The 71,732-nt window shown below is 42.2% G+C and overlaps 4 protein-coding genes across 6 annotated transcripts; 2 read left to right on the top strand and 2 right to left on the bottom strand.

Annotated features, from left to right (window-relative positions):
• The first annotated feature begins 27,502 nt into the window (after positions 1-27,502).
• LOC112260186 (B-cell lymphoma 6 protein) lies at positions 27,503-34,100 on the top strand. The gene is made up of 8 exons (XM_024435099.2): positions 27,503-27,568; positions 30,219-30,390; positions 30,516-30,737; positions 30,937-31,934; positions 32,046-32,204; positions 32,421-32,551; positions 32,700-32,837; positions 33,110-34,100. The coding sequence occupies exons 2-8, from the start codon at positions 30,230-30,232 to the stop codon at positions 33,251-33,253; spliced, it is 1,953 nt and encodes a 650-aa protein (XP_024290867.1). The 5' UTR covers positions 27,503-27,568; positions 30,219-30,229; the 3' UTR covers positions 33,254-34,100.
• Positions 34,101-38,252: 4,152 nt separating this feature from the next.
• cmpk (cytidylate kinase) lies at positions 38,253-43,581 on the bottom strand. Its single transcript, XM_024435104.2, has 6 exons — positions 43,330-43,581; positions 41,259-41,405; positions 40,741-40,893; positions 40,467-40,543; positions 39,791-39,887; positions 38,253-39,542 (listed from the first exon to the last, which is right to left on the bottom strand). The coding sequence occupies exons 1-6, from the start codon at positions 43,471-43,473 to the stop codon at positions 39,501-39,503; spliced, it is 660 nt and encodes a 219-aa protein (XP_024290872.1). The 5' UTR covers positions 43,474-43,581; the 3' UTR covers positions 38,253-39,500.
• Positions 43,582-43,709: 128 nt separating this feature from the next.
• Positions 43,710-47,198, top strand: LOC112260188 (protein FAM78B-like). The gene is made up of 3 exons (XM_024435103.2): positions 43,710-45,049; positions 45,419-45,698; positions 46,232-47,198. Exons 1-3 carry the CDS (start codon positions 44,715-44,717, stop codon positions 46,472-46,474), a joined length of 858 nt encoding a protein of 285 aa, XP_024290871.1. The 5' UTR covers positions 43,710-44,714; the 3' UTR covers positions 46,475-47,198.
• A 989-nt stretch (positions 47,199-48,187) lies between these two features.
• On the bottom strand, positions 48,188-67,905 carry LOC112260187 (UDP-N-acetylglucosamine transporter). 3 transcript variants are annotated; one of them, XR_006084314.1, is made up of 9 exons: positions 62,292-62,756; positions 58,073-58,349; positions 57,723-57,877; positions 57,452-57,574; positions 56,988-57,162; positions 53,921-54,039; positions 50,655-50,700; positions 50,418-50,551; positions 48,188-50,072 (listed from the first exon to the last, which is right to left on the bottom strand). XR_006084314.1 is itself a non-coding variant. In XM_024435102.2 (8 exons), the coding sequence occupies exons 2-8, from the start codon at positions 58,281-58,283 to the stop codon at positions 49,979-49,981; spliced, it is 1,011 nt and encodes a 336-aa protein (XP_024290870.1). In that variant the 5' UTR covers positions 58,284-58,349; positions 67,256-67,905; the 3' UTR covers positions 48,188-49,978. The 3 variants fall into 3 exon arrangements, 2 of the variants coding, with proteins under 2 accessions (XP_024290870.1, XP_024290869.1); XM_024435102.2 differs by lacking the exons at positions 50,655-50,700; positions 62,292-62,756 and adding an exon at positions 67,256-67,905; XM_024435101.2 differs by lacking the exon at positions 50,655-50,700 and having other exon boundaries at positions 62,292-62,481.
• Positions 67,906-71,732: the final 3,827 nt, after the last annotated feature.

Below are 71,732 nucleotides of genomic sequence, written 5' to 3'. Positions count from 1 at the left end.
TTTTGTTTATTTGTTCCGTGTTTTTTGGGCACTTAGATGTCATTTTGTGCCTATTTTTTTAACCGGAATAAAAGTGAGCCTCTTTACTCTTACTCTGCTCTCCTGCACCTGACTTCGCCTCCCTTACACAGCCTTAACAATAAGAATGTTTCCCTGTCATATACAAAAAAAATCAGCTCCTCCCTCGACGGGGATTGATCAATCTCACGTTTTTCGACTTCGGCCGACCACCTAATATGGATGAAAATACCCTCCAATGAAAGCTGATAGTCTGCACTTTAACCTCATAGCCATTGTATCATTTCAAATCCAAAGTTATGGAGCCAAAACAACAACAATGTGTCACTGTCCAACAAATACTTTGGACCTCACTGTATATTTTTCAAGACTCAATGGGTATATATCATTCATTCATAAGTAAAGAAAACAGATGCAGCATCTGCTGATCGCCCTTTTAAGTTAAGGTCAATGGATGGGATAACTTGATATCTTGGTGAGTGTCATGTGAGGCAACTGGGATTGGGCCAAGTTAATCTGGTATCATTGAGTGGAAACCAACTGCTGATCTGGGGATTGACGCAAGACTGGACATCCTGTGACAGCCATCTTGTGCACTGCTTATGGGAAGGATCTTCAAAATTGTCTGTAGCGTCCGAACAGTTTGGCCTACAAGTTCATATTATGACCCCTCTGTAAAGGTGAGACTCTCACAGGCCTCACAAGACTCGTCGGAAGGTCCCCCTGGTACCACTTGAAAAAATGTGCAAACTATTAATAGCTCATTTGGAAACGTGAAAGAATAATTACAGGGGGAAGTGATTCTGGGCAGATGAGCACATTGGGAATTCAGTTAATCACTTTTCTCATTTTAAACTTTTTTTTATTACAGATCTTTATTATTATTATTATTAGGTTAAGCAAAGGCTATTCTAAACTCTGGTAACAACCTGTTGATTGGGATCACTTTAAAGCCTCTTTTTTGGAAAAGCTAGCAAGACGGTGCATGTATTTTTGTGTGTAAACATGCAAAACCAACTCTAAAGGCCTACTGGTGGCAAACGTCAGCTAACTTTAGCTACCACTAGATAACAATCAATGCGAGTGAAAGGGGCATGCGGCACATGTTTAAAAAAGGAGACAAATCACCTTTTAAGTAATGTTAAATCAAATAATTGAGTTGATTTTCAGTTGATTTGTCCATGATGTTTTTAACATAGGCTGCATGACTCCCATTGAATCTTAGCCAGCATTTAGTTGAAATTGGCTGAAATTTGTAGTGGCTTTTTAAAGAAAACCAAACCATGGATTACAGCTGACCATTGAATACTCAGTGTGAATAACGATCTAACATAACGTTAAATACTGAACTTCCCCTTTAAGTAACTTTCAATTAACATTGTGTCTACTTGAGGCACATGATGACTTGCAACTAAGGGGAAGAATTTAGTAAGCTACAAATCCAATTCATCATTACAGAATATAAATATGTTTTTAATATGTTAGTAACCGTTTTATAAAAGCTAAGAGGCAGCTCAGGCGTTTGTGATATATGGCCAATTATATTGAGTTGCCCTCAGAACAGCCTTAATTCGTTGGGGTATGGACTTTACAATGTGTCGAAAGCGTTCCACAGGGATGCTGGACCATGTTGACTCCAATGCTTCCCACAGTTGTGTCAAGTTGGCGATCCACCTTTGGGTGGTGGACCATTCTTGATAGACACGGAAAACTGTTGCGTGTGAAAAACCCAGCAACGTTGCAGCTCTTCACACAAACCGGTGCGCCTGGCACCTACTGCCATAGCCCGTTCAAAGTTTTTGTCTTGTCCATTCACCCTCTGAATGGCACACATAGACAATCCATATCTCAATTGTCTCAAGGCTTAAACATCCTTCTTTAATCTGACTCCTCCACTTTGTCAACACTGATTGAAGTGGATTTAACAAGTGACATCAATAAGGGATCATAGCTTTCACCTGTATTCACCTGGTCAGTCTGTCATGGAAAGAGCAGGTGTTTTTAATGTTTTGTATACTCATTGTACACAAGGCAGAAACATTGTTTCCTTGCTGAAAACATCGATGCAACTTTGTAGAAGCTGACCCCGTTTTTCCAAAGCCAAACCCTCCCATTAGTCTCTGAGTCGACATTTTAAGGTGCCAAAATGAAAAATTATATATTTTTTAGCAATTGTTTTCAGTATCCTAATGTTTTTATGTTGTGTTTTCTGTTTCAGTGTAAATCTGCTTGAAAATCTGTAGCAACACTTGAAAATGATTGTCTGGATATGATCAGCAACCAATTTGACAGAGCTTGAAGAATTCTGAAAATAATAATGGCCAAATATTGTACAGTCCAAGTTTGAAAGCTCTTAGAAATGTACCCAGAAAGACTCACAGCTGTAATCACTGCCAAAGGTGATTCTAACATGTATTGACTCAAGGGGTGTGAATACTTACGTACATTAGATATTTCTGTATTTATTTTTCAACACATTTGCAAACATTTCAAAAACACGTTTTCACTTTGTCATTATGGGGTGTGGATGAGTAAGGAAAAATATACATGTGTATTTAATCCATTTTGAATTCAAGCTGTAACACAACAAAATGTGGATGAATACTTTCTGAAGGCACTGTATATCAGCCTAATCGAAGCGTAGGTTACATCACACATTCCAATGTTCAAACTTGCAACACGGCTGCATGAGATTTCTACTAATGCAATTCGGTGCATCCAATGGCAATGTCCGTAATAGGTATAAAGCCGCAATGATATGTTATGCATTTGCCGCTTGTCGCAGGTTATTCCTGAACTGATTTGAATCCTGGCCATAGTTGAATACCATGAGCAACTTATGACCAAGAATGTATCAGTTCCTCCTCGTCTTGTTTGTATGCATACACTTCAGAGAGTGTGGGCACACCTCAGAGACACAATCGCACACCTGCTTTGGAGTTGATTTGTCACCCTACTTTCCACACTCCACTTTAGAAGAACCTTCACTTATGGCCAACACATATCGCTGGCATATATTCCTACACATACAAGTGATAAAAGTCCAAGTTGTGTTGGTCTCTGGTCTTCAGGCTGTTTTACCAGATGTCAGGCTGCTTTAAGTGACTTGAATTACGGGACAGCCATGCTAGATTGCGCCAGTCACATTCCACCCTCATCAACGCATTGGAAACACCCTGGTGGTTTTCCACTGGCAATTATAAAATACAGTGCATTCGGAAAGTATTCAGACTCCTTGACTTTTTCCAAATTCTGTTACGTTATAGCCTTATTCTAAAGTGGAATAAATAGTTTTTCTCCCTCATCAATCCACACTCAATACAATTTATTTTGCACATTTATACAAAAAATAAAACAGAAATATCACATTTACATAAGTATTCAGACCCTTTACTCAGTACTTTGTTGAAGCACCTTTGGCAGTGATTACAGCCTAGAGTCTGACATGTCGCAAAGCCACTCCTGCGTTGTTTTGGCTTTGTACTTAGGGTCATTGTCCTGTTGGAAAGTGAACCTTCACCCCAGTCTGAGGTCCTGAGCAGGTTTTCATCAAGTATCTCTCTATACTTTGCTCCGTTCAACTTTCCCTCGCTGAAAGACATCCCCACAGCATGATGCTGCCACCACCATGCTTCACCGTAGGGATGGTGCCATGTTTCCTCCAGACGTGACACCTGGCATTCAGGCCAAAGAGTTCAACCGTGGTTTCATCAGACCAGAGAATCTTGTTTCTAATGTTCTGAGAGTCCTTTAGGTGCCTTTTGGCAAACTCCAAGCCGGCTGTCATGTGCCTTTTTTTTACTGAGGAGTGGCTTCCGTTTGGCCACTCTACCATAAAGGCCTGATTGGTGTAGTGCTGCAGAGATGGTTGTTCTTCTGGAAGGTTCTTCTTCTGGATTTTCAATGTTGCAGAACATTTTTTGGCACCCTTCCCCAGATCTGTGCCTTGGCACAATCTTGTCTCGGAGTTCTACGGACAATTCCTTCAACCTCATGGCTTGGATTTTGCTCTGACATGCACTGTCCACTGTGGGACCTTATATAGACAGTGATGTGCCTTCCCAAATAGTGTCCAATCAATAAAATGTACCACAGGTGGACTCCAATCAAGTTGTGGAAACATCTCAAGGATGATCAATGGAAACAGGATGCACCTGTTTTTGAGTCATGTCAAAGGGTTTGAATACTTATATAAATAATGTATTTCCGTTTTATATTTTGAACGCAAAAATGTCAAAAAACCTGTTTTCACTTTGTCATTATGGGGTATCGTGTGTAGATTGATGAGGGAAAAAAATATATGTAATCAATTTTAGAATAAGGCTGTAATGAAACAAAATGTGGAAAAAGGGAAGCTGTATTGTTAGCTCATGTCTGTATAGGACCCTTAAGGCCAAGTGATAAAGCAGCTCAAAGCTTACTCTATATAGACAGCATGTGCTATATCATGGGGATAATGCTTCCTGTTATCTCATGAGGAAATATATACTTAGAAGGTAAATAATAAAGGTTATGAGAAGGAAGAGGATGTGAAGTTTCATGTTTTGGCTTTGTTTTTTATGTTGTACCCAGTGTAAATGCTCTCCTTTTTGCTATGTGGAAGGACAAATAGATAGCGTGTAAAAGTCTTTCTCAGAGTTCCAATTGTAAAAAAATATATATCTGTATACCGTATGTCTGAAATTAAGTTTATGGGGGAGTTGTGATAAGCCAAGAAAGTAATACTAACCTATTTGAGACATTTTTAGATCCCATTCTTCAAAACAACAAGGGAAAGTATTTTCAAAAGTTGAAATATATTAAATATTGCAGGTGACTCCAACACCTGTCTGTAGGTCTCCTGAGGACACGATCAATGCAGGTTAAAGTTAAATCCATATAGATTGCATATGGCTTATCATGGGTAAATAAACTCAGCAAAAAAAGGAATGTCCCTTTTTCAGGACCCTGTGTTTAAAAGATAATTGCTAAAAATCCAAATAACTTCACAGATCTTCATTGTAAGGGGTTTAAACACTGTTTCCCATGCTTGTTCAATGACCCATAAACAATTCATGAACATGCACCTGTGGAACGGTCGTTCAGACACTAACAGCTTACAGATGGTAGGCAATTAAGGTCACAGTTATAAAAACTTAGGACACTAAAGAGGCCTTTCTACTGACTCTGAAAAACACCAAAAGAAAGATGCCCAGGGTCCCTGCTCATCTGCGTGAATGTGCCTTAGGCATGCTGCAAGGAGGCATGAGGACTGCTGACGTGGCCAGAGCAATACATTGCAATGTCCGTACAGTGAGACGCCTAAGACAGCGCTACAGGGAGACAGGACGGACAGCTGATCGTCCTCGCAGTGGCAGACCATGTGTATCAACACCTGCACAGGATCGGTACATCCAAACATCACACCTGCGGGACAGGTACAGGATGGAAACAACAACTGCCAGAGTTACACCAGGAACGTACAATCCCTCCATCAGTGCTCAGACTGTCCACAATAGGCTGAGAGAGGCTGGACTGGGGGCTTGTAGGACTGTTGTAAGGCAGACATCACTGGCGGTTTTGTCTCACCAAGGGTGATGGTCGGATTCACGTTTATCGTCGAAGGAATGAGCATAACACCGAGGCCTGTACTCTGGAGCGGGATCGATTTGGAGGTGGAGGGTCCGTCATGGTCAGGGGCGATGTGTCACAGCATCATCGGACTGAGCTTGTTGTCATTGCAGGCAATCTCAACGCTGTGCGTTACAGGGAAGACGTCCTCCTCCCTCATGTGGTACCCTTGCTGCAGGCTCATCCTGACATGACTCTCCAGCATGACAATGCCACCGGCCATACTGCTCATTCTGTGCGTGATTTCCTGTAAGACAGGAATGTCAGTGTTCTGCCATGGCCAGCGATCTCAATCCCATTGAGCACGTCTGGGACCTGTTGGATTGGATGGTGAGAGCTAGGACCATTCCCCCCCAGAAATGTCCAGGAACTTGCAGGTGCCTTGGTGGAAGAGTGAGGTAACATCTCAGCAAGAACTGGCAAATTTGGTGCAGTCCATGAGGAGGAGATGCACTGCAGGACTTAATGCAGCTGGTGGCCACACCAGTTACTGACTGTTACTTTTGATTTTGAACCCCCCTTTGTTCAGGGACACATTATTCAATTTATGTTCGTCACATGTCTGTGGAACATGTTCAGTTTATGTCTTAGTTGTTGAGAATCTTATGTTCATACGAATATTTGCACCTGTTAAGTAAACACAATTGACAGTGAGAGGACGTTTCTTTTCTTGCTGAGTTTATATCTTTCCCATATCTTTTTTTTATGGCTATAGTAACTGTTAAAGACAGTTGAACAAAGGACGTTGTTGGCATTCGTCGTAATGATACACTATTATAATGTTTTTTGTGCCCGTTGCCCTTTTATTTATTTTACTGTAAATCCCCGACATTTAAAAAAAAATAATAATGTAAAGCTTTTTTTTACAGCCCAGTTTAAAGTAGGACTTAATTGTTATTTGCATGTTAACAATGTATACTTTCTGGTACTTATCTAAATGTCTGAAATATAGTTACTTCATGTAATTAAAATACAATATTAGGTCAAAAAAGAAGCATTACCAATTAAAAAGAAACGGATCAACTTTGTGGCTTCTTGAGGTACGATTTTATCAAGAGAATTAAACAAGATATCACTTTCAAATGGACTTCTTACCTTCACACTATCTGCGGTGACTGAGCTGAGCCCTATACTACCGTGTGTGGGTTGAGGAGTTAGCAAGGGTAACTTTGGTCAACTCTGAGTTTAACTCCGGATTACCAGTACCACAAAAGTGGCTCACCTTTTAGCCAGGTAAATTTCTATGGCAAAGAATCCTTCAGAACTAACCTCTTCCGGGCAGACAAACTCAGGGCTAACTCCAATTGTCAGATTCCCTCCCCCTCGCAAAGATCGTGTCATCATCCCCTTCATTTGAGGAAGAGGACTGATTTAAATAGTTTATCAATCAAATGTTATTTTGTATTGAAAAAAATATGAATGTTAAAGTACCTATCATATTTTACATTTCGTGATGACAGAATGCATTTGAAACTTCACGCACGGTAAAACTTGTGTATGACAATTGCAATTATTTTATCAATAGGAGAGGCAAAAAAGGTGCTTGTGCATTGATTAAGACGTCATTAACGATAAGTAATCAAATAAAGACGCCACTTCAACAAGCCTATTTCAACCCATAGCCTGCTGAGTTTGCTAGATAACTTTTCTGTCATTTTGACTTCGGCACAAATGAAAATGTGGCGCTGAATCGCACATGGATTGATGTTTCAGCGTTATCTCGATGAAGAGTTTTACTGCCTACGCGGAGCCCCACCGGGCCTTCACAACTGGACTGCCGACGTTATCTACCCGAAGGAGATCCGGCTGGCTCCTCCGTCGCGACGTTACCTGAACGCCCATCTGCGGCCTGCTAACCGTTAGCTGTCTTACCGGCTGCTATCTGAATAGACAATCGGACAATTTATTTATTTTTATTATTATTATGTTTTCTTCTTGGGCCTCTATAACTATATCTATTGTTTTTATTTTTGTTGTTGTTGTGTGATTTGGATTAATCCCCTCTACCACACGGAACCCCACTAATCTACTGACGGAACGCAAGAGGTGGCTAACAACAGACCTCCATCCTATGCTAGCTTGCTACCGATGGCCTGGCTAGCTGTCTAAATCACCAACCAACCTCTCCACTCACTGGACCCTTTTGATCACTCGACTAAGCATGCCTCTCCTTAATGTCAATATGTCTTGTCCATTGCTGTTCTGGTTAGTGTTTATTGGCTTATTTCACTGTAGAGCCTCTAGTCCTGCTCACTATACCTTATCCAACCTATTAGTTCCACCACCCACACATGCAATGACATCTCCTGGTTTCAATGATGTTTCTAGAGACAATATCTCTCTCTTCATCACTCAATACCTAGGTTTACCTCCACTGTATTCACATCCTACCATACATTTGTCTGTACATTATACCTTGATGCTATTTTATCGCCCCCAGAAACCTCCTTTTACTCTATGTTCCAGACGTTCTAGACGACCAATTCTCATAGCTTTTAGCCGTACCCTTATTCTACTCCTCCTATGTTCCTCTGGCGATGTAGAGGTGAATCCAGGCCCTGCAGTGCCTAGCTCCACTCCTATTCCCCAGGCGCTCTCTTTTGATGACTTCTGTTCTATTCCGTAATGGGTTCAGCTGTGTCTGCTGGTTTCAGAAATTTTAATTCCAAACTACAACATTTTCAGACTCCACGGTGTTCAATCACTGCCTAGAAACAGGTCTACCCCTGAACTTCTACTTTTAAAAAACACTTCTGCCACCGAGCAGGCCTGTTCTAATCGACCTGGCTGGGGTACACTCCTGCTTAACACACCAGAAGGATATTGATCTCATGTCAGTAGAATCCTGCCTGGATACCACATCACTGTAAAACGCTCCCTGAAACACTTCTTTCCCGTCAGTAGAGGATGCCTGGATATTCTTTAATGCCTTCCTAACCATCTTAAATAAACATGCCCCATTCAAGAAATTTAGAACCAGGAACAGATATAGCCCTTGGTTCTCCCCAGACCTGACTGCCCTTAACCAACACAAAAACATCCTATGGCGTTCTGCATTAGCATCGAACAGCCCCCCCGTGATATGCAGCTGTTCAGGGAAGCTAGAAACCATTATACACAGGTAGTTAGAAAAGCCAAGGCTAGCTTTTTCAAGCAGAAATTTGCTTCCTGCAACACTAACTCAAAAAGTTCTGGGACACTGTAAAGTCCATGGAGAATAAGAACACCTCCTCCCAGCTGCCCACTGCACTGAAGATAGGAAACACTGTCACCAATGATAAATCCACCATAAATGAGAATTTCAATAAGCATTTTTCTACGGCTGGCCATGCTTTCCACCTGGCTACTCCTACCCCGGACAACTGCACTGCACCCCCAACAGCAACTCGCCCAAGCCTTCCCCATTTCTCCTTCTCCCAAATCCATTCAGCTGATGTTCTGAAAGAGCTGCAAAATCTGGACCCCTACAAATCAGCCGGGCTAGACAATCTGGACCCTTTCTTTCTAAAATTATCTGCCAAGAAATTGTTGCCACCCCTATTACTAGCCTGTTCAACCTCTCTTTCGTGTCGTCTGAGATTCCCAAAGATTGGAAAGCAGCTGCGGTCATCCCCCTCTTCAAAGGGGGGACACTCTTGACCCAAACTGCTACAGACCTATATCTATCCTACCGTGCCTTTCTAAGGTCTTAGAAAAGCCAAGTCAACAAACAGATTACAGACCATTTCGAATCTCACCATACCTTCTCTGCTATGCAATCTGGTTTCAGAGCTGGTCATGGGTGCACCTCAGCCACGCTCAAGGTCCTAAACGATATCTTAACCGCCATTGATAAGAAACATTACTGTGCAGCCGTATTCATTGATCTGGCCAAGGCTTTCGACTCTGTCAATCACCACATCCTCATCGGCAGACTCGACAGCCTTGGTTTCTCAAATAATTGCCTCGCCTGGTTCACCAACTACTTCTCTGATAGAGTTCAGTGTGTCAAATCGGAGGGTCTGCTGTCCGGACCTCTGGCAGTCTCTATGGGGGTGCCACAGGGTTCAATTCTTGGACCGACTCTCTTCTCTGTATACATCAATGAGGTCGCTCTTGCTGCTGGTGAGTCCCTGATCCACCTCTACGCAGACGACACCATTCTGTATACTTCCGGCCCTTCTTTGGAACACTGTGTTAACAACCCTCCAGGCAAGCTTCAATGCCATACAACTCTCCTTCCGTGGCCTCCAATTGCTCTTAAATACAAGTAAAACTAAATGCATGCTCTTCAACCGATCGCTACCTGCACCTACCAGCCTGTCCAACATCACTACTCTGGACGGCTCTGACTTAGAATACGTGGACAACTACAAATACTTAGGTGTCTGGTTAGACTGTAAACTCTCCTTCCAGACCCATATCAAACATCTCCAATCAGAGAAACATTATGCTGGTCCAAAGTTAAATCTAGAATTGGCTTCCTATTTCGCAACAAAGCATCCTTCACTCATGCTGCCAAACATACCCTTGTAAAACTGACCATCCTACCAGTCCTCGACTTTGGCGATGTCATTTACAAAATAGCCTCCAATACCCTACTCAACAAATTGGATGCAGTCTATCACAGTGCAATCCGTTTTATCACCAAAGCCCCATATACTACCCACCATTGCGACCTGTACGCTCTCGTTGGCTGGCCCTCGTTCATACTCGTCGCCAAACCCACTGGCTCCATGTCATCTACAAGACCCTGCTAGGTAAAGTCCCCCTTATCTCAGCTCGCTGGTCACCATAGCATCTCCCACCTGTAGCACACGCTCCAGCAGGTATATCTCTCTAGTCACCCCAAAACCAATTCTTTCTTTGCCGCCTCTCCTTCCAGTTCTCTGCTGCCAATGACTGGAACGAACTACAAAAATCTCTGAAACTGGAAACACTTATCTCCCTACTAGCTTTAAGCACCAACTGTCAGAGCAGCTCACAGATTACTGCACCTGTACATAGCCCACCTATAATTTAGCCCAAACAACTACCTCTTTCCCAACTGTATTTAATTTTTATTTATTTATTTATTTTGCTCCTTTGCACCCCATTATTTTTTATTTCTACTTTGCACATTCTTCCATTGCAAAACTACCATTCCAGTGTTTTACTTGCTATATTGTATTTACTTTGCCACCATGGCCTTTTTTGCCTTTACCTCCCTTCTCACCTCATTTGCTCACATTGTATATAGACTTGTTTATACTGTATTATTGACTGTATGTTTGTTTTACTCCATGTGTAACTCTGTGTCGTTGTATCTGTCGAACTGCTTTGCTTTATCTTGGCCAGGTCGCAATTGTAAATGAGAACTTGTTCTCAACTTGCCTACCTGGTTAAATAAAGGTAAAATAAAATAAATAAATAAATTCGACTTGCCACGTGTGACATGCACGTGCAGCTACAGCCTGCTAGGGTTAGCGGCAGGCGGAAGAGCAATACCCACCTCCGTAGTACGGATGAAGCCTGAGCTGGAATATGAACCTAACTAAAGCTGGATAGCTTTAGAAAACCCTGAGTGGATCTCGCTTCAATCGTAGTGTTTTTCCAAGATGTTTTGCAAACATGACCTTTGACCCCTGTCAGGTAACTATGCACCTGGGCAGTAGCGGTACGTGGGTAAAATAACTGGGGAAGCTAAGCCAGCCTATGTGTTGTGATAAGTGAGTTGTTTGCTCTATAACCTGTTAGTTCATATGCCTTGCCACTGTGATATATAAGGCCGGTAGAAATCTGTCGTTCTGCCACTGAACAAGGAAGTTAACCCACTGTTTGTAACTGACTTGCCTAGTCAAATAAAGGTAAAATAAATAAAGGCCAAGACAATAAGAATACACAGTGGCAAAATAAATTCAACCACACCTTTGTTTAATCACAAAACAGGAGAGTAACTTCTATCTGGTGAAGTTCACAAAGCATATTGTATGTAACAAACAGTTGCATGACTTACAGTATGGTCAAGTGTAACAGTATAATGTTAGACCGTCCCCTCGCCCATACCCGGGCGCGAACCAGGGACCCTCTGCACACATCAACAACAGTCACCCACGAAGGATCGTTACCCATCGCTCACAAAAGCCACGGCCCTTGCAGAGCAAGGGGAACCACTACTTCAAGGTCTCAGAGCAAGTGACATCACCGATTGAAACGCTATTTTAGCACGCCCCACCGCTAACTAAGCTAGCCGTTTCACATCCGGTACACAAGCAAGTTAACGTTTTCAACATTTTCGTACTACTTAACAACTATTGATTTAGAACCACAGAGAGTTACCGCAAATCATGCTTAGTCTAATACAGTGACAACTAAAAGATACCAGTTTTTGTTGTCCTAGGCCACCTGCCTAAAATGCTTGCTCGCTAGCCTAACTTCCTTTCATGGGCAACGATGAGCCAGCTAGTTAACATTAGCCCACTACATCTAGCTACATAGTGAACCTCCATCCCCTCAAGCCAGGGGCACGATGTATGAATTTATGGTTGGATCAGAATCGCCGTTTACAATAATTAGCCAGTACAGAGAATTAAGTAAATCCACAAGTCCAAATCCCTATCTCCATCCATGACTAATTTAGAAAAGCTAGCGAGCCACCGGAGGATAACGACAATGAGACTCAAAAAAAAAAAAAAACATTCTGTCAATAACGTTTTGTTGTTGATTTGATTGGAGCTGGCTTCCTTTGACACTTTTTTTGGGTGCGCCAGGACCATTCACAGTTGAGCCCGCTCAGTTTAGCTCGATGCTGATTGTCTATAAATGCTTGCTGGCTTCCTTTGCATTCAATGCTACGGGCAGCAACAATGGCATACTCTTTTTGACCAGACACACCAGATAGGTGGGCTACACACGCAGTGACAGAGGGGTGCTTTTTCGCCCAATCGGAAGCTTTCTCCAGTGAGATACATTTAGCCTCTTGTGGATTGAAAGAAAATGACGAAACACAGAGAGAAAATAAAAACATAGTTGTTTTGGGGGGGGTTGATCTCATGTGAAATGTGACATTCAACATGTGATAACATGAAACTACACGTGACAACATTTGAGCAGATGTGAAAACCCAGGGCTCAAATGTGATTTAAAATATTTGACTTTGAAAGGCATAATTGACATTAATTAAATTGGTCATGGTCCGCTGCAGGTTTTGTCTATTTCCCGGGTTTGTTCCAAGGACGTCTTTAGGACGTTCTTAGAACATTGTGTCATGGTCCCATGGAGGTTTGTGTCTAGTTGTAGATTTACCGTATTTTCAACACAACTAGTTACTGTATTTTTACAGATAAATTCAGGTGTTAACAGACAGTATGCTGCTGTATACTAATTACTTGGGAGTCAACCTCACTTGGGATTTGAACTCACAACCTCTTTGCTGCTAGCTACCTAAAGTTCCTGCTGTGTCCCCACATCTGAGACATGAGAGATTGGCAATAATACATATCGGCACTTTGCCTAAAGTTGCAGTAAAAATAAAGTAAATATACACAACTTGAAGGTGTTATTTCTATAAAATGACAGTATGCTGCTGTATTCTGATTTAAATCACTGTAAGATCTTGTACAATGACAGCAATTGGGACTCTAAGCTTTAAATGGGATTTGAACTCATTACCTCTTGGTTACTAACAATCTGAAATGTCCCACAACAGTGCAGCTACACCATCAGATCTGTGAGCATGCAAGATATTTGGCCACAGACTAATTGAAAAGAATGGATTTCTGCACTTTGCTAAAAGCTGCCCAGAATCAAGTAAATAATTGTCAAATTATCATCACCAACGTTGAACTATCAGTGCTCAAGGACACTTGACATAGAGGATAGAATCATGATTTGGGGATTTCAACGTGCAAACCTTTTGACTAGGAGTGTATCGATGTTTCTGCAGTGCCACCAAGTTCATAAAAAATAAGGTTATGGGCAGTGTGCACTACAGTGTTGTAACCTGGGGGACAAAAACGTCAAAGGTACACTTCACAGGTACATACAGTTGAAGTCGGAAGTTTACATACACCTTAGCCAAATACATTTTAAACTCAGTTTTCACAATTCCTGACATTTAGTCCTAGTAACAATTCCCTGTCTTAGGTCAGTTAGGATCACCACTTTATTTTAAGAATGTGAAATGTCTGAATAATAGTAGAGAAAATTATTTATTTCAGACCCAGTGGGTCAGAATTTTACATACACTCAATTAGTATTTGGTAACATTGCCTTTAAATTGTTTAACTTGGGTCAAACGTTTTGGGTAGCCTTCCACAAGTTTCCCACAATAAGTTGGGTGAATTTTGGCCCATTCCTCCTGACAGAGCTAGTGTAACTGAGTCAGGTTTGTAGGCCTCCTTGCTCGCACACACTTTTTCAGTTCTGCCCACAAATGTTCTATAGGATTGAGGTCAGGGCTTTGTGATGGCCACTCCAATACCTTGACTTTGTTGTCCTTAAGCCATTTTGCCACAACTTTGGAAGTATGTTTGGGGTCATTGTCCATTTGGAAGACCCATTTGCGAACAACCTTTATCTTCCTGGCTGATGTCTTGAGATGTTGCTTCAATATATCCACATAATTTTCCTGCCTCATAACGCCATCTATTTTGTGAAGTGTGCCAGTCCCTCCTGCAGCAAAGCACCTCCACAACATGATGCTGCCACCCCCGTGCTTCATGGTTGGGATGGTGTCCTTCGGCCAGCAAGCCCCCCCTTTTTCCTCCAACATAACGATGGTCATTATGGCCAAACAGTTCTGTTTTTGTTTCATCAGACCAGAGGATATTTCTCCAAAAAGTACAATATTTGTCCCCATGTGCTGTTGCAAACCGGAGTCTGGCTTTTTTATGGCGGTTGTGGAGCAGTGGCTTCTTTCTTGCTGAGTGGCCTTTCAGGTTATGTTGATATAGGACTCATTTTACTGTGGATATAGATTCTTTGTACCTGTTTCCTCCAGCATCTCCAAAAGGTCCTTTGCTGTTGTTCTGGGATTGATTTTCACTTTTCACACCAAAGTACGTTCATCTCTAGGAAACAGAACACGTCTCCTTCCTGAGTGGTATGACTGCTGTGTGGTCCCATGGTGTTTATACTTGCATACTATTGTTTGTACAGATGAATATGGTACCTTCAGGCGTTTGGAAATTGCTCCCAAGGATAAACCAGCCTTGTGGAGGTCTACAATTTGTTTTCTGAGATCTTGGCTGATTTCTTTTGATTTTCCCATGATGTCAAGCAGAGGCACTGAGTTTGATGGTAGACCTTGAAATACATCCACAGGTACACCTCCAATTGACTCAAAAGGTGTCAATTATCCCTATCAGAAGCTTCTAAAGCCATGACATAATTTTCTGGAATTTTCCAAGCTGTTTAAAGGCACAGTCCACTTAATGTATGTAAACTTCTGACCCACTGGAATTTTGATACAGTGAATAATAAGTGAAATAATCTGTCTGTAAACAATTGTTGGAAAAAGGACTTGTCATGCACAAAAAAGATGTCCTAACCAACTTGCCAAAACTATAGTTTGTTAACAAGAAATTTGTGGAGTGCTTGAAAAATGACTCCAACCTAAATGTATGTAAACTTCCGACTTCAACTGTATATGAACTTACACCGTACAGTTTGGTACCTTGTAGGTATAATGGGACATGTTTCTGCCCAATATTTTGAATTTAAGGTATGATTATCACTGCGCTTTGATAGGTGGGGGCAATGTACTGGTGAGGCTCATCAGCATATTTGGGGGCATGGTCAAATATATGTATATTTTTGCCTATCGTCAGTAGGGGTGGAGTAGCAGTTTAAGTGGTTGATGGTTATTCTGCCAGTAGAGCACCTCCTTTGACACTGTCTGCTCTGCAAATGGTGTACGAGAATATGTCAGTAATGAGCTGCACTGTGAAGAGGTAATTGTGCATTTTCTAGTAACATAATTGTAACAATAAAAAAAATGTAAACAGTTTTTGTATTTTTCACCCCTTTTTTCGTGGTATCCACAGTAGTTACAGTCTTGTCTCATCACTGCAACTCCTGTACGGACTCGGGAGAGTCGAAGGTTGAGAGCCATGCGTCCTCCGAAACACAACACAACCAAGCCGCACTGCTTCTTGACACAATGCCCATCCAACCTGGAAGCCAGCCGCACCAATGTGTCGGAGGAAACACCGTACACCTGGCGACCGTGTTAGCGTGCACTGTGCCTGGCCTGCCACAGGAGTTGCTAGTGCGCGATGAGACAAGGATATCCCTGCCGGCCAAACCCTCCCTAACCCAGATGACGCTGGGCCAATTTTACGCCGCCCCATGCGCCTCCCGGTCGGGGCCAGCTGCGACAGAGCCTGGACTCAAACCCAGAATCTCTAGTTAACACTGCGATGCAGTGCCTTAGACCACTGCACCATTCGGGAGGCCCATAATTGTAACTTTTTGCTGTGAATTTGTCCTCTCTTAACTGGAAACTACTTGATTGTAACTTTTTGCTGTGAATTTGTCCTCTCTTAACTGGAAACTAATTGTTAGTAACTCATTGTAAAAGTCACATTAACTTCCTGGCAAAATCATATCAGTAACCTACAGGACACACTTGCTAGTAACATACTGTGCCTTCACTGACGCTTATGTTTACAACATACACATCACTTGCTGATAGTCACTGTTACAGTATGCTGCCAATCAGAAGATTGCAAGCATGGCTTATTCGAGCCTTTGGTTTCAGCTAGCTCTTTTTGGTCTCACAGTGGGAATGTCATCCCAGTTAATGTGCTCTGTTCATAAACATTAAGGTTGGTGCATGTGATACCAAAGAACCATTTTATGTTTAATTTATAGCTAATCACAATGTAATTGTAATACTCACCTTCCTACCAGACAATCAGGTAAGTGAGTGTGATGGATTAACAGTAAGTTACTGTGAATTTTACAATAGCCCAGTTGTTGACAATAGGTTATTGAAAATGTACTTCCTGTGAACAAGCTGCAATTAAGAGTCTGGAAAATGAACTGTAACCTCTTAAGTGCCACTCTTGATTGTTACAAGTTCGTACAAAGACAAAGGAACTGGCAATGTCAAAAAATATGCTCAACCTTAATTAACAGAACGATCAAACAACTTAAACTGGCACAACATTTCCACTAATGGATAGCACAATACAGAATATTTTAGACCATACCCCAGCACATTGCTGGCCCTACCTACATTTCAAAGTGCAGTAACGATTGTACCTAATGCTGCATTCGTAACCAAGTGGGGCTTTACCACATACGACTGGGAAAAATCCACTTGAATGGTCCTCCAACTCGTAATTACTATTGGGAAACGTGTCTCTCATCCCTGAAATCCGAATTCTCACACATACTGACCTCTGACGTAACCTACTAAGGTAATTACCACAATAACCACATTTAGGTCTACAATTTTGTTTCTGGTTTCCTTTTGACAGCTATTTGGTCTTGGCCATAGTGGAGTTTAGAGTGTGACTGTTTGAGGTTGTGGACAGGTGTCTTTTATACTGATAACAAGTTCAAACAGGTGCCATTAATACAGGTAACGAGTGGAGGACAGAGGAGCCTCTTAAAGAAGAAGTTACAGGTCTGTGAGAGCCAGAAATCTTGCTTGTTTGTAGGTGACCAAATACTTATTTTCCACCATAATTTGCAAATAAATTCATAAAAAATCCTACAATGTGATTTTCTGGAGAAAAAAAAATCTCATTTTGTCTGTCATAGTTGAAGTGTACCTATGATGAAAATTACAGGCCTCTCTCATCTTTTTAAGTGGGAGAACTTGCACAATTGGTGGCTGACTAAATACTTTTTTTGCCCCACTGTAGGTTCTTGTAGAATACGTTTCATATTCTTCCATATTGTTATAGTGTCCTTAACTATGAAGTCATTAATGTTCTTAGGTTTATCCTTTGACAATAGACACGTAAACAGATTCTGGGGATGCGCATCTTCAATATGTACCCATTGTTACTCTTTAATACATGTAACTATGTGTCGCAAGTAAAAGTCTTGGGTAGCGAGTTGATACAATTCCAAGTCGGGAAGGTTAAATCCAGCCTCAGACGTAGGAAGATGTAAAACTGTCCTTTTTATTCTTTGAATTTTATTTACCCATATAAAGTCTGTTATGACAGAGTATACTTTTCTTCGGTGGGGTAAATGGTATTACCGAAAATAAATAGAAAACCTTTAGGAGCCATGCCAATGAGGTTTATTTTACCTGTAAGATTTATGGGAAGATTGTTCCATTTAATTAGATCTGCTTTCATATAGTTGAGCAATGGAATATAGTTATTTTAATATACACAGCCTTGATCGAAAGTATGTGGACACCTGCTCTTCAAACATCTCACTCCAAAATCATGAGGATTCATATGGAGTGGTCCCCCCTTTGCTGCTATAACATCCTCCACACTTATGGGAAGGCTTTCCACTAGATGTTGGAACATTGCTGCAGGGACCTGCTTCCATTCAGCCACGAGCATTAGTGAGGTTGGGCACTGATGTTGGGCGATTAGGTCTGGCTCACAGTCATCATTCCAATTCATCCCAAAGGTGTTCAGGGCTCTGTGCAGGCCAGTCAAGTTCTTCCACACCGATCTCCACAAACTATTTCTGCAGTGGCGATTTAAGCATGTTAATCTTGGTGAGGCAATAAAAAATCTAAGGTTTTAAATGCATTCCAGCAAACCCACGACACAACACAAGACTAAACAATACATTAATTGCACTATAACGGTGACACAGTGCCCACAAACTGTTAGGGCCTACGTCAAGCTGTCCCAACAGCAAAGCTTTCATTTCAGCACCAAGGAGTGAATCCTTAACACCGCTACAACTGGCTATCAGTTGAGCCTTGTCTGGCAGGTAAACAGTTCATTCAGCCTCATTTACTGCCTTTTTAACAAATGTGGTTTCTACTGACAATTGAGATGTACAAACTATGACAAGGGATGAGAAGTGGATAAGTGGCAATCCGTAAATTCGATTGACATTAATGAGCGAGCTAAGACGGACGTAGTCAATATAACTATTTGCTCAGCACTTTCAAATGTACAGCAACAGAATTCAGAACAAGGGCCATTCTTACAGTATTCTCCCTGTACACTAAGTCAGAACTGTAGGATAAATCAAGTGGGCATATAAGCAAACAATGAAAGCTCTTACAATATTGGAATTGGATGACTGTTCAAAATGTATTTTCCCAGTCGGAGCTCGTTTTTTCCAGAGTTCCCAGGTGTGAACTCACTGAAGCCTGAGATTTCTCAGTTCCGAGTTTCCAATGGTTTTGAATATGGCAGAAGTCATGCTGTATTGACAGCTCAGCCTTGGGGTGGCGATATTCTCCAGCCTGTGCCCAGGGTCCCTTGCCGTCCAGAATCTCCTCCCATGTCCAGGAGTCCTGAGATCGCTGCTGCTGCCTGTTACCACGCTGCTTGGTCCTTTGGTGGTGGGTGTTTCTGTAACGGCTGTCTTCCGACGACGATGAGGAGGAGTAGTAAGGATCGGAGGACCAATGCGCAGCATGGTAAGTGTCCATATTTAATAGAACAAAATGAACACGACAAAATACAAAAATAACACCGTGAAATAACAAACCGAAACAGTTCCGTGTGGAACACACAGACACAGAAAATAAACACACATGAAGCACAAGTGGGAAAAGGCTACCTATGTATGATTCTTAATCAGAGACAACTAACGACACCTGCCTCTGATTGAGAACCATACCAGGCCAAATGCAAAACACAAACAGAACATAGACAACCCCACCTGACTCACGCCCATACTAAAACAAAGACATAACAAAGGAACTAAGCTCAGAGCGTGACAGACCCCATCCCAATCCCCCGGCTAAAGCCCCTCTCCATTCTCACCATGTCACAGAAACATTTCATAATTACATTGTAGTTTAATTAAGTCCTTACTTTCCTCTCTCCCAAACCAAATCCATCCTTCTCTTACCACCCCTTCCCAGTTCTCCACCATCCTCTGCGTTCCCTACCATACCCACAGCACTGCTGGGAATCGGAGTTGAGACTTGATTGTTTTTTCCTCCAGTAACTGTCTAATCGGAATGAATTGTTTACATTTTTTCCTCAGCTTAGCAGACAGATCCTAGATGAATCGAATTGACTGGACATGGAGTTTAATCTCCTTTCCTTCCTGTGCCTTCAGAATATTGACTTTGGTCTGATAGTTCCACATCTTAAAGATTACCATGCAAGGGTATTTAGCTTTCTTCTGTTTCACACTGATCTGATGGCATCTCTCCAGGTCCTTCGGTGATACATCCATGCCAAGCTCCTCCGATAGCAGCTTGATCACGTAACTGGAAAGGCCTCTATGGGAAGCCATGGTTTGTTGGGTTCGAGGCGCATCGTCGCTTTTCCCACAGATTGGTTCACTCTTGAATTGAATGTTAATTTCACTACCATAAGCTGCCTCCAATGTCGTTATAGAGAATTTGGCAGTACATCCAACCGGCCTCACAACCACAGACCACGTGTATGGCGTCATGTGGGTGAGCGGTTTTCTGATGTGAACAGAGTGCCGCATGGTAGCGGTGGGATTATGCTATGGGCAGGCATAAACTATGGACAAGTCCCACCCATATTCTGAAATTCCATTTATGTCCCAGTCAATTCAGAAAGTAAACAAAGGAGCAATTCCTACTTTTCTGGTATTGAAAATAATTGAATTAGAATATTTGTGTACTTCCTGAATCCAGTTTGTTTGTTTGTTGTTGTATATTTAGTAACAAAATATAGTTCAGCTGTAAAAATACATTAAAAGTTGTTTCCACTAAGATTTCAGGAATTATTATTGTTATTATTATTATTATTACCATTTTGTGCTGTAAGAGCATCTAAAGTATCCTATACATTTAAATGCAATTGCAAGGGAGGCATGCCAAGTTCATTTGCAGGATGGGCCAAAAAGTACCCAAGTGCATTATTCTAAAATGGATTAAATCGTTTTTTCCCCTCATCAATCTACACACAATACCACATAATGACAAAGAGAAAACAGGTTTTTAGACATTTTTGCAAATGTATTCCAAATTAAAACTGAAATACCTTATTTACATAAGTATTCGAACCCTTTGCTATGAGACTCGAAATTGAGCTCAGGTGCATCCTGTTTCCATTTATCATCCTTGAGATGGTTCTACAACTTGATTGGAGTCCACCTGGGGTAAATGTAATTGATTGGACATGATTTGTTAAAGGCACACACCTGTCTATATAAGGTCCCACATTCAAAGGAAGTTTCTGTAGAGCGCCAAGACAGGATTGTGTCGAGGCACAGCTCTGGGGAAGGGTACCAAAACATTTCTGCAGCATTGAAAGTCTCCAAGAACACAGTGGTCTCCTCCATTCTTTAATGGAAGTAGTTTGGAACCAGAGCATTCAGGACCTCAGTCTGGGGGCGAAGGGTCACCTTCCAACAGGGCAACAACCCTAAGCACACATCCAAGACAACGCAGGAGTGGCTTCGGGACAATGTCCTTGAGTGACCCAGCCAGAGCCTGGGCTTGAACCCGATTGAACGTCTCTGGAGAGGCAGTGACGCTATCCATCCAACCTGACAGTGCTTGAGAGGATCTGCAGAGAAGGGGAGAAACTCCCTAAATACAGGTGTGCCAAGCTTGTAGTGTCATACCCAAGAAGAGTCTGTAATCGCTGCCAAAGGTGCTTCAACAAAGTGCTGAATAAAGGGTCTGAAAAATTGTGTTTTTCATTTTTTATAAATTTGCTCAAATTTCTAAACCTGTTTTCTTTGTCATTACGGGGTATTATGTGTAGATGGATTAAAATTATTTTTTCCCCTCATCAATCTCAGAATAAGGCTGTAACGTAACAAAATGTGGAAAAAGTCAAGAGGTCTAAATACTTTCCCGAAAGCACTGTCGCATTACACAAATACAGTATTATATTACTGTAGAAATTTACTGTATGACTGTAAAATCTACCACAAAATGAATAGCAATGGCTGATGGTGTCATTTCAGGTTTTCACAAGTTGAATCACATGATTTCATTTATGGGAAATCATGATATCACACATGAAGTTTCACATATGAAATCATGTAAAAACGTATTTTTGGAGAACACTTCTGAAGTGTGCCAAAAACACATGATTTCACTTGTGCAAAATGTGGAAATGTCACGTGAAATCATGTGGTTTTTCCATCAGGGAAGACCTGATAATTGGTCTTTGTTTAAGTAAGTATTTACCACAAGCTGTGTGTGTGTGTGGGCTTGTTCTTTCCCGTGTTCAATTTACACCAAAGGGTACATCGAGTCTCGGAACGATTGCCGCTAAGATGATTACACCGCATGATATTTCAACTACTGAAGATATAACAGCGAGTACGACAGACCTACAGATTAGGCATCACATCCTAAAATAGACCTCTTAGTTGCCATGGTCACCTAAACCTCTTTACCTTTTGGTAAATCTGTAGGCTTGAGAACAGCTGGAGATGTTCCAGCTTCAAATGCCTTAATTAAGATATTACAGGGTAGCGTTTTATTTTAGTCTAATTTCAGCTGGTGTTTGTCTGTTATTTACTAAGCAATAATGTAGTAACAATGAGTACTTGCTGTTAGTTGCTTTTAAACACAGTTAACTACAGGTATGAAATGGTAAGTCATATTGTTTATTCTTTACATCATTATGTAAATAAATGCCCCTTTCACAAGGCTATACCATTTACCTTCACCTCCTCAGTCTTACCACATCATTGGGTTTAGATTAGCCTACTCAGGAATCACAATATAGATTAGAATGCAAATAAAATTGACAACTCAGAGAGTGCTTTTCCAAATGTTTCATAACTCACGGCTAGAATTGCATCACTGCCATACGTTGCACGCAGCTTCTTGCCAAAGGCTTTGAATGGAAACCTATATTAAATCTGTTTTAAAGAATGCAGAAACATGTTTGGAGTCCCATTGGACTCTGTTTAAAAAGAAAAAAGATTTTACCAAAAATGAAACCTCTGCGATACTAGAGTGAGGTCAATAGATTAAACATATTTTGCTGTGCCCTTGAGCAAGACTTTAACCCTCATTGCTCCTCTAATTTGCTCTGGATAAGAGTGTCTGCTAAATGACTAAAATGTTAGTGGCTTTAACTAGACAGCATAAATCTATGATAAAACACAATTGTATTGTATCTTTGTTTGGGGTTGGCCTGGTTATTTAAAAAAATATATAGTACAAATATGTAAATGTTTTCCTTTTGGGCTATCTGCTTATCTGAATAGATTGATTCTAGTATTTTACTTTGCAATAATTTACAATTAGCATGATTGTATTCTTGTTTCTATTATTCTGTCATAATGCGTAATAATGCATGTTGTCCAACATGTATAACATGTAGCAAAACAGGGCTTCATAATAAATAATGGTAGCCTTAGTATGTGTCCCACACACCCCATTAAAGACGTTCTATTGAAATGGCTTCATGTGTCCGTTGTTCCATTTTCAACATTTTAAGTACAGGGAAGTAAGCACAGGGAAGGTTTCTTGTCACAGTTCTTGAAATTGACAACACACAGAACATTATCATTTCTGTCATTGTAATTAGTAGACTTTATGGAACACCCATTTGACAGTTTTCGGTGTTTAAATGAAAAGAATATAGAAAAGTATGTTCAAGAATCAGGACATTTGGTAGATTTTTGGGCACTTCACCAGTTCTCTACAACATATCTAAAGGATACATAGATATGGCATACTTGGGCCATTTTATTGTGTTCTCCAGACCCCCTCAAACATTTTAAGCCATCATTGGTCTGTGTACCAACTATTTATGGAGATACGACCATATGAATCTTGTCCAATATGGAACTGGTTGGTGGTCATTTTGGAAAACGATGTGTAATCAGCGGTGTCGTGCTGCCAGAGCTTAATGAAGGATTCATTAGTATTCTGCATGACAGCCTGAATATAATAGCATACTGTAAGACCAAAAAACACCATGTCATTTCTAATAAGATTTAAGGATGATTGCGCTGAATGGTCATGTTTTCTTCTCATGACGCAGCCAAAACTAAACAGTGTGTGCCATAGGCTGAATGTGCTCTGGTGGAAACAATACAGGCAGGCTAGTCTGTAGCGTGTTCACATCATCTGCTCAAAGTGCATTTACTCACATCTCTCAAGAAGATCTGAATGCATATTCGGATGAGACTGAGTGAGATCAAATGTTTATGGTTGGCATTCAGATGCAGCTTGGACGTTTTGCCTGTAAAAACGAGAATAATTATCATTCACGACTGACAGAGATGATGGCCTATTTTGAAGTTAGTTAGGCCTTTATATGGTGGAAACGTTGGTTGAGAAATTATGACCTCATATTTTTTTGGCCGCTCCGGCCCCTTTTATTAAAAAAATAGCACTGCACCGCTGACTATAATAAGTTACATCTGGAATGGCACTGAAGCTAGACATCTTTGTTTAGACGTTTATTTACTTTTTGTAAAGGCTGAAAGGTCTCATCATCAACACATTTCTAATGGACATAATATTTGGTTCTTATCCGCTGGACTAAATCTTGTGACTTGAAACACCCTGGCCAACAATAAATGTGTGATCACGTCAACTACTGTGTATGTAGTGATTACTAATGATTGAACCAGTGATCCTGCATCTGATAGACTCGAGTATTGAGTGAGATGAATGGATGTGAAACGGCTAGCTAGTTAGCGGTGGTGCGCGCTAAACAGCGTTTCAATCAGTGATGTCACTTGCTCTGAGACCTTGAAGTAGTGGTTCCCCTTGCTCTGCAAGGGCCGTGGCTTTTGTGGAGCGATGGGTAACGATGCTTCGTGGGTGACTGTTGTTGATGTGTGCAGAGGGTCCCTGGTTCGCGCCTGGGTATGGGCAAGGGGACGGTCTAAAGTTATACTGTTACAGATGCAGTTGGCCTATATTGACTAGAGCCTACAGCCATCATTGAGAGCTGTAGAACAGAACCCAATGGAATTAGCCAAGTATGAGACTGTTTTTGTTGATGTTGCCAAACGTTTTGGATCCTATCTGAAACTCTCACTCACTCACACACTCTCACTCACTCACTCACTCACTCACTCACACTATGTTACTTGATTTCAAGTATACATCATAGCCTACTAAACAGGGAATTCCAGAAAACCCTATGGGAGAGTTAACTAGGCAAAATAGGCCAATGTTGTATATCTCCTTTAAGTGTTCCTGAAATTTGTATTATCTGGGTAAGACCAAACGTGAACTTCAGAAGGATTTGTGAGCATAAGAGCTCCATTTGCAAACATAATGAAAAATCACCTGTTGCCAGGCATTTCAAAAGCCAGCTCATACCCCAAACGTTAGTGCATAAATATAACTGTTAATTTAAGTTTATTCACCGGAGTGCTGTCCTGTTTTAGATACTTTTGTATATATAGTGTATGTGAAAACCCCTTCAAATATGTGGATTCAGCTATTTCAGCCACATCCGTTGCTGACAGGTGTATAAAATTGAGCACACAGCCATGCTTTCTCCACAGACAAACATTGGCAGTAGAATGGCCTTACTGATGAGCTCAGTGACTTTCAATGTAGCACCGTCGTAGCTTGCCACCTTTCAAACAAGTCAATTCATAAAATGTCTGCCCTGCTAGAGCTGCCCCGGTCAACTGTGTGCTGTTATTGTGAAGTAGAAACGTCTAGGAGCAACAATGGCTCAGCTGCGAAGTGGTAGGCCACACAAGCTCACAGAACAGGACCGACGAGTGCTGAAGCACGTAGTGCGTAAAAATCAACTGTCTTCGTTTGCAACACTCACTACCAAGTTCCAAACTGCCTCTGGAAGCAATGTCAGCACAATAACTGTTCATCTGGAACTTCATGAAATGGGATTCCATGGCCGAATTGTCTGGGGCTGTTTGTCATAGTTTGGGCTAGGCCCCTTAGTTCCAGTGAAGGGAAATCTTAATGCTACAGCATACAATGACACTCTAGACGATTCTCTGCTTCAAACTTTGCGGCAACATTTTGGGGAAGGCCGTTTCCTGTTTCAGAATGACATTTTGTGCCTCCGTGCACAAAGTGAGGTCCATACAGAAATAGTTTGTCGAGATCGGTGTGGAAGAACTTAACTGGCCTGCGCAGAGCTCTGACCTCAACCCCATCGAACACCTGTTGGATGAATTGGAACACTGACTGCGAACCAGGCCTAATCACCCAACATCAGTGCCCGACCTCACTAATGCTCTTGTAGCTGAATGGAAGCAAGTCTCCGCAGCAATGTTCCAACATCTAGGGGAAAGCCTTCCCAGAAGAGTGGAGGCTGTTATAGCGACAAAGGGGGGACCATTTGTCGCTATAACGGCCATTAATGCCCATGATTTTGGAATGAGATGTTCGACGAGCAGGTGTCCACATACTTTTGGTCATGTAGTGTAAGTAGGCCTAAGGTTTTGTTTAGCCTACATTTTGCCTGGCACCTGCACTTCATAGGTTAGGCTACTTAAAGCAGCTATCAGCAGTTGAAACAATAACAAAGTGAATTCCCCACCCGTTTTTGTAACAAGCTGGGGGATGGGGCTGGAGAAATGTAACCACTCTAAAATTCATAGACAGAGCAATGTATGCAAGGACTGATCGTACATTTTTTACATTTACTTACTTTACAAGCATTGGAGTGAAACATTTTGGGGTCCTGATGGGGTATGACAGTTGAACTAACCCCATTAGGCATTTATACGTTATATTCTTCAAGAATCAATGGGTTCATATCATCAACTTCAGATTTCCCCTTTAAGTTACATAGATGGAATAGCCTAAACACAGGCAAAAGTTCACACCTAATTTTGTGTCTCAAGCAGCCTACTCGTCGGGCAGTATGCTATCCCTAAAGGAATGATCTCATCTTCATGTCCCAATCTCTTTATTGACCGCGCGTGCTAGGGGATATTGTAAACGAGTCATGTAACAGTAGGTTAAATAAAATAGGGTTCAAGTGTAAATCCATTCCAACATGTGTATTACAATGTAATCAATAGATAAACAATACAGAGCGGTTCCGCATGACGCCTAGCCTATAGCCATATAACGTTAGCGCATAACCATTGCTGCCTTTGTAGCACTTGCGCAAAAGTTTTATTCACGCCTATGTAGGTGGAGATTTCTGTACGTGTTTTTGCCTAAACTTACTATTAAATTACTACTAATACAGAGTCCAACCACCTTACACTACAACGTTGGGCATTGTGGTGCTATAGGCTACTATTTCCTGAAACTAGCGTGCGTTTCCGTCAAAGATTATAACTGTTTTGTCCCCAACAATACAAAAATGAATGTAATTGCTCCTACTTCCACACAACAGTGAACGGAAAAAGGTTTTACAATCCAAAGTGGATAGCTGAAACTGAAGACGTCTCCAAAAAATAGTCTGAACATGTTCGGCAACAAATAGTAGTGATGGTAGGGTTGCGCATAAAATAAAGCATCTAATGACAGGCAACCCACCTACCTATCGCCTGATTTATAGATCAAATCTCTTTACGCAAAATCTTGCTCGTGTCCATCCTCGTGAACGAGCTCGTTTTCTTCGAGGTCTATATAGAATGGTCAGGTGACCTTGTATGTGGACAGTTACACTACAGAGGTATAATAGAGCAATAATGAAATAGTTGTCATAGTTAAAAATCCATGTCACCGTTTATTTTTGAAACTTAATCAATAGTATATCGTCTCTAATTGACGGCCTAAATAGAATATCCAAATATATGTCGTGTAATGACGATAAAAAAGACACACACAACACCATGTACCCTCCCCACTGATTTGGAAATGGTATGGCCCACTGGTAGAATTCCGAGAATTAAACCCTTGAGTTTCTTAGAACTTGATTCTCAGAACTGGTGATGCACGAAGTTTCCAGGAAAGTTTTATAAGGTGAATTTTTTCCCCTCATTATTTTACAGTATAACGCTAGAAGTTGCTTTGTAGTGGTAGACATTCGTTGTGGCTCATTGACCTCTATTGATACACTTGAAATACTTAAATTCTTTAGATGGTTTTATGTTTTATTTCGTTTTGGGAACAGTAGGGTCTCTTAGGCTGCAGTTGTTAGACTTCTTGCTGATGTTTATACTTGATTAATGGTCAAGTCTAGGATCTCCTCTGCTCAAGCAGCATGCTTGCCAGAGATTCAGTCGGAAGTTCGTGGTTCATTCTGTCATTGGGAAACTGTATTGCCACATTATGCTCACTTTTTTTTAAATCATGTTGGTTAATCGAATATCTAGATATTATCGAGAGATAATATATTAGGCCGAATGTGCAGTTCCTTCATAGCCTATCCTACTGTACATAAAGATTACTTTTGGGTTTATATAGTCAGAATGTTTTTGATTTATCAAAAAAAAAATCCGGATAAAATGAATTTGATATTATCAAAAAGTATGCATCTTTAATAGTCGTTAAATATCAGTAAACTTAAGAGCAAGAAAATTCGCGCAACAGGGCGAGTCTGTCTTGTTAGATCACTGCGTACTACATTTTAGCTTTGAGCACTGTACTTTTATCTCTCTTGATGTTGGTTTAACTTCGCTGGTAGATATCCACTAAGGATCTGTCGAATACTTTTTCGTTCAATGCTGAGACAAAACAAACAATATTTTGATGTAGGCCTACATTCTTGATTTGTTTTAATGGACCGTTATTAATCAATAACTGCCTACTCGTTTTTGTACTACATTTACAGTGGGAGCCTCTGTGCAATGTGTAGTCCTGTGGGTACATGCATTTGAAACTCCTAAAAATCCCACAACCTATTATTCGCATTGCCGTATTGCAATTTCTCGTTTATTTTTCTAGTTCAAATAAATTGGGTATAACCAGTGTTACATGTCATATGTTAAACAAGCTGGCTTTCCACGTACAGGCCTATCGAAGAACAGGAAGCGTATTTAGAAGCAACCTAATCTGTGCGCACCCCAAAACGGAATGTACTAAATGCGAAACATGTTCCAAGCGTGAGCCGTGAGCATTTATGGGCTTGGCTATAGGTCAAAAGCAAATAGGAAACGGGGTTTAAATGTGTATTTTATTAAAGTGTTTCTTAAGTAATGTATAGTAAAATATTTGCAGTGAAATTAAGGTCATGATTCCTAAATGTACAAATATTTTATGTGTACGTTTATTGTAAGGGTTAATCATATCTATGTTAAGTCTAATAGCAATATGTAATATTTGGGTACCAGCAAATGGCCTAACTTGTTTACTGTAGCCTGTATAAAGTCTACTTTTCCACAACAGTCATGGCGTGGCACTATTCTTATGTCATTAACATGAGTTCAATGCCTCGGAGTTAGCTATAGTTGACATAGTATTTTAGATCTGTAGCCTCCCTCAGACGTGGTCCCATTTCCAGCAATGCTTTTTACTTCATTGGACATTGAAATGGTGCCGCCTACACCAAGTTCAATAGTAATAGGATTACAATGATAATAGGATTATGATGCTACAGTATGTCCACATATACACTATATATACAGAAGTATGTGGACACCCCTTCCAATTAGTGGATTCTGCTATTTCAGCCACTCCAGTTGCTAACAGATGTATAAAATCGAGCACACCGCTATGCAATCTCTATAGACAATCATTGCCAGTAGAATGGCCTTACTGAAGAGCTCAGTGACTTTCAACGTGGCACCATCATTGGATGCCACCTTAAAAACAAGTCAGTTTGTCAAATTTCTGCCCTGCTAGAGCTGCCCTAGTCAACTGTAAGAGTTGTTATTGTGAAGTGGAAACATCTAGGAGCAACAACGGCTCAGCCGTGAAGTCGTAGGCCACACAAGCTCACAGAAAGAAAGCGTAGCACTCGGAAGCTTCATGAAATAGGCTTCCATGGCCGAGCAGTCGCACACAAACCTAAGATCACCATGTGCAATGCCAAGTGTCAGCTGGAGTGGTGGACTCTGGAGCAGTGGAAACGCATTCTCGGGAGTGATGAATCACGCTTCACCACTTGGCAGTCCATCAGGCTGGGTTTGGCGGATGCCAGGAGAATGCTACCTGCCCCAATTGCATAGTGCCAACTGCAAAGTGTGGTGGAGGAGGAATAATGGTCTGGGGATGTTTTTCATGGTTCGGGCTAGGCCCCTTAGTTCCAGTGAAGGGAAATATTAATGCTACAGCATACAATTACATTCTAGACAATTCTCTGCTTCCAACTTTGTGGCAACAATTTGGGGAAGGCCCTTTCCTGTTTCAGAATGACAATGCCCCTGTGCAAGCCAGGCCTAATCGCCCGACCTCACTAATGCTCTTGTGGCTGTGGAAGCAAGTCCCTGCAGCAATGTTGCAACATCTAGAGGAAAGGGGGGACAAACTTCATATTAATGCCCATGATTTTGGAAAGGGATGTTCTACGAGCAGCTGTCCAAATACTTCTGGTCATGTGGCGTATAACATATGACAAATATATGACTAGAGCAGCTTTGCATACTTTATGTTTATGTTAATCAGCAACTCTCCCAGTCTGAGCTTGGCGGATGGTCCTTTATCAATACTGTATTTTTCCATGTTTCTCCAGATTCTAACATCATGGCCTCATTGGCAGATGGCTGCATTCAATTCACCCGCCATGCTGGTGATGTTCTGCTCAACTTCAACCGCCTCCGCAGTAGAAATATCCTGATGGATGTCACAATCCAGATTGACGGTCAGCGCTTCTGCGCTCACAGGGCAGTCCTCGTTGCCTGCAGGTACGTTCAAGACCCAGCTACGTGTTTTTCGGCCAAACGTCCTTCTTGTGCTATGCGACTGCCATTGTGAGAGAAAAGGGCACAATCGTAACATGCGATTTGAATTTTTTTCCCCCGTTTTATAGTGGGCTCTTTTACTCCATATTCACCGACCCCCTGAAGAGTAACCTGAGTGCCATCAGCCTGGACCCCACGGTGGACCCTGATGGTTTTGCCATCCTGCTGGACTTCATGTACACCTCCACCCTGACCCTGAAGGACAGCCTGGTTTTGGTTACCATGAACACAGCGTCATACCTCCAGATGGAACATGTGGTGGACACCTGCCGCAGGTTCATCAAGTCCAGGTACAAACAACATTTACATAATTGCTCGTCCATTTATACTTGGTTGGTAGCCTACTAGTGCCTGGAACTTTTCCTGGTCGGGTCTGTGAATATTCCAGGCCCTATTTTTTTTATACATTTTTTTTTTTACTTATTCACATCTGAATAGTATCTGTTTGGAATTAAATGAGTGTTTCTCCTTCTTTCCTGGTCCTTTTAGAGAGCAGTCTGTGACTCTGCAGAGAGATGAGGTACTGACTAGCCCGATGCGTCTCTCTCAGGACCTCCCTGCTTTCAGGGCTCTGGATGGGTTGGCGACCAGCCCCAGCCACACATCCATGTCTCCCCTCAGAGACCGGAGGAGCTACTGCCCCAGTGTATTCACTGGTATCAATGCTTCGGGTAGCTCCCACCACGTCCACGGAAAACACATCCCAATGCCCATCGGAAAGCTGCCAGACACCCTCAATTTCAGTGACCTCCACAAAGGGGATTCCATCTCTCAGAAGTTCTTCTCTCCCGCGAATCGCACAGAGGCCACCACCATCGTCCACCACCCTCTTTCATCCCAGTCCTCATCATCCTCCGTTACAATCCTCCGCCCCCTCCCCTGCTCCAGCCGCCCGTCGGGGCCCTTCATGGGGCTCCAGGGACCTAAACACAGAGGGGCCTCCCCCATGGAGGAGGACAGCATCCAGCCCCCCCAGCCAGACTCCCTCAGCCTGTCCCCAGGCTGCAGCAAAGGTGTGATCTGCAGCCCGCAGAGCCCCCTCCGCTCTGACTGCCAGCCCAACTCTCCCACCGAGTCCAGCGGCTGCAGCAGGAATGCAACCCAGCCCTCTGGCTGCTCCCAGGAGCCCAAGGCCCGCAACTGGAAGAAGTACAAGTTCATCGTGATGAACCAGACCTCCAGGGAGAAGGACGAGGATGAGGCCCAGGGAGGGAGCGTTGAGGCTGGGGACTGCACCACTCCTCAGGGCTCTAACAGGACTAGTGGATCAGAGGGACCGATGAAGGAGCTGCAGGCTGCAGAGATGGTCAACGTGCACGGAGAAGAGATCCTTGTCCCACAGGCCAGCCATCACAACATTAACCAACTGAGATGCTCCTCCTGTGGTACAGATGCCCCTCAGCACCTGGTGGTGTGTCCCCGCTCCCCTGGCACCTACAGCGGGGAGGACAATGAGCTGCACTCTGAGTACTCCGACTCAAGCGGTGGTGAGTAGTGTACTTCAATTAGTGGGGACAGTGCTATAAACATTGACGCAGTACATTTACATTCATGCTGTTCCACTTTTCATTGACTAAATCTCAATGTTTCTGTTGTAGAGAATGGTTGCAACTTCTGCAACTCAAAGTTTACGGAAGCGGACTCCCTGAAAGGCCACATGCTCCAGGTCCATGCTGCCAAGCCATACAAGTGTGACCGGTGCCAGGCTGCCTTCCGTTACAAAGGGAACCTCGCCAGCCACAAGACTGTCCACACCGGTAAGACTTCTGTTACATCTTAAAGGAGAGATTCGCCCATTTTCAATGTTTTATCGTATTTGTGCATCTCTGTGTGATGCACCAGGATTCACCTGGTCAGTCTGTCATGGAAAGAGTAGTTCCTAATGTGTTGTGTACTCGAGCGCACCCACAAGGTCCTGGAATGGTATCGGTGTTTCATGTTTTTTTTTTTTTTAAATACTACTTGCGATCCAGGCGAGAAACCGTACCGCTGTAACATCTGCGGTGCTCAGTTCAACCGGCCGGCCAACCTCAAGACCCACACCCGAATCCACTCAGGAGAAAAGCCATACAAGTGTGAAACGTGTGGCTCTCGCTTCATACAGGTGAGGAAACCGCTATGAACTGTGATTCACTCATGAAGGACAGCTATGTCCAAAACTGTATGTGTTATTGTAATATAATTAATGTATTTTATATTTACTTGAATTTATCTCCGACAAATCTAAAGTATCTTATGGATTTTCTTCGTAGGTCGCGCACCTCCGCGCCCACGTGCTGATACATACGGGGGAGAAGCCATACCCCTGTGAGATCTGTGGGACACACTTCCGCCATCTTCAGACCCTCAAGAGCCACTTGCGCATCCACACAGGAGAAAAGCCCTACCATGTAAACACCTTATCTTTCCATTCACTTGACCCAGTGTGTATCGGCTAAATTGGGACTGGTCCACTTCCTCAATCCCTTCCTGGCTTCCTGTGACTGTCTATCAATAGCATAAGCAGAGTATCGCTATATATAAGCCAGGGCATCAGCTTAAATGAATATCGGCTATAGCCTCTGTCCTCCCGCTAACTCTTCATTGAATGCATGAATGAACCCGTTGACAGACAGTTTGATTGAATTAGTGACTCATTGCGTTCCATTCTTTTCTTCCTCAGTGCGAGAAATGTGACCTCCACTTTCGCCACAAGAGCCAGTTGAGGCTGCATCTCCGGCAGAAGCACGGCGCGGTCACCAACACCAAGGCTCAGTACCGCCGGGCGAACACGGACATGCTCGTTGGCTTGGCAAAGGCCTGCTAAATGGACACTGGGAAGATGGAGTTTGATTGGCAAACAACCGTCTTACGGTTGTAGTAACACATCATAGCGTCTTAGTACCACACTGTCAGAGATTGTTGTGTTTGTTGGCAAATGGCAGATGGCTTCCCTCCAAATGTGAAAATAGAACCATATTGTATAATTCATAGACATTCTACATTATGTTTGTATAGAAGTCCGGTACGTACTGATGGAATGTACATTTAGAAAATTATAGTTTTGGAATATGAATTCTTATATCGTGTAATGCTTTTTTGCTGAATGTTTTCAATTGAAGGACAGTGTTCTTTTAGAAGACACTCAACTGTTAGAGAATGAGAAACACTGTTACATGGGGTACAATTATATTATAGATTAAAGTATATTGGGGCATGTTCAGCTGAAGATAAGCTAATTTATTATCCAGTTCTTTGTAGTTTCTTATATCTTGTGAATACATATAATGTAATATCTATCCAGATTACCCTCTGCTGGCAGAGTATATGTCTGTAATTACTAAGGTACCAGCCGCTTTTGTCTTTCTACCTAGTGAAAGTTTGCTATTGCGTCTGTCATTTGGTCAAAATAATATATTATCCCACACGGGTACATATGCAATGTATTTAAGGTGCCTTACACTAAGTTGTTTTTTTGTCTATTCAGTTCATTACCGCAAAGTCCTACGTCAGCACTTTCTACCGTATTTGTTTTGTCTGCTTTGTCTCAGGCCAACAAGCTGTAAATACGCCAGCTCTCAAGCTACAAGTCCTCAGGACCGTTATCAACATTTGTCTTTGTAAACTGCAGAGCTTTATGTGAAATAGAAATAAAGGAATGTGTTATGAAAACACAAGTGTGTCTTTTGGTATCATTTGTCAATGTGACAATGCAAATAAGAACGTCTCGGAAATATCACATCCTCTCATGATCTGGATTGATATGTGATAAACTTGATAGTATGTGTGGGGAGACGCAGACCGATGTATTACCCAGGGGGAAGGGAAACGTGTTAACCATGTATGTTTAAGAACCATATTTAAGTTGTTTTTTTTTGTTTGTACTGATATTCTACCTTTGACCTGTTTCTTCTGCCAGTATCAAATGTCTGCCAGTGTTGACTGTTATGGTTCAAGTTTGATGCCAGACTGAGCAAAGGGCACACTGATAATGTTTTGGTGACACTGTTTCTGTAGCCACTGATGTGACTTCCTATACAAGCCTCTCGGTGAATAAAAGCCTTCTCATTAAATTCACCTTTTAAAATCTCTATCACACAGTGTGTTTCATTAAACTAAATAATGTGCATTCACAGAATCTATTTTGGCAACCCAAGTTTATCATTGAAAATTATTTTGTTGCATTGGGAAAGTTTCTGAAGATTTGTATTTATTTAAATGTGATTAGTGATTCATTTACATGTGTCAATCAAGTTTAAGGTCAACTCTGTAAGGTGAATTTAAAAAAAAAAAAAAGTATTCTTCCCAAAAGAAACATTGAACATCTAATAGTCAAATTAAGTGTGCTAATTCTAATTTTGGCAATTGTCTGTTTTGTGGTGGAAAACTGAGTGTGCCGAGCATAATACGTCAACCCTGTTACCCATAGATAAGTAGGCTAGAAATGTTTTGTGAAGCTTGCATTCAATTGTCCATCCCTGTTGCACACAAGCTTCCGTTCCCCGTTACAAGGGAATGTACAGTGCCTTGCGAAAGTATTCGGCCCCCTTGAACTTTGCGACCTTTTGCCACATTTCAGGCTTCAAACATAAAGATATAAAACTATTTTTTTGTGAAGAATCAACAAGTGGGACACAATCATGAAGTGGAACGACATTTATTGGATATTTCAAACTTTTTTAACAAATCAAAAACTGAAAAATTGGGCGTGCAAAATTATTCAGCCCCCTTAAGTTAATACTTTGTAGCGCCACCTTTTGCTGCGATTACAGCTGTAAGTCGCTTGGGGTATGTCTATCAGTTTTGCACATCGAGAGACTGACATTTTTTCCCATTTCTCCTTGCAAAACAGCTCGAGCTCAGTGAGGTTGGATGGAGAGCATTTGTGAACAGCAGTTTTCAGTTCTTTCCACAGATTCTCAATTGGATTCAGGTCTGGACTTTGACTTGGCCATTCTAACACCTGGATATGTTTATTTTTGAACCATTCCATTGTAGATTTTGCTTTATGTTTTGGATCATTGTCTTGTTGGAAGACAAATCTCCGTCCCAGTCTCAGGTCAATTGCAGACTCCATCAGGTTTTCTTCCAGAATGGTCCTGTATTTGGCTCCATCCATCTTCCCATCAATTTTAACCATCTTCCCTGTCCCTGCTGAAGAAAAGCAGGCCCAAACCATGATGCTGCCACCACCATGTTTGACAGTGGGGATGGTGTGTTCAGGGTGATGAGCTGTGTTGCTTTTACACCAAACATAACGTTTTGCATTGTTGCCAAAAAGTTCAATTTTGGTTTCATCTGACCAGAGCACCTTCTTCCACATGTTTGGTGTGTCTCCCAGGTGGCTTGTGGCAAACTTTAAACAACACTTTTTATGGATATCTTTAAGAAATGGCTTTCTTCTTGCCACTCTTCCATAAAGGCCAGATTTATGCAATATACGACTGATTGTTGTCCTATGGACAGAGTCTCCTACCTCAGCTGTAGATCTCTGCAGTTCATCCAGAGTGATCATGGGCCTCTTGGCTGCATCTCTGATCAGTCTTCTCCTTGTATGAGCTGAAAGTTTAGAGGGACGGCCAGGTCTTGGTAGATCTGCAGTGGTCTGATACTCCTTCCATTTCAATATTATCGCTTGCACAGTGCTCCTTGGGATGTTTAAAGCTTGGGAAATCTTTTTGTATCCAAATCCGGCTTTAAACTTCTTCACAACAGTATCTCGGACCTGCCTGGTGTGTTCCTTGTTCTTCATGATGCTCTCTGCGCTTTTAACGCACCTCTGAGACTATCACAGTGCAGGTGCATTTATACGGAGACTTGATTACACACAGGTGGATTGTATTTATCATCATTAGTCATTTAGGTCAACATTGGATCATTCAGAGATCCTCACTGAACTTCTGGAGAGAGTTTGCTGCACTGAAAGTAAAGGGGCTGAATAATTTTGCACGCCCAATTTTTCAGTTTTTGATTTGTTAAAATTTTTGGAAATATCCAATAAATGTCGTTCCACTTCATGATTGTGTCCCACTTGTTGTTGATTCTTCACAAAAATATACAGTTTTATATCTTTATGTTTGAAGCCTGAAATGTGGCAAAAGGTCGCAAAGTTCAAGGGGGCCGAATACTTTCGCAAGGCACTGTATGGCTGATTTAAGGTGAAATCGTCAACCCTGTCACTTTAATTGGAGTTTTTCTTAATGTAACCTTTTGAGATGGGAAAGCATGTTTAATATTAAGTTGTTATTAAGTGGAATTAAGTTAATGACAGAATGTCAAATATGTGAATAAATTATTTTTTTACAAAATTACACTGCCCAAAAGGCACTCTATTCGTGGAATGACACAGGTAGTGAAAGGAAACAGGTACAGTTTGGCATTATAGTTGACTTATGATTGTGTAACAATATTGAATGTCCTTATTGGTCATGTACAGACAGACAACACATTGTTTTAATATTAGGCCAGAGTTGAAAAAGCACTTGTATTTCCATAAAATAATTACATTTAGTTTATTAGTGCTCTTTGAAGATACGATGATTCAATGGACATTTTCCTTGAGCACATAACACAGATAAGATACAAGATACAATTCGATGTGTATAATTCATTGCATAAGATGTGAATGCGGGAGTTTAAAGGGACTATCAGCAGTTGAAACAATAACAAAGCATGCTCCCCTCAAATGTGGGATGGGGGCTGAAGAAATGTAACCACTCTCAAAATCATAGACAGAGCTATGGATGCAAGTCATGACCAGCCAGGGTATCAAAAATGCTAGTTTTAACCATGTCGAGGCTCTAGTCTTTGTTTTACATTTACTTTGTTCAGAAACATTGGAGAAAAACAAGCTTGTATTTTGGGTTCTGATAGGGTACGGCAATTAAACTAAGCTCGAGGCATTTATAAGTTATATTCTTCAAGAAACAATGGGTACATAGCACTAAGTCAAAAAACGGATGTACTGTAGCAACTGCCGATTGCCCGTTTAAATTGAGAAATTGACATGAAAACTCAAATAACAAGTCAAAATGGCGACGTGACATTTCTCAACAAGTGAACCACTGGTGATGTCAGTCTGCCCTCTGCTGGCTTATTGGGTTGACTGACATGGAAGTGATTCCTATCTGTACCCATCAGTATTTCCATTGTGGTTACATGGTTAGGTAGTGTTGCAGTGGACATTGTACATTGTTACATAATACTTACTATGATGGCTGTTTGTACACTTAAATAACACAATTGCATTCAGTTTAAAATATATATATAAATCAAATGTAACTATAACTCACCCTTGAGTTCAGCAATAACACACCAGGAGTTTAGCTAAAACTTTCTAAATGGCATATATTATATAAGCACATTTGTGATCATGGTAGCCGACAGAAAGCTTGGATGAAATCAAATAAATGTAAACAACGTCGAAGGAGTTTGGTCTGATACGGCAAACTAGTTATGCCAACAATAACCGTTAGTACAAGGCTTGTGGTAGGCACAAAATTAAGAGATTATAAAATAGTTCAAAAGATATCAAAACCTCAATGAGGAACAATTATATTGAGCTCTGTAGAACTAGCCACATTAGTCTCAGGGACCCATCAGAAAACAGTTGAGACACCCTTGAAACAGTGTGACCTGTCTGACTGGAACTACTGGTGAGTTTGTCTGGCCCCATAAGTTTTCACCTGTCGAAGTCTAGATTCTTAGGTTGACTGTTCCCTTGAAATAGTGTGGCCTTCTGTGAATGCTGGAATTACCTGTTTCGAGTGGCTCCATAAGTTTTCACCTGTCAAAGGAAATAAAGTACACACAGACACAGAGGGGGGTATATTTGGTTTGTTTGTATTTGACGATTTCTCCCACTTTACATGACAACATACATACTTTGTCGCATAATCAAAGATTTAACAAATAACACACAACAGAAACTTAACTGTCGGGAGCTGATCTTTGTGCACTTTTGTAATGACACATACATAAACACAGCCAAGTCCTTGTTGGAGACCATGGTAAGCATTGGACTTCACATTTTCAGCCACACTACATGGGGCGACAAAACATGTCAGTATTTCAGCATTCGGGAGAACACCAAATACTCGTTCATGTGCAGTGACACAAACTTGCGGATAGTCCCAAATTTAAACTTGATTTAACAAGTTTAAGTTCAAAATTGGTCCCACACCGTATGTGCAGTAACAACTATCGTTGCCATGCCAGTTTAATCCACAAATTTGTAATACTGCAATCACGGCTGCTGTGACTCGATTCCCTGTGGTCCTATGGGACCGCTGTTCATATTTTTTCCAACATGAGACTGGTGCTTTCTATATTTTATTAGTACACAGGGGAAGTTCATAAGACAATGTTCATCTCTGAGTACCTGTTCCTTGAGCTCTACTGTCCTGTAGGTTCAGTCCAACCCTAATCTAACACGAGGTTTCCCAACTCGGTCATGGCGCCCCCCCTGGGTGCAACCCTGATCTAATTAGCTGGTTAATAAACTGAATAAGGTTAGTTATACCTGGGGTTGGAGTGAAAATGGACAGGATGGTAGCTCTCCAGGAACAGGGTTGGAGAGCTCTGATTTAGTCCATAGAATTGGTTGGTCGGTGAAAATGCACGTTTTCGCTTAGGGAACGGCTAACAATGGTGTGTACGCAGATTTTATCACAAAAAAACCCAACATTAATTTAACATACAGTACTGTATATGCCTCTGCTTGACAACAAAAATAAGTGCCTCGCCAAGCTAAGAGCAATTCTATTAGTCTTGTCCCTATACAAAGCCCCATGACTACAATGACAGGCTTGTCAGTTGGTGTACAACTACCGTAGTGAAACCCAGTGCGGTTGGTCAGTAGAGCATCTTACTACCCATCTTATTCACTCTTACACACACATTCAATCACACACTTGGAAGAGCAGCTCGGCACTGACAAAAAAAATGTTGTTTTTTTTTAATGTAAAAAGTAATTTGAATGGACATGTAAACTGAGTATAGTGTTACTGCAGTTGATACAAAGACAAACGAATCGTAACTGTGAATGTTACAGTTGTTGGCAGTTGGCAGGGATTTCAACCCTCTTTGTCCAGGATGGCTTTGACGTTGTCAAAAACCTGAAACAGAGAGGGAGAGAAAGAGATGCATTAGAGAAAACAAGAGAGACATTGTGTTTTTTGACAAGTGTGTGATTGCCAGAGGGTGCAGGGGAACAGAGAGAAAACCAAAAGGGAAAGAAAACCTCAGACAGAGGGAATTAACACAAAACTAAAATATAAGATAAGAGTGAATAACTTTGCACTAATGAGTGTGTTCCAACTGCCCATCATGTGTGCCTTCAATGGCTGTAAACTCCTTTGCTTACCTCGTCCACACCGCACGAGGCATCCACGGTGCGCACCTTGCCCTGTTTCTCATACAGTGAGATGATAGGCCGTGTCGACTGCAGGTATGTCTGGATCCTTCAGGGGAGGAAATGGAAGCTTAGAAACATGCCTGACCAGCACCCAGGACTCAGAAGAGACCCAAAATGGGGTCACAGTGACGTATATACAGCCAAGCTAAAAATGAAAATCGCAATCTCAAAAGCAATGTTTTTTTTCACTAGAAAGTCCATTATGTCGTTTTGTGAACAACCCGACTGATTTCATACAGAAATACACGTTATAGATCTGTCACACTCATTGAAATAGTCTGATGAATGGTAGATCTGTTGGGAAGCATAGAAATATTGCATATACATCTGTAAATTGTTTTAATGTCTTATTACTTTCAGTTTTGTATCACACCTTACAACTCCAGAAAATACAGTATTTTTGGTGACTAAAACTATATTTCACAGCAGTTTAGATGGTACAATGATTCTCTACACTTTGCTTATGTGTCGTATGAACTGAAATCAGGCAAACATTTTAGAAACCAGGAAATGTAAGTACCCTTTTTTTTATGAACAAGAGCAGTGTCTCCTTTTGAGAGTTCCAGTTCATATGAAAGAGGTCAATGGTCAGTGATCATTGAAAGCCTTAGTGTTTGGACGCTACCTTTTCTCCAGGCTCGCTCTGTTGTCATCGGTGCGCCCGCTGCTCTTCCCTCTTTCTAGACATCGGTCGATACAGACCTGTAGACAAGCAAAAACACAGAGCTCTCAGCATAAAACATTACACTGTCAGCTAAGCAATAAAGACATTAACACTAGGATTAACACAAATGTGGCTTATATCTGAGGTATGTCTTCCCCTTCCAGTGATTTTGCCCCTTCCATTTCATCCCCTCCCCTTCCTCTTGGGAGATCCTCCTCCCAAGATGTTTTATTACCTCACTAGTACAGTCGAAGAAAAGCACAAATTTGACGTTAGCCTTCCCTTCCATGACAGTGGTCCACCCCTGGAGGTTGTCTTCATTTCGGGGGAAGCCGTCGATGAGGAAGCGGAACTTCTTCTCGTCCATCTCCATGGTTTCCTCCATGGCCTAAGGACAAAGGAAAGTGAATGTTATAAAAGGGATATTCTGCCCCAAATCAAAGTCAGACTTTTTTTTAATGTCTAAAACATGGTGCGTCTTTATTACACACCAGCTGTAGACCTTCCTATATGCATCTGACATCAAAAACTATTTATTTTGAGTATGGATTAATTCAGCCCATGGAGCAATGACAGAAACTATTTCAGTAAGAGGAGGGGGGAGAAAGACTTACTCAGACCACAATGACCGTATAGTGCTACTACGCTCTACCCCATGTTAACTAAGCGAATAGTAATTCTGATTCCTAACTTACTGTACGTCAACAGCCAACACAAACCTTGTAGCCATAGGTACCTGGAGTTGGTGCATACCTTCCTGAGTAAGTTAATGGTGATCTCGACAGGGACGATCTTGCCATCCTTGATGTAACTGTCAATGAGCTGTCCGAACTCTGACCCCTCTCGGCTTCGCTCGGCCCTCAGCAGGTCTCCGGCAGACAGGTGAGTGTAACTGTAGTTCTGTGAAAAACGCAAATTAATGGCAGCTTTTACTAAAACAACAACGCACTCTAAGAATAATCACTGATCCAACCACTTACGTGGGACAATAGTACAGAAACATACCTGTTCTGTATTAACAAAGTATGTTACTTTCCATAGGAATCAATTGGATATGAGAATTCAATTGTCTGGGACTAATGTCATTTATAAAAAGGAGTCCAATAGTAACAATGCATTAAGTAGAGAATACACAGAAAATAACATTGTCATAGGCATCGTGGGTTATTGTTCTAAAATGACGCTGCTGTGCTCCATTGACACTGAAAGCAAGGGGAGGGATTTTTATATTTCGCTGTATGAAGACAGGCTTTATAAGTGGGTGGCTGGCTTAAGAACACGTGTGGTTTCATCATGCTTGAACAGGATGCTTGCGCAAACACAAGTGTCCCAGCTCTGTTTGAATATAGGTCTAAACAAAGTCATTTGCAAATGCAGGAAACAGAAGAAAGCAAATGGGGAGCTACAATGTAGTGTGTTAATAGTCAGACAGCTGAATAGCAGTAGTAGTTTATCTTTTGACTAAAACCCCACCCAGACTCAGATACACGTCAACCTTCATTTCTCAAGACTACTTGTTCAAGGGCATTGGCTTGAGGTTTAGAGCAGGTGCATTGCAGATAAACTGAACTTTACATAATGTGAATTGCAAAACAACTGAACTGATAAGATGTAGACTAAACATGGGTGTGACATCAAGAGCAGTGCATAGGTTACTCTGTGTATGTAGCTAGAAGCTTTTCACAACGAACATAGAGCTAGCCCATTCCGAGACGGTATATACCGTCCACTCACGAACCTGTCTGCCGGCTGAGGACAGCGCCCCGACGATGCCAAAATGCTCGGTCTAAAATGTAAACACGTCTCCCACGCGATACGGTTTGAGAACATTTGGAACATTAACTTTCACATCAGCGAGAAAATGTAAATAATAATAATAATTAAAAGGTTAATTTCCTACACACCTTTATATGGTTAGGGTCCCACACGGCAATATTTCCGTTACAGCGCTTGTTTACGGAAGACGGAGGAAACTACCGTTGCTAATTAGCTTTCTGCGGGCGCCGCACACCTGTGTGTAACGGAAGAAGGACGCCCACAAACACGTTGTAACTGAAAAATAAGTGTCAGCTGCAACTGTTAAAACCGCTTAAAAGTGTACATTCTATCTCTGGGAAATTCTTTTTGATGTCATATCTAAGTAGAGGGCTTGATGCATCTATGTACTGCAATTGAGAAGCACATTTAAAGTGAGTATTTGGCTGCCAGAGGCAATTCGCCTCTGAACATAATAGGTCTTTGGACTAAAAGGAGTAGGCTACCCTCGTCTGTCACTTGGTGAGTCATAGCCCACTTTGACTCCTGAGGGGTATACTACCAAGCAGGATCAATGAGTTTTCCAGATAAAATTGACTAAATATTCTGAAAGAGTTCCTTTTTAAGAAAAACTAGAAATGGGCATGGTCTAATTTACTCAACAACCAATAACCCCAAAAAACATTTCTGGATGCTTATCAACGTTTGCTAGCTAACACATTGATTCTGCTTTGTAGTACACCCTTCTGATATTCAGGAAGAATCTTTAGATAGTTTGCTTGTTGAAAGGTTGACTAATTGAAATATCATGTATTAACTGCTCACATGACTAGCTAGTTAGCAGGCTAGCTAGTGCAGTCTTGCATGGCTATGCTAGCTAACATAACAAGTAGATTACATTGAGGACAAGAAAGGGAAGTTGATCCATTTAGCTGGTCTCCCGTGGACAGAAGCCAACAAAAGTGAAAGCACAAACCCCTCATATCTGTTAGTGTTTCCCCCCCAACACAATTCAATGCCCTGTCAAATTATCTTTGTCCTTTTCATTGTTCTTTTCTCGCCATCTTACCTCAACGATTCTGGCACACTGGGTCCCTTTCCCCGCCCCAGGCCCTCCCAACACGAACACAACCTGCGGCTTCATGATCAACGCGGCCCTGTACACAACGCTCGGCACCTTCGCTGATAACCTACTCAATAAATGGAAAATCATAAACCGACAAACCAAACAATACACTAAGTGAACCCGGTTCGATGAGGAACAGATCTAATGCCCGGTTGATGCGTGTCAGTGGGAAGTCCGCCAAAGTAACACCACTTCCGCGTTTGACGTGGCCAACCAATGGCAACAAATGGGGGAGTGTCCATGGGGTGTAATCACGCCCACATGATGTAAACTTTTCAATACAGGCGTCTAATGACGCCTCCCTCTGTGGTTGCCGCTGTCTTATCCTCCCAGCATCAGCACCTAGCCGAACTGAACAGCGACCGTTGTCGAGGAAATGATGCTCTACCAAGCGAGGGAGTTCGAGCAATAATGCTCAATCGGGAGACGGAGGTATTATATATGGATGATTCGTGTCACCAAAACATTTTAGGGATGTCTGGGCGTCTGGGTATCACACCTAGTCGCGGGCACGTTTGTGACTCTCTCGTTGCGTTCTCTCACCATTTATGATGCACCATTCATGATGCGAGCTTCCCTCATCATTGATCCCAAGAATGGAATGAAGAAAACGTTGAAATTGCGCTAAGGCGATTTATTGTCTCAACAGTGCACCATAGCCTGCCACGCGCACGTTTCGTTGATTTATATAGCCTATAGGCTATACTTAGCCTACTTATCGTCGGTTTTTAGGTAGGATATGAGCCATTGTATAACGTCTTTTTGTTGTGACGACCAAGACTATCTCATTTGAGGGCGCCGTACAGATAACAGGGCTATGCAAGCCATCCAAACAAAGGCACCCGAACAACCCCATTGACACACCTGCTGCCCCGTCGCCACTGACATGACAACGCTGAGTCGAAGGAGCAGGTGCAAAGGGCACCGACCTGCAGCCGGACGCGTGGACTCGAAAAGGAAGTGGGACTTCGGGCTCGCAGAGAGTAAGCAGCATCCCGGAGGGGGACCTATTGCAGTTTCTGGGGACAAGCACCAAGGGCAGTGCGGCACACAACCGTCACACCGGGGAAGGCTGCAGGGGGCTGTTCAGTGTACCTTCCCCACACTCACTCTCCATACCGCACTTGCATTAGCGTTCCGTTTTCCCAGTGCAGAAAAATGCTTAACTGCTGCTGTATTGATTTGATATCGAATGTTGCCTCAATGTCTGTATTCGAAATGATGCCTCTATTTCGTTTTCTTCAACCCAGTAATTTGACCGTATCAGTGATGGGTAAATGAAAAGATTGATATTGATTTAAAAGCTGGATGGAATCCGAGAGGGACTGATGTGCATACTGGTCAGGTATCGTCTTCTCCCTTCGTCTCTGGTTCTGCTTACTCTGCTACTTGCCAGCACCATGGGCTGTATCCAGAGCATCTCCTGCAAGCCTCGCATTAGAAGGGAGAACATTGTAGTCTACGAGGTATCGGCCTCCATTGACCAGTGCCCAACGGTGATAGAGGAGAACTCGCCCATAGTGCTGCGGTATAAGACACCTTACTTCAGGGCCTCCGCAGGGATCGTGATGCCTCCGGTGCCCCGCAATGAGACCTGGGTGGTGGGTTGGATCCAGGCTTGTACACAAATGGAGTTCTACAATACTTATGGGGACATTGGCATGTAAGTTCTGAGTTGATTGTCATCCACCATCAGTCATCTCGAAGTGCCACTCATTCAATCTCTGACACACACTCTCTCTCTCTCTATGACACACACACTACGCCCACAGCACTTAAGTGTATTGGCCTAGGATTTAGTTCAGTGGGCTAACACAGTCTTGAGTCACTTGGCCAGGCAATCCTAGTCTGTCACGTGAGCTGTAATATTGTCTGTTTGTATCAGTTGTAGACCTTGGTGAATTTCGAGCGCCGGTGAAATTCTAGCCGTGCATGGCCTACTATAAAAACAGAGTCCCATTTAAGTGAGGTCTTTGCACATGTATCATGTTTTGTGTATTACTAAAGACTTTCTGCATGTCCACTACCCCAGGTCCAGCTGGGAGTTACCAGAGCTCCGTGAGGGCCGGGCCAAGGCAATCAGCGACTCGGACGGGGTCAGCTACCCATGGTACGGCAACACCACTGAGACGGTCACCCTTACGGGTCCCACGTCCAAACCGTCGCACCTCACAGTCAGCATGAACGACAACTTCTACCCCAGTGTGACCTGGGCCGTTCCCATCAGCAACAGCAACACGCCAATGCTGTCACACATCACCCGAGACCAGAGCTTCATCACCTGGTTGGTTGCCATCAACTCTGTCACCAAGGTAGGCTTCAGAAGATGGACTTTCTTGGATTTTGTGAACTGCTCTGTTAAATTGTATGTTTTTTATTTTATTTTAAAGGGATAGTTCACTTAAAAATCTAAGTTTGTCAGATGTTTTCAGACCTCTAAAGTGGTCTAATCTCAAGATAAATCCATATCCCACACCATCTGTTGTGTGGATCCAACAATATGTACCTCAATCCCAAATGAATGGTAAAGATTAGCCCCATCTAACTAGTTTGAGCGACACAACGGATGGTGTGCAATGTGGACTCATCCCAACATACTTGAGGTCTGACTTTTGTCTGAAAACATCTGACAAACTGTGATTTTGAAGTGAACAATCCCTGTACATGTTTTGTCGCTCAGTGTTAATTCTGGACAAGAACAGAAATGTACAGCCTTGGGGTCAAAGTAGGCTACAGATTGTGAAGCAATGCTCCAAGTGCTAACTGTAAAGCACTTTGGGTTGCATCATATTACATATAAGTTGCTATAATAGTTAACTTCACTATTATGTTTCGGACTATCCAGGAGCGCATCGTGCTGCAGACTGTGCGGTGGCGGATGCGGGTGGACATCGCTGTGGACCCTGACATGCCCCTGGGCTCCCGGGCCTCCCTAGTAGGACGTCCTCACCAGGAGCAGCCCCATATTCTCAACTACCAGGAACCAATACCCCCCAACGCCCTGGGACGACCCAATGCCAATGACGCCCAAGTGCTGATGTGGAGGCCCCGCAGAGGGGCACCCCTAGTGGTGATACCGCCCAAATAAGGTTGTAAAGACTGAGAAAACACAATGTGAGTAGTTCATGGTAATGAGGAAGTGTGGCCCATTGAAGGAGAGGGAAATTAGGGAAATTTGATAAGGGAAGTTCCCTTATCAAACATGGCAGCTGCAGCTCTTCACTCGCACCTACTGTCAGGGTTCAATGGATGATAGAAATCGTGAAAAAGTTTAGGTATTTTCTCTGGACTGGACTGCATTGGAATTGACACAGCGGAAGTCTATAGAGCTAGACTGGTTTCGGAGGCAGGCTCAGCACTGCATCAGCATTTGATTGAGTCCGACTGTTTTTGGATGGCCACAGTGCTGTACTAGAGTTCTATCTATCTGCCTTTGGAAAGAAAGGGACAGAGCTATCGGAGTTCTACTGAGGTGGACTGAACACAGAACCTATCGTACAGTAGGTCTTATTGCATGAGAGAGAAAACGGTCTTTGACTGGAATAAGAATAGTATTTTGCATCAGCTGATCACACTTAGGACATGGAATGGAACTTCTTACATTGGCCATGATATCCTGAAAGCTGGAAAACTCCCTCAGTGCCAATTATGGACGTAACAGCCTTTAACATAGAACACTTTAAGAACACTTTGTTAAGATATTTAAATGAGGCAAATCAGATTATATGAATCTTCTGTTAGTTTAAGATAAACTCAATCATCCATCAGATTGTATTAAGAGCACCTACTTGGCATAAAGGTCTAAAACGAAATGGGCTGATTGTGGTCTCATTTAAATGTGCCATGTCTATGCACTCACATAGAAAGGTTTAAACGGTGTGGGTTTTCTGGTGTGAGTTGAGTATCTACATGCATACACATGAATGTCCAATGTCTCAATCCAACCTGCTAGCCCCTAACCATATTGCTTATCTATACAATCGTTTCAGATCTACACCAAGTGCCTTGTGTTAGGGGTTGATTTTGGGATTGGGCCATAGCGCCACAGTACACTATCAAGGCAATAGCCTGGGCTAGCGGGTTCATTCAGAGGGGCCCCTGCCATATGACACAATGTCACAAGACTCATGCTCCATCTGTGCTGCTCACCAGTTTCAGTCGTCACCTTCCCATCTGTCTATCCATCCCTTTCATCACTCCATCATTTTCTCCCCTCTCTGCATGCCTCCAATCCCTCATCTCCACTTCCAAGACTATGCAAACACAGAGGGACTGTTGACCGAGAGAGATAGAAGGATACATGATCAGGAAAGACAGGGTGGTGGTAATATTCACAATGACGGCTTTGTCGTGTCCCCAAAATAGCTGCCATTGATTGGGTCTCTTTCTATCCACATTCACAAATTGTCATTCTTGTGTAAGATGGAAGCTTTTTCCATGTTAGATACACAATGTAATGAAAATATATTATATGAACAGTTTATGAACTTTTGAATTGGTACCAAACATATTCAGTGATCTCGGCTCGATAGGAACCAGGATTGCCTTCCTTAGGGCACACCACAGCAAAATGTTTTTCCAACACAAAACGCATTTCTTATTGGACGAGTTCGGGCAGTCTGTCCCTGTTTCTGCCAATTTTGTTCCATTTGGTGCCTCATGAATATGACCCAGTTGTTGAGAAACATCAAATAATTTATGACCTCTTACTCAAACAATCCTGCTTTGGGATTTCATACCTAGATGAAACAACATCCACAATACAAGCTCTTTCAATACAAAACATCGGTTTAAACCCTTATTTTACATTTGATCACTTAATTTATTCATTTTATCTTGCACGACAGGCCATTTTTGCATAAAAACATCAGCAACTGGATGTGTAATTCTTTGGATCTGAATGGCCGGACAATGAGCAGCAAGTTTAAAGCATTCCTTCCTTTAATCTTTTTCTTCCTTGTCCCCAATAAAAGGACATCCAGTATCTCTACAGTCATTGGTCTCAACCCCTCCCCTCTGCAGTAAATGTGCTACAACCCAACGCTCCCACTGGGTGGAGCTGTCACTCAAAAACAAATGAGGGGCGGTAACCTGTGAGGCATTACATTCATTTAAATGTCCTCCCCCTTACTGACCATCAGTACCCCTAAAATACATTCATACTACAAATTCCCATTCCCCTACTCCCCAAATACATTATAAAATATTTTTAAAAATAGAACATTAAAAAAACAGTAACGTTGGCAGTGAATTCTTGGATTCGTCGATGAATTCTCGTTGTTCCCTGTAAAGTCCATTTTCCTATGATTCCATGCTTTGGTGAGTTTGGCTCTATCACCCCTGAGGTGAGAGGTCACATGTGAGCATAACCCTTCATATGCCCTGCATAGGCATCATAGTGGCTTCAGCTCCATGACGTGTGTGTTTGACGTGCATACAAGTGTGAACTGTGGAGGAGTCACATTCATGAGCCTGTTCGATCAAGAACTTAATGGCGTCACTATGGGAGAGTGTGGTTGCATTACTAACCCCATGCAACGTAAAGCGCTTCGAATTTCAATAAAGAGCTTTAGAAATGCTATGACCTCCATCTTGTCTACTAGTACCAGTATTGGACAATCAAAACCTTGTTTTGAAACCAGGCGACTCCCTGGTGTACATTAAACATCTTACGACTCCTTCCGCCTACACCCCTTTCCCAGGAGTTCTGCTCCTCCTTGACTACGCGGACCTTCTCAGTAGCTCTGAGTGATTATTGCTTTGAGGTCGTTTTGTGGTTTCAGATTTTCAAAGAAAATTTTAAAAAATGACATTAAATGCACTATGCATTACATCGAATCAAATGTTATTGGTTGCATACAGATATTTAGCAGGTATGTTATCTGGGTTGAATGCTGGAGCACAGAATATTACAAAATAAAAATAAAATAAAAAAGTCCAATGATGGTAGTGACTGCACATTACTGCTTTTAGTTGTGTATATTGCATTTGTTTCATTTGATGACTTATTATTTCATTCCAAGTCATCATCTCTTCTCTTATAGAGCTGCTGCCTATGCTCTCTGACAAATCTCTATTTTGTAGATCTTCACAGTAAATAAGGCATGCTTTTATGACCGCTAAATACCAATACCTCACGAAGCAACTGCTCTCGGATGTATGCACTCTTGATCACTCATCCCTCGTCTCTTGCGTTGCAGGCGTAAAAGAAACAGACCAGTCAACTAGCCGCGCAATGAATTATGGTCTTTGTAGTTAATTATCACGTTTTCTGCACTAAACTATGAAGAACATTGGCCTGTTGGAAACTACAACTCCTTACTACACCACACAGTTCTGGCATGGTCTTTTTTATCTCTATAGAAACTGCAGCGCAATGTGTGTATTGAGCAAAGAAATTAAAAATGAAATGGAATGAAATTCAAATAATTGAACTAAGGTCGGTCAATTAGTTGTTTTAAAACGGAAAAATAACCGACATTTTGGTTAATTGCTCAGCACCACTTCTTGGCAACATATTCCTCCCTCCATCTTGCTCCGTGTGTCTCTTCTTTGGGGTTCCTGGGCTGTGGGGTGGTGGAGGGGAGACCCTCTATACTTTGCTGTGGTTGATGGCAGGCCTCTTGCCCTCATAGCCATAGAGGAAGGTGGCAGCAATGACCAGCATTGCTCCCAGGAAGAACACACTGGGAGAGAGAGAAAGATGTTGTTAGAGCTATAGGCAGAAATGCATAATCAGGGCGTTTTCACATATGAATTCAGCTTCCTGGTGCGGATGCCTTGAACAACTGCTGGTACTCTGGTCCTGGAAATTGGGCAGGGACCGGGATTGGTTTAGGCCAGGATTTGTTTGCGTTTCAAATATGCTTCATAGCACAGATCAGGGTATCAAATGCTCCAGGATCTAGATAATATAGGTATGTGTGAAAATGTCCTTGATTTGTATCGTTTCTTCTTAATAATAATAATATCTCTATTTTACCTCTGGACCTAGCCAAATTATTTATGAAAGTGTGTTTGTTTGTGTGTACCTGGTAGGGTCGAAGTCCTTCAACCAGAAGTAGGATATGAGTGTCGACAGGATGATGGAGAGTGACGTGGCGAAGCCCTTCAGGATGTTGTCTGCATACTTAATGACTGCTGCTATGACCAACCCGCCCAGAGCCTGGAAACACACAAAAGGACATGGGTTTGATGGAAGACACAATACACACATAAAAATACACACAAATACATAGGCGTTCATGCATGAACACACATACACTTACTTTGCCTCTCTTTCTCATTAACTCTTGCTTTCTCTCTCACACACACCTAGAGTAAATAGTCAGAATAGGGTAAAGGTTGTTAAGGTATTTTTTATAAAGAGGTTCACTTCCTTTTACGCTGGCTTACCTCACTTTACAGTAAATCAGGTTTGTATGGCCTACGTCAGGGGTCGGCAACGTAAGGCAAGCGTGCCAGCCTTGTCACGCGACGGTATTTGCCTTGGCACACCAAGGCTTGGCAAGCAACCCCTCAAAATTAAAACAGTGGTATAGATGTTTTTTCCTCACTTATTTTTGCCAGTTTATTTTTTTAACTGGAGAAAATATTTGAAATTGAATGCAATGGTTTTGATATTGCATTGGTATTCACTGCAATGTAGTAGTTCCCAAGGTATGTAATTCCTGATTCCTGAATGGACTTTCATGATTTTGCAGGAGTTTCATATTATTAGTTCAAGGCAAGACGACCCACCTCGCCTCTCCCGCCAAATTCAAATCCCAAGGCAGCGCTGAAGATGAGATTCATTTTCACATACAGTGCCCTGCGAAAGTATTCAGCCCCCTTGAACTTTGCGACCTTTTGCCACATTTCAGGCTTCAAACATAAAGATATAAAACTGTATTTTTTTGCGAAGAATCAACAACAAGTGGGACACAAATCATGAAGTGGAACGACATTTATTGGATATTTCAAACTTTTTTAACAAATCAAAAACTGAAAAATTGGGCGTGCAAAATTATTCAGCCCCCTTAAGTTAATACTTTGTAGCGCCACTTTTTGCTGCGATTACAGCTGTAAGTCGCTTGGGGTATGTCTCTATCAGTTTTGCACTTCGAGAGACTGACATTTTTTCCCATTCCTCCTTGCAAAACAGCTCGAGCTCAGTGAGGTTGGATGGAGAGCATTTGTGAACAGCAGTTTTCAGTTCTTTCCACAGATTCTCGATTGGATTCAGGTCTGGACTTTGACTTGGCCATTCTAACACCTGGATATGTTTATTTTTGAACCATTCCATTGTAGATTTTGCTTTATGTTTTGGATCATTGTCTTGTTGGAAGACAAATCTCCGTCCCAGTCTCAGGTCTTTTGCAGACTCCATCAGGTTGTTTTCCAGAATGGTCCTGTATTTGGCTCCATCCATCTTCCCATCAATTTTAACCATCTTCCCTGTCCCTGCTGAAGAAAAGCAGGCCCAAACCATGATGCTGCCACCACCATGTTTGACAGTGGGGATGGTGTGCTCAGGGTGATGAGCTGTGTTGCTTTTATGCCAAACATAACGTTTTGCATTGTTGCCAAAAAGTTCAATTTTGGTTTCATCTGACCAGAGCACCTTCTTCCACATGTTTGGTGTGTCTCCCAGGTGGCTTGTGGCAAACTTTAAACAACACTTTTTATGGATATCTTTAAGAAATGGCTTTCTTCTTGCCACTCTTCCATAAAGGCCAGATTTGTGCAATATACGACTGATTGTTGTCCTATGGACAGAGTCTCCCACCTCAGCTGTAGATCTCTGCAGTTCATCCAGAGTGATCATGGGCCTCTTGGCTGCATCTCTGATTAGTCTTCTCCTTGTATGAGCTGAAAGTTTAGAGGGACGGCCAGGTCTTGGTAGATTTGCAGTGGTCTGATACTCCTTCCATTTCAATATTATCGCTTGCACAGTGCTCCTTGGGATGTTTAAAGCTTGGGAAATCTTTTTGTATCCAAATCCGGCTTTAAACTTCTTCACAACAGTATCTCGGACCTGCCTGGTGTGTTCCTTGTTCTTCATGATGCTCTCTGCGCTTTTAACGGACCTCTGAGACTATCACAGTGCAGGTGCATTTATACGGAGACTTGATTACACACAGGTGGATTGTATTTATCATCATTAGTCATTTAGGTCAACATTGGATCATTCAGAGATCCTCACTGAACTTCTGGAGAGAGTTTGCTGCACTGAAAGTAAAGGGGCTGAATAATTTTGCACGCCCAATTTTTCAGATTGATTTGTTAATTTAAAAAAAAAATATCCAATAAATGTCGTTCCACTTCATGATTGTGTCCCACTTGTTGTTGATTCTTCACAAAAAAAATACAGTTTTATATCTTTATGTTTGAAGCCTGAAATGTGGCAAAAGGTCGCAAAGTTCAAGGGGGCCGAATACTTTCGCAAGGCACTGTAGCTAGCAAGCCTTCTTTAGTTATTTAAAAAAGTTCAGGGCACAAAATGTCATCAGCAAAGAAAAATGTTTTGCTTCTTGGACAAAGGAATATGGATTCGTTGAACTGAAGGACCGGTCTGTTGTAAAACTTGTTTGTTGGACATTAAGTGTGCCCCGTCCTTTTTAAACGAGACATGAGGACAAACTTCAAGGATGAGGGGGACAAGGCAGAAGGAATCACGAGGGCGGTGTCCAGGTATGAAAAGCAAAGCAGTGTGTTTACAAATCTACATGCAGTCAAAAATCAAGCGCTCTACCGACTCCTAGTGGCGGGCTGGGCGCTTGCAGGCTGACCCCAGGCATCAGTTGAACTGTGTTTCCTCCGACACATTGTTGTGGCTGGCTTTCGGGTTAAGCGGGCGGGTATTAAGAAGCACGGTTTGGGGGGTCATGTCTCGGAGAATATATGACTCGATCTTCACCTCCTGAGCCATTTGGGGAGTTTTTTGTTGTTGTATTAAATAGATGCACCTGTGATTAGTGTTGCTCTTGATGAGAGTGTGGATGTGAATGACAGTTGTTGCAAGATACTGTGACTCCGAGCAGGTACGTGAGGAGCTGCTTTGTCTTAAACCCATGCATGGTACTACTGAAGGAGAAGACGTAGCAAGAGCCTTCACAGATCATTTTGAGAGAGGTTGTCGATATTAAAAACACATTCGCTATTACAACTGATGGTGCCCCCGCTATGGTGGGAAAATAAAGGAGTTGCAAAGCTGATTGAAGATAAGATCGGCCATCCGTGGTTAAATGCCACTGCATCACTCACCAAAGAGAATCTGCGTTCCAAGATGATGTCCGTGGTGCTAATGGACAGCGCGCCTCTGTTCAGCGAGCTATGGAATTCTTCCATTATTCGGGCAATTAGACATTCAATAGACACAATTATTTGTAATGCACATATGAAAATCATAACTGGCACGCAGATCGTTAGAAATTTGTAGGATAAATTGGCAAATTGGCACTCCACACAAAAAAAAAGATTATTGACCCCTGGCCTACGTTATAATTAAATGTATGCGCTTTTTGAAACTATAACTTAAGCATATTTACAGTACCTGCAGGGCTACAACGGTCCAGGTGAGTGAGTTGTAGCCTTGGAACACTCCGGACTCCCTCACTCTCTCTCCGTCGTACACAAACACTCCAATAAGACCAAACACCAGACCAAACAAACCTATGAGAGGGAGGGAGATCAAATCAAAGTGTATTTGTCACATGCACAGGATACTTTATTTGCATTTAGTTATATAACCTTTATTTAACTAGGTAAGTCAGTTGAGAACAAATTCTTATTTACAATGACGGCCTACCAAAAGGCAAAAGGCCTCCAGCGGGGACGGGGGCTGGGATTAAAAATAAATGAAATAAAAAATATAGGACAAAACACACATCACGACAAGAGAGACAACACAACACTACATAAAGAGAGACCTAAGACGACAACATAAGGCAGCAAAACATGACAACACAGCATGGTAGCAACACAACATTGTAGCAGCACAAAAACATGGTATAAACATTACTGGGCAAAGTCCACAGCACAAAGGTCAAAAAGGTAGAGACACCAATACATCATACAAAGCAGCGACAACTGTCAGTAAGAGTGTCCATGATTGAGTCTTTGAATGAAGAGATTGAGATAACTGTCCAGTTTGATTGTTTGTTGCAGCTCGTTCCAGTCGCTAGCTGCAGTGAATTGAAAAGAGGAGCAACCCAGGGATGTCTGTGCTTTGGGGACCTTTAACAGAATGTGACTGGCAGAGCGGGTGTTGTATGTAGAGGATGAGGGCTGCAGTAGATATCTCAGATAGGGAGGAGTGAGGCCTAAGAGGGTTTTATAAATAAGCATCAACCAGTGGGTCTTGCGACAGGTATACGGAGATGACCAAAAACACTCAAACTTTTATAAATGCACAATCGAGAGCATACTGTTGGGCTGTATCACCGCCTGGTACGGCAACTGCTCCGCCCACAACCTTAAGGCTCTCCAGAGGGTAGTGAGGTCTGCACAATGCATCACCGGGGGCAAACTACCTGCCCTCCAGGACACCTACACCACCAGATGTCACAGGAAGGCCAAAAACATCAAGGACAACAACCACCCGAGCCACTGCCTGTTCACCCCGCTATCATCCAGAAGGTGAGGTCAGTACAGGTGCATCAAAGCTGGGACCAAGAGACTGAAAAACAGCTTCTATCTCAAGGCCATCAGACTGTTAGAAAGCCGTCACGAACATTGAGTGGCTGCTGCCAACATACTGACTCAAATCTCTAGCCACTTTAATAAAAAATTGGATGTAATAAATGTATCACTAGCCACTTTATATAATGTTTACATACCCTACATTACTCATCTCATATTTAAATACTGTACTCTATACCATCTACTGCATCTTGCCTATGCCATTCGGCTATCGCTCATCCATATATTTTTATGTACATATTCGTATTCATTCCTTTACACTTGGGTGTATAAGGTAGTTGTTGTGAAATTGTTAGATCACTTGTTAGATATTACTGCATGGTCGGAACAAGAAGCACATGCATTTCGCTACACTCACATTAACATCTGCTAACCATGTGTATGTGACAAATAAAATTTGATTTGACCAGTTTACAGAGGAGTGTAGAGTGCAGTGACGTGTCCTATAAGGAGCGTTGGTGGCAAATCTGATGGCCGAATGGTAAAGAACATCTAGCCGCTCGAGAGCATCCTTACCTGCCAATCTATAAATTATGTCTCCGTAATCTAGCATGGGTAGGAAGGTCATCTGAATCAGGGTTAGTTTGGCAGCTTGGGTGGAAGAGGAGCAATTACGATAGAGGAAACCAAGTCGAGATTTAACTTTAGCCTGCAGCTTTGATATGTGCTGAGAGAAAGACAGTGTACCGTCTAGCCATACTCCCAAGTACTTGTATGAGGTGACTACCTCAAGCTCTAAACCCTCAGAGGTAGCAATAACACCTGTGGGAAGAGGGGCATTCTTCTTACCAAACCACATGACCTTTGTTTTGGAGGTGTTCAGAACAAGGTTCAGGGTAGAGAAAGCTTGTTGGACACTAAGAAAGCTTTGTTGTAGAGCATTTAACACAAAATCCGGGGAGGGGCCAGCTGAGTATAAGACTGTATCATCTGCATATAAATGGAGAGCTTCCTACTGCCTGAGCTATGTTGTTGATATAAATTGAGAAGAGTGTGGGGCCTAGGATTGAGCCTTGGGCTACTCCCTTGGTGACAGGCAGTGGCTGAGACAGCAGATTTTCTGACTTTATACACTGCACTCATTGAGAGAGGTAGTTAGCAAACCAGGCCAAAGTCCTCAGAGACACCAATACTCTTTAACCGGCACACAAGAATGGAATGGTCTACCGTATCAAAAGCTTTGGCCAAGTCAATAAAAATAAAAATAGCTTAGAATCAAGGGCAATGGTGACATCATTGAGGATCTTTAAGGTTGCAGTGACACATCCATAATCTGAGCGGAAACCAGATTGCACACCCGAGAGGTTACTATCAACATCAAGAAAGCCAGTCAGTTGATTATTTACAAGTTTTTCCAACACTTTTGATACACAGGGCAAAATAGAAATAGGGCTATAACATTTAGGATCAGCTTGATCTCCCCCTTTAAATAAAGGACGAACTGGAGATAGGCTTTGCGATGATAGGAGCAGCAACCTTACAGGGTCTAAATCATCTGACCCAGATGCAGTAGGTGAAAAACAGTACAGTGAAATGCTTACTTGCAAGCTCTTACTCAACAACGCAGTATTCAATATAAAAAACAATATCGAAAAGTGTCTTAAAGAGCATAGAATCAATAATACTAAGTCAGGTAAAATACACACAAGAAAAAAATTAGAATATACACTATATACAAGGTCAATACCAGTACCAATATCAATGTGCAGGGATACTGGTGATAGTTGAGGTAGTTATAGTATGTAGATGTAATCAGAGGTAGAAGTGACTGAGCAGCAGGATAACTATTATAAATAGTATCAGCGGCGTATATGGTGATTGTGTGTGTGTGTGTGTGTGTGTGTGTGTGTGTGTGTGTGTGTGTGTGTGTGTGCGCGAGAGCACAAGGACACACACACACAGATTTCAGTGATGCTGACCTAACTGGATGTTGCGGACCCATACACTCTGTTTGGTTTCTTTGAGGATCTTCTCAAAGTAGACTCCAGCGAAGCCACTGGAGAAGCAGGCTATTAGTACGGCTATCACACCGACTAACTGGGAGCCTGCAGACAGAGGCTTCGAAGATGGCCCACCCAGAGACTCTGTAGGCCACTGTGGAGACAAACACACAGTACATCAACAACATTCAGTATGTCCACAAACAAGGATGTGCATGTGGAGTATGGTTGCAAAATCCGGTAAACCTTTCATGGAGATCGTGTTACCACTGATTTATGCAAATGATTCGGAAAAACCTGTGAACTTGAGAAAAGTTTAGACTTCTGCCTCCCTAATGTGGATACATGACTAATCTGACAAAAACACACCCAAACAGACCAACCAATTAGATTTGGTATGAATGAGAAGTTATTGACTTGTGGGGTGTGTTTAATCTTGTCACCTGTACGAGAGCGATACCAGTCATGAGGATGAGCAGAGATAGCCACTGGTAGAGCCCCAGTCTCTTCCCCAGCATGGACACTGAGAACAGGGCCGTGGTCAGGATTTTCAGCTGGTACGTCACCTGGTTGGGGACAATATCGATTTAAATTCCTGCCAGTCAAAACTGGTCAAGAAATGCAGTGTGGAGTCCCTCAGGGCGCCATTCTTGGTCCACTTTTGTTCCCCTTATACATGTTGCTACACACAAGCGCGCACGTCACGTCTCTCACCTGGTAGGTAGCAGCATCCAGGTTGGACAGGGCGACATAAAGCAGGTTGTTCTGGAGTGTGTAGATGCCTGATGGGATGGCCAACTTCAACGTCTCCATGGGCTTGTTGAGAATCTCTTCATTCAGCACACGATTCAATGCCCGAACACTGAAGCCTGACAGGAAGAGAAACAGAGATTTAACACCCATACACTGAATCCTAAGAACGAGATAGATAGACAAAGACACTGTAGCATAGATCCTATAGATAGACAAAGAGACTGTATTTTCTGTGTTGTCATTGTTTATCCATTCATTGTCACAGACAGAAAGCCAGGCGGCCGGACAGTCAGATCGATCACTATACCCACTGTGGTCGTAGAAGACGAGCAGCAGGCAGGTGAGGATCTTGAGCAGCTCAGCCGAAACCACGGCTGAGGAGGCTAGGTAGCGCGGCCCCTCGCCTAGCAGCGTGCGCGAGTACCTCATGGTGAGCACCAACGAGGTGGTCTGCAGCACCAGCACTCCCAGGGACACGTACTTCAGCCGCGACTGGGACTGGGAGGCTGAGGGCAACGACATGGAGACGTGGCAGGATGACTCCTCAGAGCCAGGGGGCAAGGCCAGAGGGGACAACCCTGGGTTAGGCTGTGGGAGAGATGAACAGTGAGACAGGCTGTGGGACACACATACAGGACAGTGAGGACACAGGCTGGGTTAGGCTGGAAGGTGGATATTTAACACACGCAATCCCTTGGTCATTATAAATAAAGGTTCTGAATTTTCATAGCATTTCGAAAAGATTTTGTTTACCAAAAATCTAATTTGTTTTAGTGAGTTTAAGACAGTTAGGTGGAATATTACGAAGCTGTGTTGTTCGTTTCGAGAAGTGCTACCAACTGATTGATTTGACTCTGTATGGTTTATGCATCAATATCCAATGAAAAATGTTGCTGAGAAGTCAAGCTGCCAAATACATATTCGCAGGGAACATTGTTCATCAACCCAAATTGCACAATCACTTGTATTTAGGCCTTACACAGTAAACACATGCATTAACGGTGCAGGAGTCTAACCCACAAGAAACATGGTGAACACCAAAAAAAGAGCTTGCTACTAGAAATGGAGGACAGACTATCCTGGGTGCCAGACTGTTTCTGCTCTTTTTTCCAACTCCTTATGGAATTGTCATGCTGTGTTTGGCTTGACGATGACAACAGAGTAGGCAAAACACAAACAGACCACATGCATACTTGAAATACCAGTAATGGCATGCCAACGCAAACATGCATACAGTAAGTACTATAACATTCAGTCTCACCTGTGTACAGTGGTTCAAAAGCCCAAAACAGTCATTCAACTATTAACTACTGAGAGTTAGAACTTAATTATATAAATACAATGATAGACTTCGGAGCAATTCCACGGAAACAGAATGACACACTGAGACTCAAGATTTTTTTTTAACAAGAAAAGAATGCCAAACAAGAACCGTTGATAGCTAAACCATACAACTGACCATTTTACACAAACACATTTACTAAAAAAAAAAAACAATGCAGATGTGAAGTTTGGTAACAGAATGACGGTCAAATCTCCCTCAGTTTTTAACGTGACCATGTTTTCCAAAAACTCTTAAATATCTACTCCAAATTGAAAATATGTCTCACAGATCACAGTACAGCATATTTCAGTACAGTATAGTACAGTACTGTGCTGTCCAAAATTGTGGAACGGATGTCTATGATTGGTTCAGAGTTGGACTGACAAAATGTCAACTTTTCCTTTGTCAGTTGGTGCTCAGTGGGGGAGAGGGGTGGTTACATAAAACAAAAGGGGGCTCATGGGTAGGTGTCAATAAGAGCCATGGGTAGGTGTCAATAAGAGCCATGGGTAGGTGTCAATGAGAGCCATGGGTAGGTGTCAATAAGAGCCATGGGTAGGTGTCAATAAGAGCCATGGGTAGGTGTCAATAAGAGCCATGGGTAGGTGTCAATAAGAGCCATGGGTAGGTGTCAATAAGAGCCATGGGTAGGTGTCAATAAGAGCCGGGAGGGGTGACATTAACTGGGGAAAGAGAAGAGAGAAAGGGGGAGGGGTTGTCCAGACTCACACTCTTGCTTTGACCACCACATAACAGAAAGAGAAAGAGAACAGTTATGAGCTGAACATAACAGTATTACAATGGAAGGGAGGACAGTAGCAAGTGACCAAAGACGATTTGTGATTACCATGAATTCCCATTGTAGCCAATTCAGTCATTCTGTTACCGATTTCTTGGTCATTCTGTATTACAAGTTTTAAATCACTTCATAGATCATAAACCAAATGATCAGTAAAAATACTATAACTATTTGGTAGGTCTACCTTTACATTATTTGAACTTTTCTTTATCCTCCCTGAAAAAAATCAAAAAATTATGTGTTTTTGGTAACAGACAACAAGGCAAAATCTCTCAAACCTATAGAAGACAAATAAGGGACCTGGTACAATGGTGACGATGGGGGAGTGGTGCCAGGAAAATGACATCTCCATCAACGTCAAGTTTGGACACACCTACTCATTCAACGGGTTTTCTTTATTTTTACTAAGTTCTACATTGTAGAATAATAGTGAAGACGTCAAAATGATGAAATAACACATATTGAATCATGTAGTAACCAAAAAAAAGTGTTAAACATATCCAAATATATTTTGGATTTTAGATTCTTCAAGTAGCCACCCTTTGCCTTGACGACAGCTTTGCACAATCTTGGCATTCTCTCAACCAGCTTCATCAGTTAATCATCTGGAATGCATTTCAATTAACAGGTGTGCCTTGTCAAAAGTTAATTTATGGAATTTCTTTCCTTCTTAATGTGTTTGAGCCAAATCAGCTATGGAACCATATGCAGCGGTCTAACACGCTACCCAAACTGGACGTGTCGCGTGCGCGAGCGTTGCAAAATAAATGTACACATGTTATTCAATCATTGCACCCACACTGCTTGTGCACGCCAACGAGCATCTGCGTTGCCAGGTGCTAAAATAGAAGTTGCTTCTATTTGTGACGCCGAACGCGATACAAGTCCTGCCTTTCCCATCTCCTCATTGGCTTTTAGAAGCATATACCCACATGCCATCTCCTCATTGGTTACACCCACGTGGGTGATTGAAAGATGAACTGAGGTCGGTTATACACCTTATTATGAAATGCCAATCGCCATATAAAGTCCAAAGAAGAAAAATCCTGGAAGGAGGAGAGATGACTAGAAACGATTCAGTTGACCGTTTTATGTGTGGAGTAATTGTCGGAGTAGAGGACCTTGTGCAGTTCTGGTAAAATAACAATATATCTATACCCCTGGATAAATTAGCTAGCAACAGTAAGCTAGCTAGCTAAATTGCCATACATGTTTAATGCTTTTCAACCTGTCCACAAATTAATATAATTGGTTCAGTGTTTGTTTTGATATTTCAACCTGCGTGTCGTGATCACGTTTGGTGTGGGGGGACAAAATCAAGTTGCCGGTTTGGGCATGGTGTTAAGACACTGCATCATAGTACAAACTGCATTCCTACAGATGCTGGTTCGAGACCCATGCCGGCCACGACTGGGAGACCCAAAAAGTGACGCACAATTGGCCCAGCGTCATCCGAGTTAGGGGAGGGTTTGGCCGGCAGGGATGTCCTTGTCCTATCGCGCTGTAGCGACTCCTGTGGCAGTGAATTAAATAGTTTCTTTGTCATCTTGCTAGGTAGACATCTAGCTGTGGCCATCTGGCTATGATCAACAAGGGCTTTCTACAAAATAGCAACATTAGCACAGCTAGCTAAAATTTGCGAATGGGGGTCGGGGGAGAAGAAAAAACCTACACAGTTACATATCAGGATATTATTTTTGACGATATATCATGTGGACAATATCAAATATTATTTGACGATATATCGAATGGACAATACCAAATATTATTTTTGCGCTAGTTGGCTGTACCTGAACCAAAAGATCAGTATTTTTCCTTCATAGCCTGTTCTCAATCTTCTTTTTAAACAGGGAGCCAATTTGTTTTCAGCACTTATTTCCATGACTCATGATCAAAACTTGGCTCTCTCTTATCCCTCTGCAGCAGACATTTGGTGAGCAATGTATTTGGAACATCGAATCGCAATAAAAACACTATATGTATTGCGGTTCGTTGCGGTACTGTATCGGCACATAAGTATCATAATAATATCGTATTGTTCAGTCCCTGGTAATTCTCTGCAATAGCTAATATTGGAATCCAGAACATAAGCAACACACACAGACTTGCATTGTCAAACAAAGGTACTGCCACCTTCTGGTTTGGAGTATTTTAACACGGCTTAGTGGCTGACGACTTCAGGTCTTTGCTGTGTGAACACAAAAGAGTACTGTCGGCAGGCAAATGTTTGACAATCCTAAAGGTGTGTCTTGAGCTATAACTTGTCCCACAAAAAAACTCCCCAAACCTTTCCTGAGCAACTCATAACCTTAGGCTACGGTTGGCCTCACCTAGGAACATCCACTCCTGAGCTAATACCCCTCCGTCAACCCCCTTCCCTACCCCCAATCAATAAAACAAGACAAACCATAGAAGGACGGCTGAGGAGGCAACGTGGCTCCTGGAGGTAAAGTCAGCTGTGTCACCTTGGCCAGCTAGAGAAGAGATGTGAGCAGAGGAGAGAGGCAGGCTGCCACTCCTTCCCATGTGCTTAGCGCTCAGTGACTGGTGAGCCGGATGGGAGAAGGATATTCAGTGGTGTTGCAAGAGCTATGTCAAAATCCTGTAAGGGCAGGGCCCCGGTCGTGGACTGTAAGTTGTTTACGCATGCTGACTGGGCCAGCTGTAAGCACACTCACAGGCAGGCACTGTTTTTAACTCTGTTACCCATAGTCCTAGTTTATTTCAGGCTCCCCTGTGTCAACCCACCACGACAATGTCACCAAGCAAGATTGTCAGGCGTTGAATTTCTTTTGAGTGCATTCAGGGAACTTAATTTCAAGGGCAAAATGTGATGCTCTGATGAAGGTCGACCGACCGAAAGCTTAGCAACCATTAAAATAAATGTGCATCTGACTGGAAGTGTGCATAGACTTAGATTTAGCTTAAGGGCAAAAATGTTACCACTGATACACTACATGGCCAAAGGTATGTGGACACCTGCTCTTCGAAACATCTCATTCAAAAATCATGGGCATTAATATGGAGTTGGTCCCCCCTTTGCTGTGATAACAGCCTCCACTCTTCTAGGAAGGCTTTCCACTAGATGGAACTAGTTGGAACATTGCTGAGGTCGGGCACTGATGTTGGGCGATTAGGCTTGGTTTGCAGTCGGCGTTCCAATTCAACCCAAAGGTGTTCGATGGGGTTAAGGTCAGGGCTCGGTGCAGGCCAGTCAAGTTCTTCCACACCGATCTCGACAAACCATTTCTGTATGGAACTTGCTTTCTGCACGGGGGCATTGTTATGCTGAAACAGGAAAGGGCCTTCGCAAAACTTGCCACAAAGTTGGAATCACAGATCTAGAATGTCATTGTATGCTGTTCCCCTTCACTGGAGCTAAGGGGCCTAGCCTAAACCCCAGACCATTATTCCTTCTCCACCAAACTTTATAGTTGGCACTATGCATTTGGGCAGGTAGCATTCTCCTGGCATCCGCCAATCCCAGATTCAGCCGTTGGACTGCCAGATGGTGAAGCGTGATTCATCACTCCAGAGAACACATTTCTACTGCTCCGGAGGAGTCCAACGATGGCAAGTTTTACACCACACCAACCAATGCATTGCGCATGGTGATCTTAGGCTTGTGTGCAGCTCCTCGGCCATGAAAATCAATTTCATGAAGCTCCTGACGAACAGTTCTTGTGCTGACGTTGCTTCCAGAGGCAATTTGGAACTCGGTAGTGAGTGTTGCAACCGAGGACAGACGATTTTCACACGCTACGCTCTTCAGCACTCGGTGGCCACGTTCTGTGAGCTTGTGTGGCCTACCACTTCATGGCTGAGCCGTTGGTGATCCTAGACGTTTCCACAATACCAGCCCTTACAGTTGACCGGGGCAGATCTAGCAGGGCAGAAATTTGAAGAACTGACTTGATGGAAAGGTGGCATCCTATGCCGGTGCCACGTTGAAAAAGTCAATGAGCTCTTCAGTACGGGCCATTCTACTGCCAATGTTTGACTATGGAGATTGCATGGCTGTGTGCTCAATTTTATACACTCGTGAGCAACTAATATGAAGGCGTATCCACATACTTTTGGCCATGTAGTGTATATGCAAACAATGGAAATTGGTGCTCAACTATTTGTAAATCATCTCAGTTAAGTCTCACTCTCACTCTCAGTAAGCCCAGTTGTGTAGGCTAAGTCATCTCCAGTTTAACTGCACACAACAGCCACTGGAACTTCATCTGGGAGAGAAACAGCAATTTCATAAGTAAATATTAGTTAGGCCTACTTTGTAGCATAAAATGGAAAATAAATGTGTACATGCTCTAATATTAGTGAGTAGGTAATGTAGGTGCAGAGACCAAGTCGGGCTAACGGTGAGAGAGCAGAGTGGTGACGAGGCAACAACACAGTGGCCTCATTATGTAGACACTCTCCAGCTGCTGCTAGTGGGGAGTGGCCACATAATCCCTCTCTGTGTGTGTATACCGGGAAGGGGAGGGGAAGGGAAGGGGTGTAGGGATGTCAAAGCACTGGGTTGCAAGAAAGCCGACCTTCACACACGCATACACAGTCATCTTAACACACACACACACACACACCACTCTGCCCTCTTAGGAACCAGGCCTGGGTTCAAATACTATATTCATTTCTTTCAAACATTTTGAAGTACAGTGCGTTCCCCTTGACTTTTTCCACATTTTGTTACTTTACAGCCTTATTCTAAAATGGATAAAAAATATATATTTCAACAACCTACACAATACCCTATAATTACAAAGCAAAAACAGGTTTTTAGACATTTTTGCAAATGTATAAACTGAAATATCACATTTACATAAGTATTCAGGTCGGCAGGTGGTTAGAGCGTTGGGCCAGTAAGCGAAAGGTTGCTAGATCGAATCCCCGAGTTGACAAGGTAAAAATCTGTTCCTAGGCCGTCACTGTAAATAAGAATTTGTTCTTAACTGACTTGCCTGGTTAAATAAAAAAATTCAGACCCTTTTCTCAATACTTTGCTGAAGTACCTTTGGCAGCGATTACAGCCTAGAGTCTTATTCGGTATGACGCTACAAGTTTGGCACAGCTGTATTTGGGGAGTTTCTCCCATTCTCCTCTGCGGATCCTCTCATGCTCTGTCAGGATGAATGGGGAACGTCGTTGCACAGCTATTTTCAGGTCTCTACAGAGATGTTAGATCTGGTTCAAGTCCGGGCTCTGGCTGGTCCACTCAAGGACATTCAGAGACTTGCCCTGAAGCCACTCCTGCGTTGTCTTGGCAGTGTGCTTAGGGTTGTTGTCCTGTTGGAACCCCAGTCTGAGATCCTGAGCGCTCTGGAGTTGGTTTTCATCAAGAGTCTCTCTGTACTTTGCTCTGTTCATCTTTCCCTTGATCCCAGTCCCTACCGCTGAAAAACATCCCCACAGCATGATGCTGCCACCACCATGCTTCACCAGACCAGAGAATCGTGTTTCCTATGGTCTGGAAGTCCTTTCGCCATTTACTGAGGAGTGGCTTCTGTCTGGCCACTCTTCCATAAAGGCCTGATTGGTGGAGTGCTGCAGAGATGGTTGTCTTTCTGGAAGGTTCTCCCATCTCCACAGAGGATCTCTGGAGCTCTGTCAGAGTGACCATCGGGTTATTGGTCACCTCCCTGACCAAGGTCCTTCTCCCCCAATTGCTCAGTTAGGCCGGGCAGACAGCTCTAGGAAGAGTCTTGGTGGTTCCAAACTTCTTACACTTATTAAGAATGATGGAGTGCCTTTCCAAATCATGTCCAATCAACTGAATTTACTACAGGTGGACTTCAATCACGTTGTAGAAACATCTCAAGGATGATCAATGGAAACAGGATACACCTGAGCTCAATTTCGAGTGTCATAGCAAAGGGTCTGAATACTTATGTAAATAAGTTATTTCTGTTTATAATTTTTAATACATTTATAAAAATGTCTAAAAACCTGTTTTCGCTTTGTCATTATGGAGTATTGTGTGTAGATTGATGAGGAAAAACATTTATTTAATCAATTTTAGGATAAGGCTGTAACCTAACAAAATGTTGAAAAGGGAAAGGGGTCTGAATACTTTCCTAATGCACTGTAAGTATTTAGATATTTAATGTGATTGAAATCTTGTACCTTATTATTATTTGGAATTACATTTGTCGTACACCATTTAAAGCTGGAATCCTTAAAGAAAAATTCCACCCCAAAACTATTAGTCCATTGTTGACATAGTTCAAAAATGTTTTGCTTGTCAGCAATCAAGTTGTCATGATATGTAACTTTCAAAATAGAGAAATCATTCCCGTATGATACATTTTGCGTCATATGATGCAAAAAGCTTCATACAGGGATCACTGTATTTTGAAAGTAAAGGCAGGGGAGAGCAACTGCGCCCTCACCACGAAGATTTGAAGTTGAAGGCAGTCCGCGGTACTGCAGGCATTGTTCCATAAAACAGGAAGCCCCATTATCGTGATTGGGGAAATGGTGATCTTCATGGTCAATATTCTTGGATATAAAACAAATCATCAAACACAATCATGGTAACAATAATTGCTTCTATTTCACCAGATGTATGTCCTTGAACAGATTACTTTAAAATCACACACAGACTAAATTAGGCCGTCATTGTAAATAAGAATTTGTTCTTAACTGACTTGCCAAATTAAACAAAGGTTAAATAAAACAAAAGTTAAAATAATAATTTAGTTGCTAATGGCAGCCTGCAGTACCTCAGTCGGCCTTCAGTCGGCCAACTTGAGATACTCAATGAGAGGGGAGCACTGAGCTAGCCTGCACCATAACTTCCTATAACTAGAACTGCGCATGTGATGATTCCAAAAACTCCTCCATATAACAAGATGGTGACATGCTAAAATGACACTTCCTGATCTTCAAATGGGCCACTGAGTATCCCAATAGGAAACAATTGGGTGACTTCATACATATTTGTTTTACAGTCTATGAGTAAAGGCGAGGCACCTCCCGTTGGCGGCATTCAGTTTCATTCTCCATGCCAAAACTCACAATTTGCTCACTCCTACCAATTGATGCATTGACATCAGTCTTTATTATGGCAATTCAAGATGGCGCTACCCATACCTGTTTCTATTCCCCTTTTAAGTCCCATCAGGTAGCCTGATTTTAGATGTGTCCATGTAAACAGGGTTATTATGGAAATCGTCCTTCTTGCAAAGCATGTAAACGTTTCAAACCAACTATGATATTAATCTGACTAACCACAATAATCGTGTTACTGTGTGCATGTAACCGTACTCATGTTGCAGATACAACAGTAGGCTTCTTGCTGGCGTGAGAATCTTGACATATACACGTGTTTAGAATGACAGTAAACACTTGAATAGAGTCGCAACATACCTGTAGTAGGAGAGGTGAGCGGGAAATACTTATGATGACGACAATTTATTCAAATAACTCTCCCTCTCTCTCACTGTCCTACTCTTCCGACTGCTCTAACAGACTTCTGGCAGAAATAAATAGTCTAAATGGCAGAGATGCTGATGTCAAGACGTTCATTCCAGGAATGTGGGGTTTCTTTCTCAGTACTTCTCTTTGTACATCTGGCTGAAACCTTCCTCCACAAACCATCAACATGTTTCAGTTTACTTTTCCCTAACCGAGGTTTAGAAACTCTGTGTCTGAGCGGAGTTCCCTCATCCGTTTTTCAGGGGAAACGTAAAGTCGGTTGAAAATACTTTATTCTTAAAAAAAATAAAAAATAAAAAGCGACACCAGAGTGGTATACTGCGAAACGAGCTAGATGTACTCAGGCTTTTATGAAGCTAGCCGGCTTCAGTTAGCGTCACATTCCAGGTCAGGCTTCATCCGTTCTACGATGGTGAACATTGCTTGTCAGCCTGCCGCTAACTCTAGCAGGGGACACATCCTTTTCGCGCCATTTCGCCCGTTGTTGGGCAATGTTAAAAGTCATATGGTGGACGTAGATTTCAGGGCGCACACGGTTATGCTAGTGATGTGCTGTTCGCTATTGACTCGTTCTTTTTTGAACGACTCTTTTTACTGACTCAAGAGTCATGATTCGTTTTTCGGAGTGACTCGTTCATTTCAGTCATCTGTTTGACCAGCTGGCTGACAGCAATTACATGGAGTGTCTGAAAGTGGGGGGGGGATCAACAGCGACAGGCGTTACACCTGTGCTATGTAATTGGTTAGATGGTTTTAATTACTTAACACGTTTTTATTGTTCAGTTCCCGACCGTGTGAAACAGGACTGGGAGAGCTAAAAAGGCACTATTCTTGACAGACAATCATACTGTTCCATTTGAATGTTAACAAAACACACATAACAAACACCTCACTTAAACTAAAAGGAATGTTGACGTTAGTTATTAATCTATCAGTTTTTCATTTATTACCAATAAGTCTTAATTATTAGACCTATAACTCATGATGTCTCTTCAGCTGTCATCTGTTGTGTTTTGTGAATAAGGGTTATTATAATTACTATTGTATAATTGGGCAGCAAACAGCCTACCGGTTTTCACATTTACTAATAAATCTACGTTTGATTATTAGGTAAGACTTCCTTTTAAGGGTGCATTATTACTGTGTAATTACATGTGTAATTAAACTAACAAGTATTGTAGTTAACTGTAATGACTCATAGTTACAATGTAATAACATGTACCTGGTAGTAGTTGCAGTCTGTAATTACAGAAATTACAGAAGGATCTTGCTAGCTCATGCTTGGCTCTGCCCACCTCCTTGCTTGTTCTGCCAACTCGACTCACAAGTGTCCCATTGGAAACATCAAGGTGTGGTCTTTCTTGGGTCAGTTGTAAACATCTATGGTGGTGGGGATGGTGCCAGGTTTCCTCCAGACGTGACTCAATCTTGGTTTCATCAGTTCAAACTTGGTTTCATCAGACCAGAGGATCTTTTTCGCATGGTCTGAGAGTCCTTTAGCCTCTGGTCACTCTACCATAAACTCTACCATAAAAGCCTGATTGGTGGAGTGCTGCAAAAATGGTTGTCCTTCTGGAAGGTTCTCCTATCTCCACAGATGAACTCAGGAGCTTTTTTCAGAGTGATCAACAGGTTCTTGGTCACCTCCCTGACCAAGTCCCTTCTCCACCAATTGTTCAGTTTGGCCGGACAGCCAGCATTAGGAAGAGTCTTGGTGGTTCCAAATGTCTTACATTTAAGAATAATGGAGGCCCCTGTGTTCTCGGGTCCTTCAATGCTGCAGACATTCGCAGATTCCTTTGACCTCATGGCTTGGTTTTTGCTCTGACATGCACTGTCAACTGTGAAGCCTTATATAGACTGATGGCTGCCTTTCCAAATCATGTCCAATCAATTGAATTTACTACAGGTGGACTCCAATTTAGTTGTAGAAACAGCTCAATGATGATCAATGGAAACAGGATGCACCTGAGCTCAATTTCGAGTCTCGTAGCAAAGTGTCTGAATACTTGTGTAAGGTATTTTTTATATTTTTTATTTGTAATACATTTTCAAACATTTCTTATAATCTGTTTTCGCTTTGTCATTATGGGGTATATGTGTGTAGATTGATAAGACGTGTTTTTATTTAATCAATTTTAGAATAAGGCTATAATGTAAGAAAATGTGGGGAAAATCAAGGGGGTCTGAATACTTTTGAAATAGCTCAATCCTGTGTAACACCTAGTAACTACATTGTATTTATACAGATATAACATGTGCTCTGTGATGTACTAGTGTGTTTATTCTCCCACTTGGATGGCACGTCCATAAGCTTTAAATTGAGGGCCAGGTTGTGAGGATGGGTAATGTACTGTGAAGTACACATTAATTACAAGTAAGTACTCCTCAAGATACACAGGATTTAGCTAGTTAAAATTAAGTGTAACACCTAGTAACTACATTGTACTTATGTAGATATTTCATGTACTCTGGTGTACTAGTGTCTTTATATTTCACTTGGAATGGCGCTTTCAGAACGTACTTTGCAGGTACACTCTAATTACAAGTAAGTACCCCTCAAGATATACTTCATTTGAACTAGCTAAATCCTGTGTAACAACTAGTTATTACATTGTACTTATGTGAATATTGCATGTACTCAATGGTGCACTAGTGTGTTTATTCTCACAGTTGGATGGCGCTTCCAGAAATGTAAAAAATGAGGGCCAGGATGTCTGGATGGGTATAAGTTCCCTTTTAGTTACAAGTAAGTACCCCGCAAGATACACTCCATTTTAATTAGTAATTACAACTAGTGATTACATTGTACTTAAGCAAACATTAAATGTACCATGCTTTGAAATAGTATCTTAATCCTCATCTGGGGTGACTCTCGTATAAAATCTGTTTTCATAAACTCGACCAAATTAATCTAGATGGTATGCTAAATTTTGGGGGAAAGTGCTAGCAACAACGTTGACTGGAGATGCTGTATATTTTGAACAGTGCATATTCATGGTTAAGCATAGGCTATAATCTCTCAGACACCCAGCGCATCCACAATGGATCCCAACCTTTGTCACAGGTGTTAATGAAATGGATGCAGCTGAGAATCAGCCAAGCAATAAGTTGGTGAATTTAGTGGGAACCTGCCCATTTGTAACAAGCATGATAGCAAGCATTAGTTGTTACACTTCTGTAATTACAGACTGCAACTACCTCCAGGTACATGTTATTACATTGTAACTATGAGTCGTTACAGTCAACTACAATACTTATTACAGTGTAATTACACAAGTAATTGCACTGTAATAAGGACTGCTTAAAAGGAAGTGTTACCAATTATTATAACTCATGGCATTTATTTGACTATAATCAGATGATGACAATAAAATTGTGTTTGGCTCAGTATAATTACTCTTGTGGGGCCAGCAACCCAGCTTAGAATAAGAGTATTCAAGGACAAAGGTCAACAATAAAAGCCATCACAAATATGACTCCCACCAGAAAACTACTGTACACAACAGATGAAAAGACAATGGCAAGTTAACTTAATGACTTCTACATAACGTTTGACTGATATTTACTTCTCTGCCAAGTGTGTTTACATGCTCAACACCATTGTTATGGATGGCTGTGACCCTAAGTTAGAATTTAACCCTAGAGAGGCCACAAGAGTCTTTAGGCAAACTGGCAACAGGACCCGATTGCATCTCTGCTTTATGCTGAGGAACTTACACTAGCCTGGGTCCCTGTCTTTTAGAGGTCTACATTCCCAATCATCACCCATCTTCCCCAAAAGCCTTTGATTTCCCCCCAAAAAGCCTTTGATCTCCCGAAGAAGACCGTAGACCTGTTGCTCTGACCTCTATTGTAATGAAGTGTCTTGAAAAGATCATGGTGAGCAAGCTTCAGTCAGACTAAACACACTGTTGGACCCGTATCAGTTTGCGTCCAAATACAAAACGTGGCACTGATGAAGCAATCCTCAGTGTAGTGCATTTCGTCATGCAACATCTGGAGAACCTCAAGGCCTATGCTCGACTGCTATTTGTGTATTTTAGTTCAGCAATTAAGATCTTGCAGCCACACATCCTCCTCAGTAAGCTCAGACAGATGTCAGTCAAACCCTACACCATCAGGTGGTATCACTCATTTCTGAACAACAGGACCCTGTCTGAGCCCCAAGGTCATTAAGGTCCCCCGCAAGGCTGAGAGTTCACCCATCCTATTCACACTGTATACAAATTAATGTACAAGTAGACACCCTGACAACTATATTGTCCAGTTTTCTGATGATACTTCCATTCTTGGTCTAATGTATAGACACTGACACTACTGTGTATATGTCAGAGATACAGAGGCTTGTGCAGTGGTCAAACAAACTGAGGAAACGGTTTTTGACCCCATATCTGTTGGTGACCAC

Source organism: Oncorhynchus tshawytscha, linkage group LG10, assembly GCF_018296145.1.
Source record: "Oncorhynchus tshawytscha isolate Ot180627B linkage group LG10, Otsh_v2.0, whole genome shotgun sequence".
NCBI lineage: Eukaryota > Metazoa > Chordata > Actinopteri > Salmoniformes > Salmonidae > Oncorhynchus > Oncorhynchus tshawytscha.
This window is presented reverse-complemented; position numbering and strand designations above follow the sequence as displayed.

Excerpts from the sequence above, each read along its gene's own strand:
- LOC112260187 (XM_024435101.2), bottom strand. Across the intron at positions 54,040-56,987 it reads GGTCCGCAACATCCAGTTAG|GTTTGTTTGGTCTGGTGTTT; the intron begins GTCAGCATCACT and ends TCCCTCTCATAG. Across the intron at positions 50,073-50,417 it reads AAGGACTTCGACCCTACCAG|TGTGTTCTTCCTGGGAGCAA; the intron begins GTACACACAAAC and ends TCTCTCTCCCAG.
- LOC112260188 (XM_024435103.2), top strand. The coding sequence starts at position 44,715 with ATGTGCATACTGGTCAGGTATCGTCTTCTCCCTTCGTCTCTGGTTCTG. Across the intron at positions 45,050-45,418 it reads ACTTATGGGGACATTGGCAT|GTCCAGCTGGGAGTTACCAG; the intron begins GTAAGTTCTGAG and ends CCACTACCCCAG. Across the intron at positions 45,699-46,231 it reads CCATCAACTCTGTCACCAAG|GAGCGCATCGTGCTGCAGAC; the intron begins GTAGGCTTCAGA and ends CGGACTATCCAG.
- LOC112260186 (XM_024435099.2), top strand. The coding sequence starts at position 30,230 with ATGGCCTCATTGGCAGATGGCTGCATTCAATTCACCCGCCATGCTGGT. Across the intron at positions 31,935-32,045 it reads GTACTCCGACTCAAGCGGTG|AGAATGGTTGCAACTTCTGC; the intron begins GTGAGTAGTGTA and ends TTTCTGTTGTAG. Across the intron at positions 32,205-32,420 it reads CCACAAGACTGTCCACACCG|GCGAGAAACCGTACCGCTGT; the intron begins GTAAGACTTCTG and ends CTTGCGATCCAG.
- cmpk (XM_024435104.2), bottom strand. The coding sequence starts at position 43,473 with ATGATTTTCCATTTATTGAGTAGGTTATCAGCGAAGGTGCCGAGCGTT. Across the intron at positions 41,406-43,329 it reads AGTGTGCCAGAATCGTTGAG|AACTACAGTTACACTCACCT; the intron begins GTAAGATGGCGA and ends CGTTTTTCACAG. Across the intron at positions 39,543-39,790 it reads CCTCGTGCGGTGTGGACGAG|GTTTTTGACAACGTCAAAGC; the intron begins GTAAGCAAAGGA and ends TCTCTGTTTCAG.